The 72,089-nt window shown below is 38.1% G+C and overlaps 2 protein-coding genes across 2 annotated transcripts; one reads left to right on the top strand and one right to left on the bottom strand.

The window, feature by feature from the left end:
• Nucleotides 1-31,887: 31,887 nt before the first annotated feature.
• On the bottom strand, nucleotides 31,888-60,566 carry LOC100892428 (E3 ubiquitin-protein ligase MIB2). The gene is made up of 22 exons (XM_030987633.1): nucleotides 59,658-60,566; nucleotides 54,018-54,296; nucleotides 53,608-53,785; nucleotides 52,946-53,043; nucleotides 52,017-52,202; nucleotides 50,960-51,072; nucleotides 50,306-50,419; nucleotides 49,445-49,552; nucleotides 48,045-48,216; nucleotides 47,509-47,586; nucleotides 46,895-47,122; nucleotides 45,821-45,953; nucleotides 44,857-45,013; nucleotides 43,594-43,748; nucleotides 42,518-42,647; nucleotides 41,521-41,736; nucleotides 40,316-40,491; nucleotides 39,402-39,625; nucleotides 36,640-36,817; nucleotides 35,686-35,818; nucleotides 34,474-34,587; nucleotides 31,888-34,118 (listed from the first exon to the last, which is right to left on the bottom strand). The coding sequence occupies exons 2-22, from the start codon at nucleotides 54,250-54,252 to the stop codon at nucleotides 33,711-33,713; spliced, it is 3,534 nt and encodes a 1,177-aa protein (XP_030843493.1). The 5' UTR covers nucleotides 54,253-54,296; nucleotides 59,658-60,566; the 3' UTR covers nucleotides 31,888-33,710.
• A 6,077-nt stretch (nucleotides 60,567-66,643) lies between these two features.
• On the top strand, nucleotides 66,644-71,775 carry LOC100892351 (carbohydrate sulfotransferase 14). The gene is made up of 3 exons (XM_030987575.1): nucleotides 66,644-66,792; nucleotides 67,783-67,829; nucleotides 70,123-71,775. The coding sequence occupies exons 1-3, from the start codon at nucleotides 66,651-66,653 to the stop codon at nucleotides 70,990-70,992; spliced, it is 1,059 nt and encodes a 352-aa protein (XP_030843435.1). The 5' UTR covers nucleotides 66,644-66,650; the 3' UTR covers nucleotides 70,993-71,775.
• Nucleotides 71,776-72,089: the final 314 nt, after the last annotated feature.

Raw genomic sequence — 72,089 nt, 5'->3', positions numbered from 1 at the left:
GAAAAAACAGTGTTCAGCCCCCCCCCCCCCTACCCCAAAGCCACTGGAGAAATATCTGACGACGTAATTTTCCAATTTCCGGGGCTAAAAAAGAAGAAGAAAACAAGAATTGCTCATCTGACCGTGATTAAATGCCTTAAAACCCCTGAGCTTCGGGGGCTCTGCCCCCTGAACTTCACCTAGGGCCCAAAGTCAGGCACATGTATGCTCATCTGACGGTAGTTGACTGCCTATAACCCCTGAACTTCTGGGGTCTCGGCCCCCTGGACCTCACACCAATAGTGTCCTGCCAGTGTCACAAAAAAGGTATCAAACTATGTTCATCTAATTAAATGCCTGCAACTCCTAAGTTTCCGAGGCTCCGCCCCCTCGACCCCTCGGGCCCCTGCACGTTGTCTGACCGTAATAAAATGCCTCTACCCCCTGAGCTTCTGGGGGCTCCGCCCCCTCGACCTCTCGACCCTTCGGGCCCTGCACGTTGTCTGACCGTTGTCTGACGCAATTACCGGTGTGTTGGCTCAGTCAGTAGAGCGTCCGCCTCACAACCGGGAGGTCGTGGGTTCGATCACCGGCCGCGTCATACTAAAAGACGTTAAATAACGGGAGTTGCTGCTACCTTATTTTGCGTTCAAAAATAAGGGATAGAGCAACGTCGATCTGGCGCTGCTCAGTGGCTGCCGGGCTGACGATCAATTGGGCAAAAAGAATTTACATTTTCGGTTTAATAAAATTTGGAGTCGACTTTAAAATATTATTATTATTATTAATAATAATAATTTAATGCCTAAAGTCCTGAGCTTCTGGGGCTCTGCCCCCTCAACCCAACCAATGTCCCTTAGGCGGGCCCCTGGATGCTTATCTGACCGTAATCTATTGCCAAACACCCCTGAGCCTCCGGGGCTCCGCCCCCTGGACCCTACGATAATTCAATGCAATGTATAAATACCACATATACCCGGTATATGTACATGAACGTGTGTGCTAGACGAGGCGAGGGATCGGGCATTTAATAGTAATTACACCAAACACCCCTATTTACTGTAATGGAGCAGTCCAACCACTGCTCACTGAACCGCTGTAGCTTGATAAAGTTCAGGTGAATCCATCGGACGCGTATGGGAGTTTTTTGTCCAAATCGGGCCGAACTTTTCATTATGGTGTCACAAATAAGGTATCAAAATATGCTCATCTGACCGTAATTTATTGCCCCAAACCCCTGAGCTTCCGAGGGCTCCGCCCCCTGGATCCAACACCAATTTGTGTCCTGCCAGTGTCACAAATAAGGTATAATAATATGGTCATCTGACGATAATTTTATGTATGAAACCACTGCGCTTCTCGGGGCTCCGCCCCCTATACCCCACACCAATTTGTGTCCTGCCAGTGTCACCAATAAGGTATCAAAATATGCTCATCTGACAGTAATTAAATGCCTATACCCCCTGAGCTTCTGGGGGCTCCACCCCTTGACCCCCGCCGAAAAACGTTCAGCGGGGCCTGCATGTAAGCGTGGGGTGATGTTTTTTTTTGTTTGTCTACCCCCCCCCCCCAACGTTTTTGCCACTGCCGGTGTAACCATTACGTAATAATATTTGGCTCGCGTAATTTCGAATTAGAGCCCCCCCCCCCCTAATAAATCATGGATCCGCGCCTGTCCTTGTCACAGATACATATCTGAACATCAATGATAATTCTGTCTCCTGAATTTCAAATACAATTCATATGGGCAATGCTGTAATTTTTAACAAAAAAAGTTGTTGCTTTATGAACAAATTAATATAAAATTTCAATACCAAGAATAGACACAAATGTATCAGTATTTCAGGGATGAATATAGGCTACATTTGAGTAGGGATAATGCTGCCAACACCCCCCGAAAAAGAACAGTTAATGTTAATCAGTAATAATTATGTAACAGTAGGCCTAATGTTCAACGGAATTGGAAAATAAAACTGTAAAAAAAATGTTCCTCACGCATAAATAGTATCTCCTCAGTTCTCTTATTTCATAGTTATTTTCCTCCATACCAGTATAGAATTTCAATTTAACGTACAACATACAAGTTTACATGCCTGGGAAGGGAGATCCATAACCCTATAATATCACTCAGTATACAGGTTTTTTTTTCTTCTATTTTTTCTATTTTTTCTGCCCCTCCAGCATTGACTTTTACTTCCTAAACTTTTGCTTTCCTTGGATAAAGATATCTAACAGAATTACATGACATCTTTAAATCGGAGCTCCACCCAAAAGTCCAGCATATCACAAAATGTAACTCCAGATAGAATAACCAAAATCAGAAAGACAGAATACACGCACGGATGATTAGAATCAATTAAATTATTTTATGCAAGACTCATGATACCCAGGCTCCGATGATAAAAAGCGGCAAGTGCAAAGAAGTTTCATGGCATATGGAAACTTTTATATCTGTCTTGTATGGTATCATTCTTTCTTCAATAAACATGTTCTACATATTTGGTATGAGCAGATACAATGTCATAATTTCATTTTATAGATTGAAATACATGTACTTTGTTGACCAACTGCAATTCTAAACCTGTGTATGTTTCGTATCAGATGTATTGTGACTCCCTGCCCCAAAACTCAAAACATTTTCCTATTTGTAGGATTTTGACCTTGAATAGAGTGTAGATGCTTTTAAAATTTATTACATAGATATATGTTTTTATTTCAAATCTCTCCTGATATGACCATTTCCTATTTACAAAAAGGATTGACATTAACGTTAACAACTGAATTATTCATGCACAAAGTTCTGTAAGTTTTTAAGAATTTGTGTGTATATACGGGACAAACTTGAAGAAATGTCCCGATTTACGTGATCTAGAGAGTTTGCACATAAAATATTTCAACATAGGCCCTAACTCAACCAACCCATCTTTCATTCTTTAGTTTGTGAAAAAAACAATCATATTTACCAAAGGTATGAATTATAATTTTTTTTCTTTTCCAAAATTATTATTTATTCGGAAAAACAAAGAAAACTATTGAATTCAAAATAAGAGAACATTTGGAAAATAGTTACATGGATTCAGAGAAAAGAAAAAGGTTTACTAAATAACTGTAACCCGAAGGTCACTTTTTCCAATCCATATGATTTTACAGAAATGGTAACAATAATAAGATGATAGAGTATTACAATTTATGAATCACTGTGTAATCAACAATAATAATTCATGACAGGATTTTTTTTAAAGAACCAACAACAACAAAACAAAAAAAATCTTAACCCCCCCCCCCCAAAAAAAAAGAGGAAAATGCTGCTTTGTGTACATGTATATAGCACCAGGAAAAAAAGAAAGGAAACAAAGGGTGAATACATGCACTCAAATCCGTCATTTAACCTGGAGTTTTACCTAAAGATGGTGCTGTGCAGCTGGGTATGATAACTTAACCAAACAACAAGAAAAAAGAAGAAGAAACAGAGACAGGTCATCTGAATTAACCAATTTACTTCAACTCATCTGTATACTGCGAACTTGTTCTTTTAATTTTGATTAATAACACAGCATCAGTCTTCTCATCAGTAGTGAGAGCATCCCAGACCCTGAGAAATGTGTTGATGGCAGAGCCATGGAGTCTATGAGCGCGAGCTTTCAAATGTTTGAATCGAACAGTGTTAGAATATCTTTGGTTAACGCAGATAGCAGTAATCAGTTCATAATTCTAGATCTATCTTTCTCTCTCACTCATTTAGAACGTTACAGGTCAAAGGTGCAATGTAAAACACACAGTTGCTTTTCAATACATAGTTGTCTTTCAAATGCACAAAAGCTTGTTTTGTTTTATGGCTGCAGATTTATTTAAACAAACATGGTGCCTAAGTATCTGTAGCTAATAAATACAATGGACTATCTGCAGCAAAATCGATTCATGATTTGTTTCATAATATTCAGCAAAAATATTACTATGAAGATGTTCTTTCTTTGATTACTTCCTTGCCACAGACACATATCTGAACATCGATGATAATTCCTGTCTCCTGAATTTCAAATCCAAATCATATGGGCACTGCTGTAATTTTTAACAAAAACAAGTTGTTGCTTTATGAAGAAATTAATACACAATTTCAATGCCAAGAAAAAAACATAAATGGATCAGTATATCAGTGTTTAGTAGGGATAATGCTGTCAATACTACCACCGCACCCCGAAAAGGGACTGTTATGTAACTAGTATATGTAACAGTAGGCCTAATGTTTAACAGGATTTGGAAAAATAAACCTTTTCTAATGTCTGCATATCTATTACATACCTGCGTTATTTCTCACCACCCTCTTCTCCCTTCACCTTTCTCTCTTCTCTCTCTCTCTCTCTCTCTCTTTCTTTCTCTCTCTATTTCTTTCTCTCTGTTTCTCTATGTACATTTATCTCTCTTTCCTCTCTCCCTGGACCCCCTTCCTTCACTCTCTCTATCTCGATTTACCCCCCTTTCTCTCTCTCTATCCCTTTCTCTCTCTTTTTTTTCCCTCTCTATCTTTCTACCTATCTATGTCTCCTGTACAAACCCCTCTATCTCTCTCTCTCTTCATCCCTCTCTCTCTCTCCCTTTCCTTCTCTCTCTTTCTCTATATCTCGATCTATTTACATTTAACGACTAAATTATTCATGCTCTTTAATACCAAGTGAGTATGTGAAAACTTGATTTGTTCCTATATTTCTTTAGAATGCTACACGTAAAAGCTTACATCAACAATTTTTCAACATAGACCCTAACTCAACCAATCCACCTTTCATTCTTAAAGTAGGGAAAACTCCCACAACATCACATTAACAAAGGATATGAATATTTCAGTTATAAACAGTAGATCTATCTTTCTCTTCCACTCATGTAGAACGTGACACGTCAAAGGTGCAATGTAATAACACACATTTGCCTTTCAATACAGTTGTCCTTGAAATGCACAAAAGCTTGTTTTGCTTTATGGCTGCAGATAAAAGTATGCAAACATGGTACCAAAGTGGCTGAAAAAGAAGAAAATAAATACAATGGACTATATGCAGCAAAATCGATTCACAATTTGTTTCATTATATTTAGGAAACACCCCTGAGCCTCCGGGGCTCCGCCCCCTGGACCCTACGCTAATTCAATGCAATGTATAAATACCACATATACCCGGTATATGTACATGAACGTGTGTGCTAGACGAGGCGAGGGATCGGGCATTTAATAGTAATTACACCAAACACCCCTATTTACTGTAATGGAGCAGTCCAACCACTGCTCACTGAACCGCTGTAGCTTGATAAAGTTCAGGTGAATCCAACGGACGCGTATGGGAGTTTTTTGTCCAAATCGGGCCGAACTTTTCATTATGGTGTCACAAATAAGGTATCAAAATATGCTCATCTGACCGTAATTTATTGCCCCAAACCCCTGAGCTTCCGAGGGCTCCGCCCCCTGGATCCAACACCAATTTGTGTCCTGCCAGTGACACAAATAAGGTATAATAATATGGTCATCTGACGATAATTTTATGTATGAAACCACTGCGCTTCTCGGGGCTCCGCCCCCTATACCCCACACCAATTTGTGTCCTGCCAGTGTCACCAATAAGGTATCAAAATATGCTCATCTGACAGTAATTAAATGCCTATACCCCTTGAGCTTCTGGGGGCTCCACCCCTTGACCCCCGCCGAAAAACGTTCAGCGGGGCCTGCATGTAAGCGTGGGGTGATGTTTTTTTTTTTTTGTCTACCCCCCCCCCCCAAACGTTTTTGCCACTGCCGGTGTAACCATTACGTAATAATATTTGGCTCGCGTAATTTCGAATTAGAGCCCCACCCCCCCCCTAATAAATCATGGATCCGCGCCTGTCCTTGTCACAGATACATATCTGAACATCAATGATAATTCTGTCTCCTGAATTTCAAATACAATTCATATGGGCAATGCTGTAATTTTTAACAAAAAAAGTTGTTGCTTTATGAACAAATTAATATAAAATTTCAATACCAAGAATAGACACAAATGTATCAGTATTTCAGGGATGAATATAGGCTACATTTGAGTAGGGATAATGCTGCCAACACCCCCCGAAAAAGAACAGTTAATGTTAATCAGTAATAATTATGTAACAGTAGGCCTAATGTTCAACGGAATTGGAAAATAAAACTGTAAAAAAAATGTTCCTCACGCATAAATAGTATCTCCTCAGTTCTCTTATTTCATAGTTATTTTCCTCCATACCAGTATAGAATTTCAATTTAACGTACAACATACAAGTTTACATGCCTGGGAAGGGGGATCCATAACCCTATAATATCACTCAGTATACATGTTTGTTTTTTTCTATTTTTTCTATTTTTTCTGCCCCTCCAGCATTGACTTTTACTTCCTAAACTTTTGCTTTCCTTGGATAAAGATATCTAACAGAATTACATGACATCTTTAAATCGGAGCTCTACCCAAATGTCCAGCATATCACAAAATGTAACGCCAGATAGAATAACCAAAATCAGAAAGACAGAATACACGCACGGATGATTAGAATCAATTAAATTATTTAATGCAAGACTCATGATACCCAGGCTCCGATGATAAAAAGCGGCAAGTGCAAAGAAGTTTCATGGCATATGGAAACTTTTATATCTGTCTTGTATGGTATCATTCTTTCTTCAATAAACATGTTCTACATATTTGGTATGAGCAGATACAATGTCATATTTTCATTTTATAGATTGAAATACATGTACTTTGTTGACCAACTGCAATTCTAAACCTGTATATGTTTCGTATCAGATGTATTGTGACTCCCTGCCCCAAAACTCAAAACATTTTCCTATTTGTAGGATTTTGGCCTTGAATAGAGTGTAGATGCTTTTAAAATTTATTACATAGATATATGTTTTTATTTCAAATCTCTCCTGATATTACCATTTCCTATTTACAAAAAGGATTGACATTAACGTTAACAACTGAATTATTCATGCACAAAGTTCTGTAAGTTTTTAAGTATTTGTGTGTATATACAGGACAAACTTGAAATGTCCCGATTTACGTGATCTAGAGAGTTTGACACATACAAAATGTCAACATAGGCCCTAACTCAACCAACCCATCTTTCATTCTTTAGTTAGTGAAAAAAACAATCATATTTACCAAAGGTATGAATTATTCTTTTTTTTTCTTTTCCAAAATTATTATTTATTCGACAAAAAAAGAAGAAAACCATTGAACTCAAAACAAGAGAACATTTGGAAAAAAGTCACATGGATTCAGAGAAAAGAAAAAGGTTTACTAAATAACTGTAACCCGAAGGTCACTTTTTCCAATCCATATGATTTTACAGAAATGGTAACAATAAGATGATAGAGTATTACAATTTATGAATCACTGTGTAATCAACAATAATAATTCATGACAGGATTTTTTTTTTAAATACCAAAAAAAAAAAAAAAAAAAAAAAAATCTTAACCCCCCCCCCCCAACAAAAAAGAGGAAAATGCTGCTTTGTGTACATGTATAGAGCACCAGGAAAAAAAGAAAGGAAACAAAGGGTGAATACATGCACTCAAATCCGTCATTTAACCTGGAGTTTTACCTAAAGATGGCGCTGTGCAGCTGGGTATGATAACTTAACCAAACAAGAAGAAAAAATAAGAAGAGACAGAGACAGGTCATCTGAATTAACCAATTTACTTGAACTCATCTGTATACTGAGAACTTGTCCTTTTAGTTTTGAAAGCCAAGTAAGAAATGATAATAACAGAGCATCAGTCTTCTAATCCGTAGTGAGAGCATCCCAGACCCTGAGAAATGTGTTGATGGCAGAGCCATGGAGTCTATGAGCGCGAGCTTTCAAATGTTTGAATCGAACAGTGTTAGAATATCTTTGGTTAACGCAGATAGCAGTAATCAGTTCATAATTCTAAATCTATCTTTCTCTCCCACTCATTTAGAACGTTACAGGTCAAAAGCGCAATGTAAAACACACAGTTGCCTTTCAATACATAGTTGTCTTTCAAATGCACAAAAGCTTGTTTTGTTTTATGGCTGCAGATTTAATTAAACAAACATGGTGCCAAAGTATCTGTAGCTAATAAATACAATGGACTATCTGCAGCAAAATCGATTCATAATTTGTTTCATAATATTCAGCAAAAATATTACTATGAAGGTGTTCTTTCTTTGATTACTTCCTTGCCACAGACACATATCTGAACATCGATGATAATTCCTGTCTCCTGAATTTCAAATCCAAATCATATGGGCAATGCTGTAATTTTTAACAAAAACAAGTTGTTGCTTTATGAAGAAATTAATACACAATTTCAATGCCAAGAAAAAACATAAATGGATCAGTATATCAGTGTTTAGTAGGGATAATGCTGTCAATACTACCACCGCACCCCGAAAAGGGACTGTTATGTAACTAGTATATGTAACAGTAGGCCTAATGTTTAACAGGATTTGGAAAAATAAACCTTTTCTAATGTCTGCATATCTATTACATACCTGCGTTATTTCTCACCACCCTCTTCTCCCTTCACCTTTCTCTCTTCTCTCTCTCTCTCTCTCTCTCTCTCATTTATCTCTCTTTCCTCTCTCCCTGGACCCCCTTAATTCCCTCACTCTCTCTATCTCGATTTACCCCCCTTTCTCTCTCTCTATCCCTTTCTCTCTCTTTTTTCCTCTCTATCTCTCTACCTATCTATGTCTCCTGTACATCCCCCTCTATCTCTATCTCTCTCTCTCTTTTCATCCCTCTCTCTCTCTCTCTCTCTCTCTCTCCCTTTCCTTCTCTCTCTTTCTCTATTTCTCGATCTATTTACATTTAACGACTAAATTATTCATGCTCTTTAATACCAAGTGAGTATGTGAAAACTTGATTTGTTCCGATTCTATGTTTCTTTAGAATGCTACACATAAAAGCTTACATCAACAATTTTTCAACATAGACCCTAACTCAACCAATCCACCTTTATTCTTAAAGTAGGGAAAACTCCCACAACATCACATTAACAAAGGATATGAATATTTCAGTTATAAACAGTAGATCTATCTTTCTCTTCCACTCATGTAGAACGTGACACGTCAAAGGTGCAATGTAATAACACACATTTGCCTTTCAATACAGTTGTCCTTGAAATGCACAAAAGCTTGTTTTGCTTTATGGCTGCAGATAAAAGTATGCAAACATGGTACCAAAGTGGCTGAAAAAGAAGAAATAAATACAATGGACTATATGCAGCAAAATCGATTCACAATTTGTTTCATTATATTTAGCAGAAATATTACTATGTAGATGTTCTTTCTTTGTCCCGTGGCGGATCCTGGCATAAAAGAAAGAAGGGGAAAGATTTTGTTTGTGTGTTAAAGAAAGCAAAAGAGAGAAAAACGTGTTCATCCCCCCCCCCCTCCCCCAAAGCCACTGGAGAAATATCTGACGACGTAATTTTCCAAAATCCGGGGCTAAAAAAGAAGAAGAAAAAAAAGAATCGCTCATCTGACCGTGATTAAATGCCTTAAAACCCCTGAGCTTCGGGGGCTCTGCCCCCTGAACTTCACCTAGGGCCCAAAGTCAGGCACATGTATGCTCATCTGACGGTAGTTGACTGCCTATAACCCCTGAACTTCTGGGGTCTCGGCCCCCTGGACCTCACACCAATAGTGTCCTGCCAGTGTCACAAATAAGGTATCTAACTATGTTCATCTAACCGTAATTAAATGCCTGCAACTCCTAAGTTTCCGAGGCTCCGCCCCTCGACCCCTCGGGCCCCTGCACGTTGTCTGACCGTTATAAAATACCTCTACCCCCTGAGCTTCTAGGGGCTCCGCCCCCTCGACCTCTCGACCCTTCGGGCCCCTGCACGTTGTCTGACCGTTGTCTGACGCAATTACCGGTGTGTTGGCTCAGTCAGTAGAGAGTCCGCCTCACAACCGGGAGGTCGTGGGTTCGATCACCGACCGCGTGATACTAAAATACGTTAAATAATAAACGGGAGTTGCTGCTACCTTGTTTGGCGTTCAAAAATAAGGGATAGAGCAACGTCGATCTGGCGCTGCTCAGTGGCTGCCGGGCTCACGATCAATTGGGCAAAAAGAATTTACATTTTCGGTTTAATAAAATTTGGAGTCGACATTAAAATATTACTATTATTATTAATAATAATAATTTAATGCCTAAAGTCCTGAGCTTCCGGGGCTCTGCCCCCTCAACCCAACCAATGTCCCTTAGGCGGGCCCCTGGATGCTTATCTGACCGTAATCTATTGCCAAACACCCCTGAGCCTCCGGGGCTCCGCCCCCTGGACCCTACGCTAATTCAATGCAATGTATAAATACCACATATACCCGGTATATGTACATGAACGTGTGTGCTAGACGAGGCGAGGGATCGGGCATTTAATAGTAATTACACCAAACACCCCTATTTACTGTAATGGAGCAGTCCAACCACTGCTCACTGAACCGCTGTAGCTTGATAAAGTTCAGGTGAATCCAACGGACGCGTATGGGAGTTTTTTGTCCAAATCGGGCCGAACTTTTCATTATGGTGTCACAAATAAGGTATCAAAATATGCTCATCTGACCGTAATTTATTGCCCCAAACCCCTGAGCTTCCGAGGGCTCCGCCCCCTGGATCCAACACCAATTTGTGTCCTGCCAGTGACACAAATAAGGTATAATAATATGGTCATCTGACGATAATTTTATGTATGAAACCACTGCGCTTCTCGGGGCTCCGCCCCCTATACCCCACACCAATTTGTGTCCTGCCAGTGTCACCAATAAGGTATCAAAATATGCTCATCTGACAGTAATTAAATGCCTATACCCCTTGAGCTTCTGGGGGCTCCACCCCTTGACCCCCGCCGAAAAACGTTCAGCGGGGCCTGCATGTAAGCGTGGGGTGATGTTTTTTTTTTTTTGTCTACCCCCCCCCCCCCCAAAAAAAAAAAACGTTTTTGCCACTGCCGGTGTAACCATTACGTAATAATATTTGGCTCGCGTAATTTCGAATTAGAGCCCCCCCCCCTAATAAATCATGGATCCGCGCCTGTCCTTGGCACAGATACATATCTGAACATCAATGATAATTCTGTCTCCTGAATTTCAAATACAATTCATATGGGCAATGCTGTAATTTTTAACAAAAAAAGTTGTTGCTTTATGAACAAATTAATATAAAATTTCAATACCAAGAATAGACACAAATGTATCAGTATTTCAGGGATGAATATAGGCTACATTTGAGTAGGGATAATGCTGCCAACACCCCCCGAAAAAGAACAGTTAATGTTAATCAGTAATAATTATGTAACAGTAGGCCTAATGTTCAACGGAATTGGAAAATAAAACTGTAAAAAAAATGTTCCTCACGCATAAATAGTATCTCCTCAGTTCTCTTATTTCATAGTTATTTTCCTCCATACCAGTATAGAATTTCAATTTAACGTACAACATACAAGTTTACATGCCTGGGAAGGGGGATCCATAACCCTATAATATCACTCAGTATACATGTTTGTTTTTTCTATTTTTTCTATTTTTTCTGCCCCTCCAGCATTGACTTTTACTTCCTAAACTTTTGCTTTCCTTGGATAAAGATATCTAACAGAATTACATGACATCTTTAAATCGGAGCTCTACCCAAAAGTCCAGCATATCACAAAATGTAACTCCAGATAGAATAACCAAAATCAGAAAGACAGAATACACGCACGGATGATTAGAATCAATTAAATTATTTAATGCAAGACTCATGATACCCAGGCTCCGATGATAAAAAGCGGCAAGTGCAAAGAAGTTTCATGGCATATGGAAACTTTTATATCTGTCTTGTATGGTATCATTCTTTCTTCAATAAACATGTTCTACATATTTGGTATGAGCAGATACAATGTCATAATTTCATTTTATAGATTGAAATACATGTACTTTGTTGACCAACTGCAATTCTAAACCTGTGTATGTTTCGTATCAGATGTATTGTGACTCCCTGCCCCAAAACTCAAAACATTTTCCTATTTGTAGGATTTTGACCTTGAATAGAGTGTAGATGCTTTTAAAATTTATTACATAGATATATGTTTTTATTTCAAATCTCTCCTGATATGACCATTTCCTATTTACAAAAAGGATTGACATTAACGTTAACAACTGAATTATTCATGCACAAAGTTCTGTAAGTTTTTAAGTATTTGTGTGTATATACGGGACAAACTTGAAATGTCCCGATTTACGTGATCTAGAGAGTTTAACACATACAAAATGTCAACATAGGCCCTAACTCAACCAACCCATCTTTCATTCTTTAGTTAGTGAAAAAAAACAATCATATTTACCAAAGGTATGAATTATTCTTTTTTTTCTTTTCCAAAATTATTATTTATTCGACAAAAAAAGAAGAAAACCATTGAACTCAAAACAAGAGAACATTTGGAAAATAGTCACATGGATTCAGAGAAAAGAAAAAGGTTTACTAAATAACTGTAACCCGAAGGTCACCTTTTCCAATCCATATGATTTTACAGAAATGGTAACAATAAGATGATAGAGTATTACAATTTATGAATCACTGTGTAATCAACAATAATAATTCATGACAGGATTTTTTTTTAAAGAACCAACAACAAAAAAAGAGGAAAATGCTGCTTTGTGTACATGTATATAGCACCAGGAAAAAAGAAAGGAAACAAAGGGTGAATACATGCACTCAAATCCGTCATTTAACCTGGAGTTTTACCTAAAGATGGCGCTGTGCAGCTGGGTATGATAACTTAACCAAACAAGAAGAAAAAATAAGAAGAGACAGAGACAGGTCATCTGAATTAACCAATTTACTTGAACTCATCTGTATACTGAGAACTTGTCCTTTTAGTTTTGAAAGCCAAGTAAGAAATGATAATAACACAGCATCAGTCTTCTAATCCGTAGTGAGAGCATCCCAGACCCTGAGAAATGTGTTGATGGCAGAGCCATGGAGTCTATGAGCGCGAGCTTTCAAATGTTTGAATCGAACAGTGTTAGAATATCTTTGGTTAACGCAGATAGCAGTAATCAGTTCATAATTCTAAATCTATCTTTCTCTCCCACTCATTTAGAACGTTACAGGTCAAAAGCGCAATGTAAAACACACAGTTGCCTTTCAATACATAGTTGTCTTTCAAATGCACAAAAGCTTGTTTTGTTTTATGGCTGCAGATTTAATTAAACAAACATGGTGCCAAAGTATCTGTAGCTAATAAATACAATGGACTATCTGCAGCAAAATCGATTCATAATTTGTTTCATAATATTCAGCAAAAATATTACTATGAAGGTGTTCTTTCTTTGATTACTTCCTTGCCACAGACACATATCTGAACATCGATGATAATTCCTGTCTCCTGAATTTCAAATCCAAATCATATGGGCAATGCTGTAATTTTTAACAAAAACAAGTTGTTGCTTTATGAAGAAATTAATACACAATTTCAATGCCAAGAAAAAACATAAATGGATCAGTATATCAGTGTTTAGTAGGGATAATGCTGTCAATACTACCACCGCACCCCGAAAAGGGACTGTTATGTAACTAGTATATGTAACAGTAGGCCTAATGTTTAACAGGATTTGGAAAAATAAACCTTTTCTAATGTCTGCATATCTTTTACATACCTGCGTTATTTCTCACCACCCTCTTCTCCCTTCACCTTTCTCTCTTCTCTCTCTCTCTCTCTCTCTCTCTTTCTCTTTCTTTCTCTCTCTATTTCTTTCTCTCTGTTTCTCTATGTACATTTCTCTCTCTTTCCTCTCTCCCTGGACCCCCTTCCTTCACTCTCTCTATCTCGATTTACCCCCCTTTCTCTCTCTCTATCCCTTTCTCTCTCTCTTTTTCCCTCTCTATCTTTCTACCTATTTATGTCTCCTGTACAAACCCCTCTATCTCTCTCTCTCTCTCTTCATCCCTCTCTCTCTCTCCCTTTCCTTCTCTCTCTTTCTCTATATCTCGATCTATTTACATTTAACGACTAAATTATTCATGCTCTTTAATACCAAGTGAGTATGTGAAAACTTGATTTGTTCCTATATTTCTTTAGAATGCTACACATAAAAGCTTACATCAACAATTTTTCAACATAGACCCTAACTCAACCAATCCACCTTTATTCTTAAAGTAGGGAAAACTCCCACAACATCACATTAACAAAGGATATGAATATTTCAGTTATAAACAGTAGATCTATCTTTCTCTTCCACTCATGTAGAACGTGACACGTCAAAGGTGCAATGTAATAACACACATTTGCCTTTCAATACAGTTGTCCTTGAAATGCACAAAAGCTTGTTTTGCTTTATGGCTGCAGATAAAAGTATGCAAACATGGTACCAAAGTGGCTGAAAAAGAAGAAAATAAATACAATGGACTATATGCAGCAAAATCGATTCACAATTTGTTTCATTATATTTAGCAGAAATATTACTATGTAGATGTTCTGTCTTTGTCCTGTGGCGGATCCTGGCATAAAAGAAAGAAGGGGAAAGATTTTGTTTGTGTGTTAAAGAAAGCAAAAGAGAGAAAAACGTGTTCATCCCCCCCTCCCCCAAAGCCAGTGGAGAAATATCTGACGACGTAATTTTCCAAAATCCGGGGCTAAAAAAGAGGAAGAAAAAAAGAATCGCTCTTCTGACCGTGATTAAATGCCTTAAAACCCCTGAGCTTCGGGGGCTCTGCCCCCCTGAACTTCACCTAGGGCCCAAAGTCAGGCACATTCTCTGCATGCGAACATGTTCCTCTTACATGTCTAATGTCTACAAAAATGTTTCCAATTGATGACTAGGTTTATAAGTTGTGAGTGTTAACCTTTTGACCAGCTCTACTGGGGTACTGCTAATCATGGCTGGAAGTAAAGATAAAGTGTTTTCAGCACATAGTTTACCATTCACTGATTGTCCATATCAAACTTGTTTTACAGATGGGGTTGTATAAAACTGCTGTTCCTAATTTTTCAAATATAAGTCTACATGTGGAAATGTTCCTTTAGTTGTTAAACTTGAAAATGGAAGCATCCCCCAACAAGCAGATTTAAAGGGTAATAATGACAACCCCCCTCCAATTCCCACTCCTAGAGGTACATGGGGCTTGAATTTAGAAGGGAAAAAAGATAATAAATATTTGAACATTTTAAAGAAAATTGATGAATAGAGATCTAAAAATAAAGAAACATCAATATATCAAAACAATGATGTCAGACACAACAACAGAAGCAACAACCACAACATTATCATAATAGTGAAAGTATTAATAATAATAATAATGATGAACATGATTAGGTTGGTGAGGATGATGATGATGATGTTAATGATGAGTTGGAGAAGGAGGAGGAGGAGAAGAAGAAGAAGAGCAACAACAACAACAAACAATAATAATAATATTATTGTACTATTAGAGAAAAAAATCATGCTTGCATGTGAGACAACAGTTTATATAAAAATGAGCTAGATGCCAGTCTATTATTCAAGTTTTAATTAACCTATGCTTGTCATCAATTAGATGCTAATTTAACATATTCATTTTTGCCCTCAAAAACTACGCGTCATGTTGTTGAAAATCAGTGCAGTGTGATTTCATGAATATGCCTATAACACTGTAACAAAATCGACGGACAATGAATCCTAGATTGAGGCATTTTGTTGGGATCATATGAAAATTCCCTTTGTCATTAAATTTATTTGAGTTCCTGCTCATCTGGTTTGCCAAAGCTGATGAGATCCATACAGTTTGGAATAGTCTACCCCACCCAGTGCGAAATGCTCAGACCATGAATACTTGTTGTTCTCTCTATTTTAAGCAGCGATGTTAAAGATAGATCTGCCTTTCTTTATTTCTTTCATGAATATTTACATAAATTTCTCAATATAATAATTTGTTAAAATCTGAACAGTTCATTGATAATAATCACAGCATATTTTTATCGATTTTAAATAAACAAACAGGCAAGTCTATAATATATTTATTGGGTCTGCTTCCAAAATGATCGCGATAGTACTTTTCAATTACTCATATTGCAGATTATAGAACTCGAAAGACCCCTGCGATTTGTAAAGTTTTTATTTCTGAAGGTTTACAGATTTTATGTGCTCTTGCACATATATTTACGGGTATTGTTTCTTGTTTTTGTATTTGTGTAATTTTTCTTTTTAAAAATTAATTTCTTTTTAATGTCATGAGGTAGTAATATTTTGTTTTAATGTGTGTGTGTGTGTGTGTGTGTGTGTATATAAATATATATACATGCATTGTATGAGCATGCACACATTATGAGCAAAGCTTTGTTATTATTATGTTTCAGTTTGTATTGACTATGACTATGGAAAATGATTTGCTTCTATGGTATGTTCGAAAAGGTATGTTCGAAAAGGAATTGGGAGTTTCGAGAAATAAATTCAAAGAATACAAACAATTATGACAAGTGTCTCGAATAGGTGGGGTAGGGGGAGGGGGCTGGGCGGGACAACTTTCCACGCCCACATTTCTTGAAAATCATAGAAGAAGTACTATCAATTGCACTCAAAACTAATAATCCTTTGATTTTTCTGGACTTCTTAATACCCAGTCACTATCGTTCACTTAATATAGGCCTACCGAGATACTGGTTCAAATTAGGAGAAAGAATTATCCCCACCCCCCCCCCCCCCCCAAAAAAAAAAAAAAAAAAATTGAGATCGAAAAGACTATTCTACACACTACATGTCTCAATGAAATTGATATCAACTTTAAGGTATTTTCATTATCCATCATATATGACACCAAACTTATAGTGATTAGAGGTTTTACTCAAAGTTGTCTATAAACTCGATTTAAACACACCAACCACATTCTCAACGCACTAATACACCTATAATGCATATAATTAACACACATATGGGCAAAATTATTGTTTTTGAGGAAGTCAAGTATTCATTGGTTATTTTAACTTTTCACTGAAAAGAGATTTAAGCTTCCCCTATGCACAATATATTTTCCTTGTACATGGGCAAATTCCTGAAAAGTACGAATAAAGACACCTCTCTGATTTTGTCTATGGAAAATAACGTGTTTGGATAAACTTAAAATGAAATTAAAATTTTGGAGGAAAAAAATAAAATAAAATCATGTTTCTTATAATTAATTGAAATTGCGATGTTTATTCATCCCAATTCCATTAAACTTGGTATAAAAATGTATATAATTAAAGTTTCTAGTAAACTCATGGTGGTTTAAATCTTCCTTATTATACCTTTTACAAAATACTTTTTTTCGTCAAAATTGTGTGTATTATGATAAAAAAAATCTATCGAATAAACAAGGCGTGGTTAGTTTGTGCGGTAGCGGCAAGCAAACCCCTCTCTTACATTGGCTCTTATACAATTTTATCGAGATAAACATCAAGAAAACTTAGCATGCATGAGAAAAAAATTAAACCAAACTCAACTTACTGGATCTACAGATCAGCAGTGAAAGTGACTCCTCGACAAAGAGTTGGCGACAATGTTTACTGATGTGATGACGTAGTCTGTATATATTCCTATCGCTCTTTATCTCGTCCACTGATAACGCACGGGAGCTTCCGGCGCTCTGCGGAGCTGTAGCGCGGAGTGCTATAGCGAGCTGGCCGGGTGTGGCAATTCTCGTCGGAAAAGTTAGTAAGGGAATAATTTTCCTGCGGGGGCACTGCCGAGGAGCGCAAAAAACAGTGTTATATGTAGCCCGCCTCGACCCTTTAAATGAAGAGAAAAGACAGACACGTGTTATTTCTTGGTAAAAGTAACAGTAGAATCCTTTTATTTAGACAAATAATCAAACACATGAATGTATACAAAATAATAATATGAATATGTTGAGATTCAACATATATATCAAGATACTGTAACCCCGAGGTTATTCAGTCTCCTATAATAAACTTAACATTGATAACACAATGTATTAACGAGTTCCTATTTAACTAATATCTACAAATTAAACTATTAATACAGTTTCATTAGCGAATCAAATAAACACTAACCTAGTAACATACCGATAATGATATAATACCCTCTAACTCTAAAGGTACTATGAACTTCATTGTATACCTAGACAATATCATCAAAATGCCTATCTCTTATCCTCTCAGATTTATAGAAATATAATATAACCATAGACCTATGTTATATCCTTCAAGCTAGCACACAGCACATGTATATTCTCAGGTGTAACTATCGTTTTAGGAAAACGAGCTTATCAATCATTACTGCTATCTGCATGATTCACCTATTAATGCACTATTATTATGCTTAGAATACCCATGATATGACATAAAAACAGAAGAATAATCGTGAATTATATACAAGACAAGAAATATAGACTAAAGAATATTGATTGTCTATAAGAAATCTGATAACTTCCACTTATACAATATACAGCGAAACATGTTGTATTATAAGTCAATCGATATCCTAAACATCAATCTTTAAATAGAAATACAATTATGGGATATTTATGTACAGGTTTATTCTATTGAATACTACCAATTAACTATGTTAAGACAATCCCTTGTGCCAGGCAAATGCAAACTCTTCAGTGTTTCCAACTTCTACTCTGAGCTCTTAAGCAAACATGCCTCCTAACACTAATTCCCTTGTCCTAGCCCAATGGAGAGTGTAATAGCTTACAACACAGCGTGAACAAGAATACTGGGGAAGGGAGAAAGAGAGAGAGAGAGAGAGAGAGAGAGGGGGGGGGAAGAGATAGAGTATCTGTGAGAGAGAGAGAGAGAGAGAGAGAGAGAGAGAGAGAGGAAGAGAGAGTGTGTTCCTCTACCAAGGGAGAGGGTTAACCTCTACACACAGAGTGAACAAAGAGAGATAAGGGAGGGATGGAAGAGGGGGAAGATCTACTACACATGGCATACAGTGTATGTATTATACTCTGTTGTTTCAACACTATGTATCTACACTTGATCATACACATTAACTCAATGGCACTGTTGCATAGTATATACACTATTCACCTAATTTGTAGTTAGAGTAAGTTCCGAAAGATATATTGTAAATCTGGAAAGTACCATTGATATAAGATTTACCTTTTCTTTATCAACTCTAGACAAACTCTTATTCTATCTACATGCTCTAATAGTAAATGGAGGATAAACTTCCATATGAATGTATAACAGTTCTGTACTTCATTCTATGAGAACCTTACAGACATAAACATTCAAAGTTTATGATTTGACATAATATTCTTTGCATCAGAAAGTTCAACCCACCATGGAACTACATAATGTCCAATTTATAATACTCTTCCAGTGTACTTCTTTTCTGACATAGAAATCATAGTCAATCAACATCACTCTTCAACAATTAATACTTCTTAGAACTCCTTCTACATCATATAGTCACACACATAATCAATAACTTTTAACTGGCATTAGTTGATTTTCAACATCCAATCACACTCAACAATTCAATGATTATAATAACTTGAAAGATGAACCAAGCTTACCTTTAAATGAAGAGAAAAGACAGACACGTGTTATTTCTTGGTAAAAGTAACAGTAGAATGCCCTTCTCACAAAGTGTGGTCAAACTCCTGCAGTATCTGGACTCTTCGAGTATGTTACAGGGGTAACCATCATCATCAATAGAGGGACTGCCAGGTGTGCTAATTAAAGGCCTGCTTGTACCTTTGTGTACTTTGTGGGCCTGCCCACACTCTCCCCCCGAAAAAATAAGCTGGCCGGTTCATTTTCATGGTACCCTATCATCATCAACTTACAATACAATGTACGACAACGGTTTCAATACAACAGTTTAAACAAAAATATGCATGTATTCAAATAAACGCTTGCACACCTAGAGTAGTCATCTGGTATCAAAAGAATGAGAGAACTCATTTCTGTGGCAGAGTCAAAAGGAAAAAAAAAAAAAAATTCACTTCCTCATGGAATTATTCCATTTCAGAGGTCTGGAAGAAGAAAAGTGGCCTTCCTTTCTTATCCAAGCAACTTTTACAGTTGTTTCAAGTAATAATTTTTCCGTCGCAGTATCTGCGTACTCTCCGTAATTACCCTGAAAGTCACCCATGCTACCCTAACATTACCTTTTAGCAGGACTTTTCACTATCGGTACAATCCAGCACAAAAGATAACCAGAGGACTCTCTAGAACATGCAAAATGTCCAAAAGGTTTTTCTAAACATCCAAGAACTCATGATCTTAGAAAAACCAACATAAAAATAACTTATTTTAAATTAGAATATCTGCCGCAGTCTCTTTCCAAGATGTCCTATTCATGATTTTGGTGTCCGAGCTAGACATACGGTCCAGTGTTCGTATAGGTCAATTGTGCAAATGTTCAAATTAGTTCTGACCAAATGTTGGCTGTGAAACGGGGGTCCTTGTTATCCATGGCTGCCATTGCTGGAATTGTTCCGCGTCCCATGCAGGCCTGGAGGGAAACGAAGGCATTTCATGAGGTATACGAACCTGCTGCTGTCCTCTCGGTAGGCCAGCATCCCATGACCAGGGGTCTGCTTGATGCATCGTCCTCTGGTGTGGTTGTGGATGCGGGTAGTACAGCCCTGGCTGTCCATTCATCCTCGGGAGCTCAGCTTGCACCATGTTGACATTGGGGTCCCGTCGCCATTGCTGAGGCTCACCAAGCTGAGTATAGGTCAGAACCGGCGGAGGCTGTCTCCTGCGTGGTGGGTTCCGACGATCCTGCTGCGGAGGGCTACAGTCTTCTGAGTCGCAGAGGTCAGCATCCTGTGAAGAAAAGAAAATTGGAGGTGGTGGTGGTGGTGGTGGTGGAGGTAGGAAAGGTGGCATTGGGACAGGTGGGATTGGGGCAGGGGGAGGTGGAGGTATGTTAGCAGGATGAGGTAAGGGTGCTTGAGGTGTGCCTTGCTGGTTATCATCAGCAATCCTGCTGTCTGGTGTTGGCTGCAATGGATACCTTGGCTCAAGTCGAGATGGGGGCTGGGGTGGGGGTGGCGAAGCTGGTGGTGATGCAATGTGTGGATGAACAGGAACAAGCGTGACTTCTTCGTCATCCGAGTCATCACTTTCGTCTCTCATCTCTGCTGGGGAGGCCTGTGGTAGTGCCCGTGGTATTCGTCTCTGCCTGTCTCCGCTTGGCTGATCTTGCTGACCTCGCAATCCCAAGTAATCGCAGGGCAACAACATGTTGCGATGGAGCACTCTAACTCTACCTTGACCGATCTCAGGACAGACTTCATATACAGGGATGTCTGGAGAAAGACGCCGTTTCACGATATGAACTTGCTTCTCCCAGTATGACCGCAATTTTGAGGGCCCTTGCTGTGGTACCATATTTCTCACTAGTACCCTATCACTTTGCTCTAAGGGGAGTGGATGTAGTCCCTTGTCTCTGGTTTTCTTTGTAGCTTCTGCCTTGGCCTGCGATGTCTGCTTTGCCAGGTCATAGGCTTCCCTCATGGCTGTTTTCCATCTCTGAGCATATGTCTTTTGGTCACCAATTATGGAGTGTTCTTCATTCAGTCCGAATGCTAAGTCGATTGGTAGCCTTGGTGTACGTCCAAACATCAGGAAGGCTGGGGCATAGCCAGTCGCCTCGTTTCGAGTAGAATTGTAGGCGTGGACTACTTTAAGTAGGTGCTCCTTCCAGTTTGACTTTTGCTCCACGGTAAGCGTCCTCAACATCGAAAGGAGTGTCCTGTTGAAACGCTCAGCTTTTCCATTCCCTTGGGGGTGATAGGGAGTTGTCCTTGAATTCTGCACCCCTGATAGCTGCTGCAGCCGGTGGAATAACCTATTCTCAAACTCGCCTCCTTGATCATGGAGTATCCGGCGGGGAAAACCGAATCTAAGTACAAAATCATTAAAGATTCTGTCAGCTGCAGTTTGGCCAGACTTGTTCCTCGTGGGATATGCTTGAGCATACCTTGTAAAATGATCAACCACAACAAGTATATACTCATAACCACCTTTACTGGTTTCCAGGTGTACAAAGTCTATGGAGATGAGCTCTAGGGGCTCAGATGTCACGATTGGTACCATTGGAACTCTAATCTGTCGGTTAGGTTTACGCTGGATGAGACAGCTACATTCATGATGGATGAAGTGTTCCACATCTTTCTGCATGTTTGGCCAGTAGAACCTTTGCCTTGCTAAATCGAGTACTCGATCTACACCAAGATGACCCATGTTTACATGCAGATCCTTGAGCACTCGCATCCGGTAGCATGGAGGTAGGACGATTTGTCTTCTAGTTGGTGTTCTACGATGGAGGATGCCATCTTGCCCTAACTCCAGTTTCTTCAGCTCTCGCAAGAGGGCTCTCTCTTCACTAGAAGCAGACCTCCAACATGTGGGGGTTGGGGAGTTGTCCTGTTCTTTCAGTTTGATGATCTTTCCAAGCACACGGTCATCATGCTGAGCCTTGGCGAGTTCTTCCTTGGATACCTCTTGGATTGGGGATGAGCTATCGTCCAAACCCTCAGCCATGGCAATATCCGCTGTAAGGCTCGCTACTAGTGGAAGGGTTTCCTGAGCTTCATGCACTTGTGTCACTGCTACACATATACTGGAAGCTGGCGATTGTTCTGTGCATTCGTCGATGTATGTCTCTATGTTCAGAGGCATCCTTGACAGCGTATCTGCATCAGCGTTGGCATGGCCTGGGCGGTATTTCACTGTGAAGTTGAAGTCAGCAAGCTCTGATACCCATCTTTGCCCAGTTGCATTCAACTTTGCGGTGGACATCATGTAGGTCAGCGGATTGTTATCTGTGTAGACAAGGAAAGAGGGAGCATAGAATAGGTAGTCGCGGAACTTGTCACATACTGACCACTTCAGGGCTAGAAATTCCAATTTGCCAGAGTGCAAATTATAATTCCGCTCTGCTGGTGTAAGAGTGCGGGATGCATAGGCGATCACCCGTAACTTTCCTTCTTTGCGCTGGTACAAGACTGCTCCAAGACCTTCCTGTGATGCATCTGTGTGTAACACGAATGGCTGTGAGAAATCTGGAAAAGCCATCACGGGTGGTTGGACCAAATGATCGATTAGCATCTCCACTCTCTCTTGGTGAAGTTGTGTCCATGTTACAGGAGTGCGGGAAGAAGCCTGGTGGTGTTTCTTAGATGCCTGTTTGTTAGATTTCTTCTTCTTCTTGGTTCCTCCTGAGCTGACGTCTGTTGTTAACAGGTTGTACATGGGTTTTGCCATCTTTGAGAAATCTGGTATATACCGACGGTAATAGCCGAGTAGACCCATGATTTTCCTCACGTCTCCAACGGTGGCTGGTCTCTTTTCCTTCAAAGCCAGCACTGCAGTTATGTCGGCAGGGTTTGGTCGATGGCCCTCAGCAGAAACAAGGCGTCCCAGGTAGTTAACCTCTTCCTGGAAAAGATGACATTTGGTAGGCCGTAGCTTCATTCCATGTTTTTGCACTGTCTGAAGGATTGTTCTGAGCCGAGAAACATGTTCCTCAAACGTCTTACTGTAGACAAGAATGTCATCCAGGTATGTGACACATATTTCGTTGTTGAGTCCCTCTAGACAAGATTCCATGCATCTTTGGAAAGCAGCCGGAGCGTTTTTCAAGCCGAAAGGAATCCTCACCCATTCGTACAATCCCCAAGGTGTGATGAAGGCAGTGAGGGGACGGCTGGCCTCATCCATAAAACCTTGGTGGTAGGCTTTACCCTGGTCCAGCGTTGAAAACCACCGGTTGCCATCTAAAGTGTCCAATGTGTCTTGGATTCGGGGTATTGGCTGGCGATCGGCCATGGTTCTCTGATTAAGTTGGCGATAGTCCACACACAATCGCAAAGTCCCATCCTTCTTACGCACGCACACTATTGGAGATGAGTAAGCAGATTTTGACTTTGCAATCCAGCCTCGGCTAATCAGGTCTCGTAGATATTCACGCACTTCCTTCATCAGGGGTGGAGGGACCGCCATGTATGTCTTCTGGACCGGTGTATTGTCAGTCAGTGTAAGATGCATCTGTAATGATTGGATACACCCCATGTCTTGTTCATTCTTGACAAATGCAGCGCTTTCCTCCTTCAGCATCGCCTCCACTCCTGCTTTCTGGCCGTCATCCAGATGGGACAAGTCGACTGATGGGGCCCATTTCTCAGTTAGCAGGCTGTCAGCAGATGTAACAGACACCTCGGCGACATGCGCCTTCATGGTTGGGTGTGGTCTGCCCTCCTGGAGCAACTCTGCTGGTAATACAGAGCGCAGTGCAGTTAGTTTCCCCAAGCATGAATACGATGGTAAGGTGATACTGCACTTCCTGTCGTTGGTGATTGGGGTGGATATCTTCATGCGTCTCCCAGCCTTGAGGTCGACAGGTGTTGACTCGATGCTCAACCCGTCGGGAAGGACATGAAGGGGGTCGGCTTCCAACAGGACAGTGGTTGAGTCGGCGAGGTTGAGGCGGACATTGCAGACAATCATTCGAGTCTGTCCAGGGTTGATTGTAATGGGATGTCTGCCCATCAGGACACTGCACATATCCTCTCCTTCCTGGCCCTTCAGAATAGCAGTGAGCGCATTGATTTTCTGCCAATGAGATTTAGGGAGGATACGATTAAGGGATATCTTGGCATCATTCTTGGAGTCTTCCTTGATGAGTTCCTCGATAACATTGTAACCGATGATCGGGTGCCTCATTGTTTGATTGGTTACGAGGACAGGAACGGTGATGGCTGGTTTCTGTTCACGCCTTGGTATTCTCAACTGCAGCTTCACCCATCCTTCATATGAGACGACTGTATCATTCACTGCAGCCACCTGCAAAGTCTCCTCTCCATCTAGGATTGCTGAAATGGGTAGGACTTGGGTTTTGGGTATGTACTGTCGCAGCCAATCTAATGAAATTATTGAGACTTGTGCTCCTGTGTCCCACAAGACTTCAACATGCCTATCATTCAGCACCAAAGATACAAGGCATTGTTTTCCAATAAGTTTTATCATTCGCGTCCTCGTCTTGGGGTTTATTGTAGGTGTTGTCGAGTTGAGGGTAGGTCGGGACTTTGATGGATCGGAGGTTACTGGTTGTCCCTCCCAAGTAACCCTACCCCGTTTCCCTGCCTCCTCATGTTGCATCCCCTGGCATAATGTTCAGAGCTTCCACACCGGAAACAGTGGCGGCAGCTCTCTCCTTGTCCTTGTTGCTGGCATGCCTCGCAGCCCCTCTCTCTCCTGCCAGATCTTGGTCCTCTCGGTTGAGCCATCAGGGCACTGAGCTCGGCCTTCACAATCTGTTGGATGCTGTTCGTCAGCTCTTTCAAGTTCAGTGCCTCTGTCTTACTCGTTTGCTTAGAGGTGGTCTCAGGCTTTGCCGGTTCTGCGATGGCAGCAGCAACTCGGGCTTGGCGAGGTTTCAGCTTTTGTTGACGCTCACTCTCATGTGCCACTGCAGTGGTCAACACCTCCAGAAGCTCCTCATCCGATACATCTTGCTGCAGAGTTGACCTGAGCTCATGCTGGATAACAGCATCCTGGAGACCGGTGGAGATTGCTCTCCACGCCATCTTGTGGACCTGCGTACTCCCATAGCAGATTGCTGCCCCCTTTTCCTCTGACGCGAACAGTACCTTTTGTTTCAAGTCCAGGGTGCGGAGCACGAAGTCATGTGGCGATTCCTTTGGAACCTGCACAGCCGAGGATAACTCCTGGAAGAGTGCAGTAGCGTCCCTCTCCCTAAAATGGGATCGCAGGAGGCGACGCAACAGTGGCAAGTCCAAATCACCTCGTCCCTCCAAATAGCTCCGGAGCGAGAGCCCTGGATTCACAGCACGCACCACTGCTTCGGTGATCTCCTCAGCTGGAAATCCTTTTTTCAAGCCACTGTTGATCTGTCTTGCGAGGGAAACGAAAGAGAGTTTGTCCTTCTGGCTAGGCTCGCCAATCTGCCCCTGTATCCTAAACTCCTTTCTCCACGTGACTGGAGTATTTGGCAGCTGGTTGGTCATCTTGAGGATGGGGGATCTCTGTGACGTGTCGTCTGCCTCTTCAGCTGGCTGGTCTGACTTTGGCTGGGTGGGTGGTTCTCTTGGAAGCTTAGTGGTCCTGGCCTTTACCTCAACCACATTCTCATCTCCATCTCTGTCCCCCTTTCCCAGGATCTTGGCCAAACCCTGCAACACTGATTCGCCTCCGTCCTCTGAATCCTCCAGCTCATCCCCATCTAGGAAGCGTCTGATGACACGCTTCAGTCCTGCTCGCCCTTTCGACTTGGCCTTCCCCACGTCTTCCTCAGGTAGCTTGAGCTCCACTGCCGCCTTTAGTAGCTGCTCCTCCGTGCTCGCTGACAATCTTTGCAGCACATCGTCGATCAGCTCCTCAAATCCTGCCATCATAGATAGCTCCGGAATCGGCCTTCTTGTCAAGCTGTCTCTGGAATTGGGTAGGGCCTCGTCTAGGGCTGTTCGGAGATGTTGGAGTTGGGTGGAGTCGTTAGGGAGAACTCGTACACCATCTCAGCATCATCCGGGCAGTGCCTCCAAAATGTAGCCCGCCTCGACCCTTTAAATGAAGAGAAAAGACAGACACGTGTTATTTCTTGGTAAAAGTAACAGTAGAATCCTTTTATTTAGACAAATAATCAAACACATGAATGTATACAAAATAATAATATGAATATGTTGAGATTCAACATATATATCAAGATACTGTAACCCCGAGGTTATTCAGTCTCCTATAATAAACTTAACATTGATAACACAATGTATTAACGAGTTCCTATTTAACTAATATCTACAAATTAAACTATTAATACAGTTTCATTAGCGAATCAAATAAACACTAACCTAGTAACATACCGATAATGATATAATACCCTCTAACTCTAAAGGTACTATGAACTTCATTGTATACCTAGACAATATCATCAAAATGCCTATCTCTTATCCTCTCAGATTTATAGAAATATAATATAACCATAGACCTATGTTATATCCTTCAAGCTAGCACACAGCACATGTATATTCTCAGGTGTAACTATCGTTTTAGGAAAACGAGCTTATCAATCATTACTGCTATCTGCATGATTCACCTATTAATGCACTATTATTATGCTTAGAATACCCATGATATGACATAAAAACAGAAGAATAATCGTGAATTATATACAAGACAAGAAATATAGACTAAAGAATATTGATTGTCTATAAGAAATCTGATAACTTCCACTTATACAATATACAGCGAAACATGTTGTATTATAAGTCAATCGATATCCTAAACATCAATCTTTAAATAGAAATACAATTATGGGATATTTATGTACAGGTTTATTCTATTGAATACTACCAATTAACTATGTTAAGACAATCCCTTGTGCCAGGCAAATGCAAACTCTTCAGTGTTTCCAACTTCTACTCTGAGCTCTTAAGCAAACATGCCTCCTAACACTAATTCCCTTGTCCTAGCCCAATGGAGAGTGTAATAGCTTACAACACAGCGTGAACAAGAATACTGGGGAAGGGAGAAAGAGAGAGAGAGAGAGAGAGAGAGAGGGGGGGGGGGAAGAGATAGAGTATCTGTGAGAGAGAGAGAGAGAGAGAGAGAGAGAGAGAGAGAGAGAGGAAGAGAGAGTGTGTTCCTCTACCAAGGGAGAGGGTTAACCTCTACACACAGAGTGAACAAAGAGAGATAAGGGAGGGATGGAAGAGGGGGAAGATCTACTACACATGGCATACAGTGTATGTATTATACTCTGTTGTTTCAACACTATGTATCTACACTTGATCATACACATTAACTCAATGGCACTGTTGCATAGTATATACACTATTCACCTAATTTGTAGTTAGAGTAAGTTCCGAAAGATATATTGTAAATCTGGAAAGTACCATTGATATAAGATTTACCTTTTCTTTATCAACTCTAGACAAACTCTTATTCTATCTACATGCTCTAATAGTAAATGGAGGATAAACTTCCATATGAATGTATAACAGTTCTGTACTTCATTCTATGAGAACCTTACAGACATAAACATTCAAAGTTTATGATTTGACATAATATTCTTTGCATCAGAAAGTTCAACCCACCATGGAACTACATAATGTCCAATTTATAATACTCTTCCAGTGTACTTCTTTTCTGACATAGAAATCATAGTCAATCAACATCACTCTTCAACAATTAATACTTCTTAGAACTCCTTCTACATCATATAGTCACACACATAATCAATAACTTTTAACTGGCATTAGTTGATTTTCAACATCCAATCACACTCAACAATTCAATGATTATAATAACTTGAAAGATGAACCAAGCTTACCTTTAAATGAAGAGAAAAGACAGACACGTGTTATTTCTTGGTAAAAGTAACAGTAGAATGCCCTTCTCACAAAGTGTGGTCAAACTCCTGCAGTATCTGGACTCTTCGAGTATGTTACAGGGGTAACCATCATCATCAATAGAGGGACTGCCAGGTGTGCTAATTAAAGGCCTGCTTGTACCTTTGTGTACTTTGTGGGCCTGCCCACATATAAACTATAGCTGGCAAATGTTGTTTGTACAGCAATAAGTGTATTCAGGCATGTGAGACGGAATTCTTGAATTCCGCTGTGTAGTTTGTGGGTGGTTAATTTGAGTATCAAAAGGGGAGATGCATTAGAAGTATGTTGAAATTTCCATCGGGAAGTCCCCTTTTCGCAATTTCTGTCGCATTACCTCATCAAGCCGCTCAAGCCCCTAAACCCTTACCCATTATGAGGGGTCATTTTTCTCGAAAAAAGACAAATTTTCCACAATTTTCGGATGTTTTTCGGTGGCAATCAACCTAAAATTTTGAAAAAACGGTCCCATTTTTAATGGTATTTTTTAAAAAAAAGGTACTCATGTAAAGGGATTTTGGGGGAAAAAGTTCCCAATTAGAGCGGCCGCCCCGAGTATCCCCCCCACTGCTGGTTTGACTTAATCTTCGATTTCTTCTAATTTGATGCTTCTGATTTCTTTCTTAGCTGGTATATTAAAATTATTATTAGTTTGCTTTTTATCTCAACAAAATCAAATTCTCCTATTTCCTGATTTTTTAAAGTTTCTTTGTTTTTACTTATTTTCATTGACTGGCCAATATTCCCCACCTTTATCTTTCTCTCTCTCTCTATCTCTCGATCTCTGACTTTTTACTGAATCTCTCCTCTCCCCAATCGCACCCCTCTCTTTCTCTCCGTTCCTCGTTTTGCATATTTCAAATCAATCTTCATCTCACTCATAATATTTCCCCGAAACTTTTCCCTATCCCGTGTGAGCTTTCGGATACTGAAAAAGTATTGAATGAAATTATGTTTGATGGAGAAAACAAAAGTGCTGTTTTATCGATCAATTAAAATAACATTAAAATGTATTTTTCCAGTTAGGGTTGAACATCAGTCTATTTTTGAGAGACATCAAAAAAGGGGAGGAAAAAAGACACTAGCTCGGTATTGAAACCAAAACGTTCCAGTTAAAAGACGATAACGAATCCGCAAGACTGCTGTGCCTCACTGAAAATCTCTAATTATTTTCAATACATTAACACTTTTTGTCATGTTTTCCTCATATTAACACTTTTATTTGTAGTTGATGGGATAAAGGACGTAAATTAGTAATTTAATAATTGAACAAATAAGATAAGTGTTTTGATATTCTTCGTAATTCGGAAATTCACTTAAAGAAAGATGATAAGAATCAAATTTTCCCACAATTATTTTCTTAGGGAGGCCCCCCCCCCTCCCCCTTGAAGAAAAAAAATCATTGGCAAGTCAATATTATGGAGTAAAACAAAAGAAGAAAATAATAGGACAAAGGAGTAAGTGGGAATCGAACCCGCTATCTCCGCGTTGTGAACGATTATTTTTCCACAAGACCACACTAACTCATTGCTATTCGCTTTTATTAGTTATCGCTTCTTGTTAACACTTCGTAATGTTAACAATTTACCCCAAAAATTTAAATTACCGATTTTACGTCTTTGGGATGCATGATGATTATTATTTTCGTAGTCCGATGTTGTCAAGATTGCTAGTAAACATTTTAAAGTTTATTTTTTAAACTGCCGACATGAATTGTTTTGCCAATCGGGCACTGCGTAGGTCCCTGGAAAAGCATAATGCATAGAAAATGGTGTATGCGTATGCGTATAATTCCTTAACATGGTATCATTGAATAGGGAAGCTTCGCTATTCAATTCCGTTGTAAAAAGCTGGCATCGGGAATATTGGAATAGTTACGTAACAAAGTACTCAGATCTTTCTGACATAGCATCAATGAATATATTGTAAAGAATACTACTCTCTCCTCCTCGGAAAGCCACGCATATCTTTGTCTTTTAATAAATGCACTTTCAATACACGAATAGGCCAAGCTGCAAAGTGAATTAGAGAAGATAATAATTACATGCGGGAGTTTCAATGCTTGAAAAAGACATTGATGAAAAGGGGCCTCACAAAGGGTTACTATATATATGCAGAGTTATACTGACGCATAATCAAGAAAGTGAAGGATTTTGTTTAATGTTAATTGCTTCATATTCAAGTTTAACTCATTTTATTGGGCAAGTGCAAACTTATTTTTCCTCATAACTTTGATTTGATGTTTGTTTTTTCCCAGACTGCTAAAAAGCATGTATGTAACTTGTAAGCTACCATGGGCCCTACGGCTTTTGGTCCTCTCCTAGGGACTCGGTAATGAGGATTAATGCCATGAGTGGATAAATGAATGTTACTCAAAGAATGTATGTAGTACAATGAAATTGTATTCTGATATATTTACACAAGATTTCAAGTGAAAATGATTTTGGCTCTAATAGGTGACTTCCAGTTATTAAGTACTTTTGCTGAACATTACTGAAATAATGTCATTTGATCGTCATTTTTGTTTATATTCCATGGAGCTCTAGTTTCTAAACAAAAACATATTTGGTAATAATATTCTTTTCTTTTATACGGAAATGTGGAATTTGGATCTAGTCTTTGAAATTCCCTCTATGTGGGATAAAGATAAAAATGTGCATGTATCTGCAGCAGGTCTTTACCATTTTGTTTATTGCTAACTTAAGACTTGTTAAATGTATTTTAATTATTACCATATATGAAACTAGTATTAAACTAACTTACCAGTGTTTTATATTTATTGTGTTGAAATATTAGGGATGCAAAAGGCTGAAAATCTTAAAAAAGAGAAAGAGGTTAAAAATATTTGTGAAACAAGGAAAGTTATTTATTTATTTTATTTTTTATTTTTGTTGTTGCAACATTTACATTTGCCGGGGAGGGGGATCCATAACCCTATAATATCCCCCAATATACATGTTTGTTTGTTTTTTACATCTAAATACTGTCCCTCCAGCATTGAATTTTACTTCCTAAACTTTTGTTTTCCTTGGATAAAGATATCTAACAGATTTACATGACATCTTTAAATCGGAGCTCTACCCAAAAGTCCAGCATTTCACAAAATGTAACTCCAGATAGAATAACCCAAATCAGACAGACAGAATACACTCACGGATGATTAGAAGTAATTAAATTATTTTATGCAAGACTCATGATACCCAGACTCTGATGATAAAAAGTGGCAAGTGCAAAGAGGTTTCATGGCATATGGAAACTTTTATATCTGTCTTGTATGGTATCATTCTTTCTTCAGTAAACATGTTCTACATATGTGGTATGAGCAGATACAATGTCATCATTTCATTCTATAGATTTACATACATGTACTTTGTTGACCAACTGCAATTCTAAACCCGTGTGTGTTTCGTATCAGATGTATTGTGACCCCCTGCCCCAAAACCGGTTATCACATTTACCACTAGTGGGAGTGCAAGCAGAACACATAAGAACATATTTGGGGGCACTATGTGACCAACCCTAGGATCTGTATGGCATTTTTTTTTTTTGGGGGGTGGGGAGGGGGAGGACGGACGCACATGATCATGTGCCCCTCCCCCCTTTCGGGAAGAGTCTGCCACTGGATGTAAATGTGGATGTACATTTTACTTCTATTAAATGGTGTGATGCTAATTTAATGTTCATGCATATTCATATTTATTAACAGAAATGCAAAATTTACAAACGTTAAGACTTTGGGGAGATAATATGTACACTCACATCATTTACAGCATCAATATTTCAACAATGTTCTTTTTTAATTGTACTAGTCATGATTTGCAACAAAGATTTTCTAGCTCTTGCTTGTTTTCTCTAAGGAGAACAGTCACTGTAATCTTTTTTTAAGTTTAAAATAATTAGAGGTGGTTGAAAACAAGATATCTAAAACATTTTCATACATATGAATAAATGTGGGATGAAGGGAATAAAATAATCATTTTAAGATTCACAAGTTAGCCAAAAAGCATTATGTTGCAATAAAGACATTTCATTTAGAAAAATATGCATAGAATTCACATTAGCAGACATAAATACATACATGTAATAATTATTATTATTTTAATTTTGATAGTTTTTTAAAGGAATTTAGGAACAGCTATGAAATTGTCTCACAATTATTTAATTATTTAAAAAACATTTGCAATGACTATTGTTTTGTTATGAATAACAGCATGCAATAAAGCAGTCATTTTGAAAATCTACAAAATAACCACTTACATATTTTTGTAAAGTCTAATGCAATGCAAAAGACTACAGAATGTTTGAAATATGTAGAGGCCCCAACTTGGGTTCACTTTGTACCAGGTGTAGTAAAATGTAGTCCATAAATACATGTATATTATAATCAGGAATTATAAATGCAGGCATGCGTTGTAGATCTTTTACCTCAAGCATTCCATTTTGAGATATATTATTCAATTGGTAAAGCAAAATATATACACATTAAATACATATCTGGTTTGTATGCTCATTATTTACAAAATATGAATAGACAAGTATACTTAAAACATTTTCCTATTTAATATATATATGGAGGATTTTTACCTTGAATAGAGTGTAGATGCTTTTAAAATTTATTAAATAGATATATGTTTCTATTTTAAATCTCTCCTGATATGACCATTTCCTATTTACAAAAAGGATTGACATTAAATAAGACTACATCATTCAAGCAGACTAATCACTGTGTTTCTAAAAATCATGACGTTCTTCTTGAGATTTCAAGCCTCTAGACAGTCTGGTTATATTCATGATCAGATTTAAACACTTTTTACAGCTTTGTTCCTTTGGAAGTTCCATAGCACTTTGAGATGCATCAAAAAAACAATACACTCCAAAACAATTGTACGTGTACCATTGAGATATTCATTATCCCACCAGCTGTCACAAAAACATTCATGAGAGCTATTGTTTATTGCAAAAAATCTCTCTTTCGCACTTCATTTTACCTGTAGGCATTTAAAAGTGAAGTTTTATAAAGATCATTGTTTTCCTGTATGGTTGCATCTATGATTCTCCAGTCAACATTTGGCTGAAGATGCAAAGGTCGAGGGTTCAAACCCCGGTGTAGCACTTGTGTCCTTTGGCAAGACGTTAATCTACATTTGCCACTCTTCACAAAAGCATTACATGGGGACAGGTAATATGGAATGTGTTCAATGATGTGAGTACCGAAGTCGGTACTCTAACTATTCTGTACAGCAGGGGTAATATTGAAACGCCTTGAGCACCATGTTTGGTGGATATGTGTGCTATAAAAATGTATAATATTATTATCTTTATTATTCTTATTTACAAAACAAAGAAAATCTGTATTATTAATGTTTCCCTTTTATAAGCTCTATACACTACCATTATGTGAGGTCATTGAACTGAGCCAGGAGATCAGAAGCTGATGGCCTCTTCTCTGGCTTCTGTTTGAAGCATGGTTCAAGGATTTTCTGAACCCTAGGATCTACAGCTGTCAAAGACTCAGGTTTACCCATCTGGCCTGTATAAATACGGGCCATCAGGGCCAGAGGATGTATCGAGTCTCCCCACAGCCGCTTCATGGAGTACAGCTCCACTAATGTACCTGCAACCGACCAAATGTCATGTTTGTTGGAGTGCCTGTAACTGGGTTCCGTTGTGCCAAGTGCCTCTGGAGGCATGAAGCACGGTGTGCCTTTCATGTTGACTGAGGATTGGGACATGAGGTTGCGGTTCTTGATGTGGGCCAGGCCCAAGTCACAGATGTAGGGACGAATTGTTGCAGATTCCACCTTACAGAATAAAAACCGCTATGTGTTATGATGGGATATATTCTCTTAGAAGTTAGGTAAAATTCAACTTGTGATAAAATACAGGACACAGGACTTTAGAGATATACAACATGAATATAAAGGATTACGTATCTTCTGTTTTTGTATAGCCTTGTATAGTGTGTATCACACAGCTTAAGATAGAATGTTTCTATGTTCTTCCTACATAGATTTAGCCTACCAGTTCCCCTCTAAAAGCCTAAGAAGAACAATTGTGTGAGAAGTACATCAATTGTTTAATTCTCCATCCATGGAATTTAATACATCAATATACTTGATTTACTTTGAAAATGGCTAGCTGTACCCATGTACTTACTAGAATATTGGCAGGCTTAATATCAAGATGCAAGATGTTACAGGCATGCATGAAGGTTACGGCTTTGAGAACGTCACGAGATATCTGAAGCTTTTTAGCCCAGTCTAGAGGAATCTGCAAATTGATTATTGATATGCAATAAGAAACAGGCTATATAAACCATGTACAGAATAATATGCAAGTATAACATGACAAACTTGGTGAGAAAAATTGAAGATATAATCTTGACATCGTCTATGTCTGGCAAAATGATGGTTTTCTAAAGCTCTGTTTCCACATAACGTGGCAAAAGAACATCCATTTCAGGCATTTTGAGTATGAAAGGATGTGTTCAAGGTTTATGGTTCATTTTATTTCTTTATTTCACAACATTTTTACATATAATAATAGAACAAAAACAGCATAAGAAAAAACAATTTAAGTGCAATTTTAAGTCAATATATAATCAAAATGAAAGAAAGTGGAGACCTTAGAAAAGCTTGGCTTGTAAGAGCAAGGTCCCCATATAACATAATCCATCAATGTTTCACTTTTTAAAATGTTTCAAAGTTATCAAAACTAAACATGATTAAATATGGGGAAAATATTTACAAAAGGGATAACTTGAAATTTGAAAAGGAGAGGATGAATATATATATATGTATGTGTGTGTGTGTGTGTGTGCAGCTATGGCCCTGTGAATGTTCCTGTGAGTTAAAAAAATTAAGGGCACTGGGGCAGGCATGTACTTTCATTGATGCAGTTTTTGTTTTTGAGAATTATGACGTCATATGTGAATGAGCCCGAACTTGCACTTACAATCATGGAACTAAAATAAAGGTTAGCAGTCTACCAATCACCTAGTTAAATGGTTCTCTCCCCAGCCCCACGTTCTCCCCCTCTCCTTCTCCGTATCTTGCTTGGCAGGACCAAGACTGCACTTGGGCATCCTCTAACTTTGGCACTTATAATGATGTTCAAATTTATCCATTTAATCAGGACAAAGTTTAGTATACATTGAAAGAAAAACGCTCCCTGCTTTGCCACCTCACCATCCACTGCATCTTCACGGACACCTTCATACCATTACCTTAAATTACTCCTATCTATTAAAGTAAAATTGCACCTTCATTCAGGGAATAACTTGGTGATGAATTTTCCAGCCACTAGCCCCTACTTCAATACGCTCTCCCTTTAGCCCCACATTTTCCTAGAAACCCTTGATTCAATTACCTCAACGTCATCCCTATCAGGGAAGATGACGGTGTGTAAACTTGGTCCTTCAATGAACTGCATTACCAGGAAGGCCTCTTTTCCCTGGTATCCTAGAGCCATCATCTGAACGATGTTAGGATGACATGCCCGTCTTAATGGAGAGAAAAGTATGGAGGAGAAAGAAAGTTTGATGATCATATCACATCCCAAATATCTCTGGTCAACAAAGCTAAGTCCTGAGTAAACACATACGTAATACCCTACCAGGTTAGGAATGACAATTTAACAATAATATTCTGCATTTTTGTATAGCTTAATGTGTCGATCCCGCCACTTTGCAGACATGTCTCTATCATGGTCAGCGATTGAAGCTTGTTTCCAAATAATGGATGTACATTCTGACCACTATGACTTTCAAGTTACATATCATTCACAAGTGTTTAGATCAAATAATTAAAAAAAAAAGAAAAACTAACACTCTAGATTTTCCTTTTCGACCTTTAATTTTTGTTTTACAATTCCCCAAGGTAATTTTGTGCCATTTTGTTGGTCATGTGCCACATTCTACTTCTACTTCTATGGCAATACTCATCAACGCCTGTTCAGCACCTAGATGAGGGTAAAGCATAGAGTTGTTATATACAGCTCTATGCGGTACAGTTCCTGAAAAGAGAACTAAATTGTTTCAAGAGCCACCTTGGAATGCTCCAAAGAAGGCAGTTCAACGATGATCTGAGGTAGCTCGTCCCAGTCCTAAAGTGTCCTGGGGAAATAGCTTAATTTGTAAGTGTCCATTGAAGAGCCTAGTCTCATGTATCGTTGTTGTTGACTCCTCCTTATAGTTCGCTCCCTCGGTTTGATGTATTCCGGTAGTGGTATCGCAATTTTGTTATGACCATCAATTTCTTTAAAACAAAATTAAACACAAGCCTATCCTAGCAACAAATGCGGGATGGTAATATATCTGGATACCTGTGTATTGCGACTTCCTTCTCGATTTCATCTTTTCTGCTACCCATGATGGAGATCTTTTTGACTGCCACTGGAGTCCCTCTCCATGAGGCTCGATGGACCACTCCAAACTGCCCCTTCCCAACCACAGGACCCATGTCTAAGTCAGAGACTTCAATTTTGTGCACAAGATCAAAGACTGAAATGAGAATAAAATGAGAGAAATATTATATCATACATTATACACAATCTTTTTAAATATATAAATCAATATCAATATATACAATCTAATTTGTTTTTATGTCTATTAGCTAAATTTATTGTACAGCTAATATCACATCATGATAATGTACACAATTGTATATGTCATCTTTCAAAAGACTTAGGTTATTATCTTCCCAGATTTGGCTCCAGCATCCATTGCATCGTCCTTTCGAGGGACCCCTACCGCATACCCATTTCTTACATCTGGGTCAAGTGTCTCAAATGTAGATGAATACCTTGCAAATGTGCAGCAGCGATTCGAACCCCTAACCTTGTGGTTCACATTCTGTAGAATTATCCACTATACCTCTATTACATATTGCATACTACTAGTGCATAATTTAGTGCATAATCATACTGGCTTATTGGTGCTCAGACATTTTTACACTGTTTATAGCAAAGCAATCTAAGTAACTTGCACTCAATTTTATCAGATATCAGTTAAGATTTAGGTATAAAGTGGCTCAGTGCTGAGCTGGTGGGATTTGAACCACAAATCTTTGAGAGCTATGGTCTGGTTATTTATCCTCAACAGCTCTACAGTACATACCGCATTATGACAAAACATCAATTTGCCCTTTCAATAGTGGTTTGAGACTTTCACTCTAGCTTTAGCTTTGGCAGTTTTTATCAGTGCACAGTGCATTTCAAGCAAAGATATCAAATGACAATCCTCTTCCTATAGAACTCTTTTTACTTCGCACTATGCATGCGCTACACATGTAAAATCAAGAAATCTATTTTCATAAACAACTTAAATACTTCAAACCTACTTCACTTTAAAATGTCCTTTAACAAAAATTAGTGGCAAACAAACAAAAGCAAGGATGGTATTCTTCCAGATGTAAATGAAGCAGTTTTAGGGTGATGTGCATAGAGCGCACTGTATATTATATTTCCTGGTCCAACGTTGGTGACCCCAGTACATGAAGGTCTACAAACATTTTCCATTTAATTGGCAACCCAACCCAAAGATCAGAGAAAAGGAATGTAAAAAGTATGCAAAAGATCCTACCAATAATAACGAGAGTAATGACTGTTTGAAATATGGGATCACTAACCGAGTCCAAATACCAAATTGGTGACTTGATCCCTGGATTGTGACGTAGAACGCTCCCGTTTGTACAGAAATCTCACTCTTTTCTAGTTTTCCCTTAGTGCCTGCTCCCCTGCAGCACTACTCAAAATATGTTATTGATAGCATAATAATTATAGGTTCTCTAAAGGTAAAAGACCCATTTTGGTCTATATTTTTGAAGATCTTTAAAAATATCATTTTGTGTGTTAGAACAAATTTGAATAGCACATACTTTAAGTAATTGCAACTTTCAAAAATTGATAATTTTTATCATTTTATTGTCCGATTTTATTCAAACTTTCGCCATTTAGCTTCTCTGATTTTTTTGCTTTCTTCTAGAGTAGTTAGTGCTATCAATGTTGGATTTCCCTTTAATAACTACATATATCAATCTGAATATATAAGGACCAACACATGCACTCTGTCTCCATGAGCACAGTGAAACCAGCAATCTTAAAGGCTCATTCACATACAAAGCGGTAAACCGTGGAATTTTTTGCTAAAGGATTGTCAAAAGGGGATGAAAAAAGGTAACTGCATTTAACCGAGTACACATACATGTAATCAATTGTTTGTCTGTTAAAAATGACACTAATATGTAAGCAGTATGCTCTGAAAAAAGTGATAAACCGGTTTACAACACCATATGATGACATGTAGGCCTTAACCACACTATACGATTTTCCTGCGATTCGATTTTCATACAAAGGGCGGTTATGATAGCTATGGAAATCTAAAGAACCATTTTACGTTTGTTTTATTTCCTTTCCGAGAACATAAAGGAGTATAACGATAACAAAGAATACAAGAAAAAGGAATTACAATAATAAATACAATAACATTTTTAAAAGCCATCAACTAATTCCTGAGGATTACCAAACGAAAATGAGTTTCTGTAGAAGGCTCTCCTCATTAGTTGGTGGTATAATACATAGCTATACACAAATATACCTTAGTTACAGAAGATATATATATATATATATAATCAAATACGATTAAAATGAAAAAGACAAATTACGATATCATTAATCTTAAATAATCACCATGCCAGCCGATACTTACAAGCAGCATCTAAAATATTCATACGTTGTACAGGTCGTATGAGTGAAAACTTTAGGTTCTAAATAATGATAAGAATATTAACCAGGATTTTAGTTAATTTAACTCTTCAAGTCGGTATAACAAGCTGAAACGGCCTCAAATTGTTGAACTGCTGGTCTGATGTTACTACGATTCTGAGTCGATTTAGCTTTTCCCCTCGAAGGAAGCATGTAAACCCCTAAAATTTTGATTTTATTAATGATATGACAAGTCAGGTCCTTGGTAATTAAGATTTTAAATGTTTAAACGTTCGTAAAAAATGCTATCACAAATCGGATCGTAGGCAGATGGCGTAGTGTGCAGCAGGCTCAATTTGTTTATTTCATATGTAGATGTTTACCTTCAATTTTTGGCTTGTCAGATTTCTTTTGGTTTCCTGCTGGGTATTCAGCTCCACTCTCAGCCGAGTCCTGTCTTATTCGTTTTGGAGAGCCTTCATCAGTGACGCTCAGACCACCGTTACGCTTTACGATAATATCATCATCGACAACACTGATGGAGTTACTGCTCTTCTTCATATCCTCGTCTTCTCCAAGGTCCTCCCATGATGACATATCATCAGGTCTGAAAAAGGTTTTGATAAAATTTGCAATTAGTGAAGAATATTTAATTTTTAGTACACTAGATTCATGAATGGCGAGGGTTCAAGTTCAAATGTTAATAATAATAATAATATTTAATAATGCAAGGTGACAGGAGAGGATTATTATTTAAGATCATTTAGATGAGAAATGAAGACAGGATCCAACAAAATGGTATAGGGTGAGATGTGAATATGGCATTAACCAACTAAAACGAAAACAAAAATAGTGATTAAAAAATGTAATAGAACAAATAAAATGTATGATGAGACTAGAAAGAATGTGATTGGCCAAGAAAGAATTTAAGAGAGGTATGAAGAGCATCATGTAGCTAGAATAGTTTGCTTGGCATTACACACAAAATAAGAACAATAAAAATGACATTATTTTAACTTATATGATTTTCGACATCCAATTTTTTTTTTTTTATATAACACACAAATAATCCCCCTGTGCCACACTGGATTTAATAATCCAGTGCAAGATGTATCTGTACTGGCGTTACAAGGGTCGTCCTGGAGCTTTTTAATACTAGAAATGGGTTATTTTGCACAAAGCAATAATTATGTCAATTTTTGCATATTGTTTTGTGCAAAATTGTATAATGTGGCGAAGCAAGCGATTGTGCAAACAGGCAAAGAAGGCAAGCAAAGTGTTAAGGGTATTGACTTACATCTTTTCACGGGCGATCTTCTTCAAAGTCTTCTTCAGCTCAGCATTCCTGATGTAATATAGCGGTGTTCGACATTTGACATTCTCTAGGTCTATGGACGCTCCTTTAAGAACCATGTAGCAGAGTGCAGCAGCAGCACTGTTATCAACTCCACAATCTCTAAAACGTTTTCGAATCTGGGAGAAAGTACAGAGCATCAAGTAAATTAAACTTTGCTCAAATGTGGAGTGAATTGGTTTTTTTAATTAGAAAACCAAGTTAGGATACCTGAAAATCAGAAAATATAGGACCACTGGTTATTATTAGGGGAAAGAACAAGTAGCTTCAAAATAGATGTTTATGGAAATTCATCCAATCATTAAGTATCAAAATTATAGAACAAAAATATTATCACAAGATCTTTCATTTGATGATTAGATGGAGTCAGTTGCTATTAGTGAATGTGTATGAACTCTATCAGTCGAACGGAATGTTGCTTTTGAACTTCTTCATTTTAATGGTGGCAGCGGTGGGATACTGAGAAATCCTAGCAATAAAAATGACTGGTGACTCATATTATTCATTAAGATTAGTGATAGCAGTGGGAAATTAACCCTAGCGATTAAAATGATGGGTCTCACAGTATCTTTGTCTGGAATATCACATTGATATCATTCATCCTATATATACATGTCTCTCCATTATGGAAGTCAAATCAAAATAATCAAGCCATGAAAGTGACTGCAAGTGTCTGAAACTCTTTCATTAACATTGCGTGCTCTGCCTGGAATATTTCACAGTACCAAATAGCATTCCTCCTTATCCATCTCTCCATTAGGGTAATCATCTTACATCAGCGCCCAACTAAGCTATCTAAATAAATTACATTTACAGTATGTTTTGTTCTTTAAAAGTTATGGTATAAGTACTGTCATTGACAACTATCATATCAATAAACTTCAATAGCAACAAAATAAATTTAGGCATTTGTGTACAAATACAACATTAATTAATACCTAAATAGCTCACGTAAAACATATTTGTTAAGTTTAGAATGAAAAATGCACACACGAATTGTATTGTATTTCATGAAATACGTGAACCAATATTTTTAGTTTGGGGGAATATAATCTCTGTATCAAATTTATCTCTATTATTAAACACCAGGGCTACTACGATGAGACACTCTTCCTCTTTTCCCTTGGCACACACACACGTAGTCATACCTTCCTCAGTGTAGGAGTGTCTTTGATATTACTTGGATGATGCGCAGCAGTGCTGCCAAGGAGGTGCAGGGCAGTGTTATCATCTTCACCTTTAAGATTGATATCAGCACCCTGTGACACCAGAAACTCCATGCAACGGGATTGTCCTTTATGAGCAGCAAGGTGTAGTGCTGTATCTCCTTGCACGTTCCTAGCGTTCAGATCCAACCCATGATCCTTACATCGGCACAAATATACAACTTTCATTATTTGATCATTGTAATAGGATAAACAAGTTTCATCCTTATCTAAATAAGAGCTTGATTGAGCTTAATTGGTTAATTAGGTATCATGTGATATTTGATTTAACGTTAATAGACTCGTGGAAGACTGTTCGACATGCTTCACACCTTGCCTACAAGAACTGTGTGGCCCCTGATTTAGGCAAATGGGAATAAGACAATTTAGTAGTCATCTTGTTAAAACAGGAGTTTTACATTGCACAATGTACGTGTCTCTTGCATTGATAGCCTACACCAGCTTGTACTAGACAACTAAAGTTGACTTTCAGGTACATGTATCTTTACACATTCACCATACCATAACAAATATAGCTATTCACCTGTCATATATCAAATGAAATCCATTACATTTTAAAATTAGAAGTACATAAACACTGGAAAATTAAAAGAAGCTGCATGTAGATGGAACAAATATTTTTTCTAAGACAATTAAATTGGCTTTCACGTTTCATACTTATCTTGTAGCTTACTGAGAAATAAAGGTACGTAAAGTCTTACCTTTAATCAAAACGCATAATTGTTGAAAATCGTAACTTTATAGCAAAGGCATCAAATAACATTAAATAACTGTTTCCATTGCAAGATCAATCTATACTGGTATTAAGAGGGGTGCCATGGAGCAAATCAAGACCGGAAGTGGGTACAAAGAAAGCAACAGAAGTGTTAAATTCAACATTTTGCTAGCCTAGGGAACTCTGAGAGTCTTAGTGAATTACCTTTACAGACATAACAACCTTCATGACTTCTACATGGTTATTGATTGCACCGATATGCAGTATGGTGTCACCTTCATCTGTTACATCATCAATAGGTCCAGGAATACTCTTTGCAACTAATTCAGCAGCTCTAAAATGTATAATAAAAGGAAACTAAATATTTAAGATCAGACAAGAAATTATAATCATGAATTCAAGCTGATGGTTGTTATCTCTTTTCTAACGATCGTTGCTATACATGTACATACGTGACCACACCCTTCCCCAGGCTCCTTGCATGTTAATCAAGATAACTTTTCAAATGGATTTGCCTCTTTTCAGAAAGAGTACGATGGCTATTGTACAACACCTGCTTTGACAACCATCATTTAGCAGTCAATTTATAATAATAACTGAATTTTTACATGTACTTTCAGCCCCAGACCTGAAAAACCTAATATACTTCATATTAACCCTAAACGTAACCTAAAAATAGAATCATAAACCATCGCTTTGACCAAGCAAAGACTAGGAAAAATGTCCCCAGAGCTTAGCAAACTCAGAACAAATCAAAACCTAACTCTTGGCCACATCACAAACCTGGCTCAATCAAGAAGAGATGTAACGATGCCTGCCTGTGCTTGACTGACACAATGGAGTTGATGCTTCACATGGAACAAACATAACGGATACTTACCGATGGTGTGATATCATATTCAAAGGTCAAACCATGATACATACGAACATACATATTGATATTTATATAGCGCCTTTACATAAACAAGCTCATAAGCAGAATTAAAAAACAACCCTCTATTTTTCATACATTAAAGAACTTTTTCCAGACAAAGAAGGTTAGAAATGGGCTCTAAATAAAGCCCTATATGGGCGCTTATCGAGTACGAATTTACAAAAAGTATCTTATTTTTCTGAAAACAGGTACAAACACATTGCTTGCGTGCGATCATTGTGACAATATGACCCCTTTTTCATGAAATGTCATGCTCTTTCAAACATACTTACACCGCTGAAAATCAACCCTTTTTTGCATGAAATTCAAGATCAGTATGAGGGGATACGACCGGGGGAGTACTTACTCTGGTCTGTCCATGAAAGCTGCCAACTGTAGAGCTGTGAACTTTCTCTTGTTAACCAGAGTCACATCCAGGTCTGGAACTTGTACCAATAATTCAGTGACATCTACCCTGCTCCCGATTATAGTGTCATGGAGGGGAGTATCTTTCTCTGTATCCTTATATCAAATTAAAGGAATTTATGTAACATTAATGTCATATTTTCATACGATTTTTGTACGATAGGCATTCCAATCAACTACAATATCATGTTGAGTAAACGCTTTCATTTACCTATCGCCAAATTAAGTAATTGAATTCATGCATGTAATAGTTGTATTCTTAAGAGATATTAACTCCTCCCATACAATTTAATTTCACCTGCGTGTACAGTTTTTAGCTCTATGTCTTCTGTATTTGTATCAAAGTAGGAACCATATATCTTTCATGGTTTGAAAATCACAATCTCCATCAATCTTCATGGGCTACCCATTGTTTCAATAAACATGTGTTATTGATTCTAAAATATCTGTTTTACTCAAAACTAAGGGCAATTTATATTAACAATGGAATTTTTAAATTGCATGTAACATTCATAATACTCGTTCAGTTTTCGACATGTTTGAATGTGTTATCAATGTACTTTCATGGAATGTACTTTTTACTCTGTAAGTTGAACTACTTCAGCTCAAATAAACTGCATGTTCGATGATCTTTTTAAAATCTTAATAAACTAATACTACCCCAGAGGACAATGAATCCCACCTGGGGCAATTTGCTTCTTTTAAAATACTTCTTTCTCAATATCTTAAATAACTTTACCTTTTAATTTGCATTTACCCAATCATTGCAATTTTATATAATCATGTTGACGTTGCTGATCTTTTGTATGAATAATTTTGTACATGCATGGTTGTGGTCATCCAGTTAACAAAGTCTGTATGGACTATACCTCTCATTAATCCATACAATATACCTTTATCTTGGCATCCCAGTACACCGATAGCCATGAGACCGACAGCCAATGACACCAATGTCCTACAAGAACGACAGCCCACAACACCGACAATATCAATTTGGCCAACCATCAAAAAGGTTGTGGGCTGTCAGTCTCAAGGGCCTTAAGGAATCTTTTAGAAGGTTCACTAGACTTGACATTGTGAGTCTTGTGGGCTGTTGGTCTCACGTGTTGGCCGTCTTGTCTGTTGTCTATTTCATAGGCTGCAGCCCTCTTTATTGGGTCACTCTCACATCTATAATAATAATAATGGCCAAGTTCATACATACCTGTACATTAACATCACATCCATGATTAATCAAGACCCTTGCACAGTCAACAAACCCCCTCACAGCTGCTTCATGGATCGCTCTCCGTCCTTTATCATTACCTCTGTTTATATTCGCTCCTTTACCAATCAAATACTTTGCGATAGCTGGTTCATCTCTGTGGTATGGTTTAAAAATAAAACACATATTTACATAGAGAGGGTTCTGTACTAAAAGTAATAATAAAAAGAAGGAGAAGAAGAAAAACGAAATAAAAAAAAAAACATTTATATACGCTCAATATTAAGTTTCTTAGTACAGTACTATACCCTGGCATTATAGCTGAGCTACCCTAATAATGCACTCCCGGAAAATATTCCTTACCGGGTACCATTTACATCACATGGGTGGAGGGTAGGAAACATAGATTAATATTTTGCCAAAGGACATCAGTGGGCTGCGGCAGGACTTAGAACCATGTGATCTACTAGACGTACCCACTAAGGATGATAATTCTACAGGGCTTTGGCTGTACATTGTATATCACATCAGACATGTTTCTGTCAAGATTGCAAGGTACATGCTCCAATCTGTCTGCAGTAACTTCCTACACTATTCCTAACTACAACCCTCAAACACACACTATACCTAGCCCTAACCTAAGCCTTACCTAAAACCCAAACACAACCCTAACCCCTTAGGTCTCGTTCAGATATGACCTGGAAAACTGCAGCGTCTTTTTACGATGACATGAAGTGTAATACGCCTCACCTTTCTGTGTCTTTATGTATAACAAAGAGCTCGCTGAATATGCACAGTACCTTAGTGCCCACATTTTCCATACATCGATGTACAAAAAAACCTCAGCGTTTGTTTTCTTTGCGGCGAGCCTTAACCCTTTACATTCGACAAGAAATCGCCAGAGCAATTGTCACCATAGCGATTGTTGCTGGAGCAAATGTCAGATGCCTGCCACATGACCTACCCTCCGACAGAGTAATGAAGCGGAGTGTCCCCATCATCATCCGTGATTTCTATCTCAGCCCCTGACTCCAGAAGTGCCTGGACTACTTCAAGATGACCATAGGCAGCTGCGCTGTGTAGGGCAGTCTTCCCATCTATTTTTGAATTTGCCTGTGATATAATAATCATGATGATACAGAGTTTTTTTTAACCTACGGTAGCCTCATTAATATCTATAAGGCTCTCCCCTATGTCCCTGCGATTAATATAAAAAATTATAATAATAAGATATTTCTATACCGCAAATTGCATGTTTGCCTCATACGGTTTAAAAGGAAAATAGTTGAAAGTAAAGGAAACAGAATATTTATTTATAAAAATTGCATCAATCAATTCAATTAACATTAAAACTTTGTAAATGAAAAAGATACATGTACATAATAACACATCACTTACACCCAAAATACAACTAGCTCATAAATTAATAGTGTCCTACGTTAATCTACAAAAATATAAAAGGCAAAGGTCAAAAGGGCTATTCAAGAACAAGACTTTAATGAGATGTGCTTTTAGCATTGTTTTACATGTATTTAAAAAACTAGCATTGCGAATTTGAAGGGGGAGATTGTTCCAAAGAAATGCACCTGCATAGATGAAAGAATGTTGACCGTATTGTTTGTAAGAATAGTGTGAGACCGAGAGAGGAGCGATTGAGAAGCAGATCGCAAATATTAGCCATACGCATTACCCATATAATATACTTGGCTTGAGAGGGAAGAATTTGGTTAAAAACCATGTCCAAGGCTGCAAACATTGAGCAAGGATCAAACTTGGACTTTTCATATATGTATGATAGTCATGAGCCTTCACCAATATACCACGATGCTTGCCTCTAAAGGATGTGATGTGCAAAAAGATACATTCCGTATCTATGAAGCAGCTTAGAAGTATGTATTAAAGTTGCTATAACAAAACTACTACTGGGTTCTACAATGTACATGCAAAAGTTCAACTCCGTATTGAAAGATATTTTGGAAAACATGAAAATGTCAAGTGCATGACACTGTCATGAAATTCGTGAGTGGGCAAGATTCACAAAAGTTTAATGCCTTGAAAGTGTTTCGATTTACAGTTTTAAAGTAAAATGGGATTACCTTTTCTGGTGATATTGATAGAATCTCCACGACACGTTCAACATTGCCTCTCTTAGCAGCCTTAATCAGTTGAGATTCTTCCTCTCCTTCACCTGAATCACTATCGGATGAGCTGCCAGCTGCCAGCTGTGATAGCAAGGCCTTGAGCATTTTAGTTCGTCCACGTCCATCTGGATTAGTAATAGAAGATACTAATAATAACAATATTATTATTTGTATGATACGAAATACTGCGTTCCTAAGCACTTGACATTGTAATTATTATTATATACCAGAGTCATTGGATTCGGTTGCTAACCCCCACATTAATAATAACGATAATACATTATATTTATAAAGCGCTTGATAATAATTTTTCTAAGCGCAAGAAAAAGATGAGGGGAAAAGGAAGGAAAAGTATTGAAGTAAATAGCAAAGAAGAATATGACATTACACAAAATAATGAATACATCGGTATTAATTAAATTATAGATAAACCAGATATGGACTTAGAGTTATAATATACAAAGTGGAATGTGAAAATGCAACTTACAATAACCTGGTTTTATTACATTACCTCCGTCACCCCCTTCGCCTGAATCTGTCCCGAGTAGTGATAGCAAGACTTTGTGGATTTCAGTTTGTCCACTTCCATCTGGATCAGTAATAGAAGATACCAATCATCACAATATTAAGATTTGTATCATGGTACTTAATACTACGTTTCTAAGCACTTTACATTGTAATTATTATTATCTACCAGAGTCATACGATTCGGTTGCTAATCCCCACATTACAGTGCGCACACTCTGCTCCCTGGGGAGTATTTCAGCCAGGCATCATTTTGCAAGTTCATATGTCAATCCAAACACATTGAAATTCACTTCCTTCCGGGTAACCATTTAACACCAGGATGGAGAGTGGCAAATGTAGATTAATATCTTGCCAAAGGACATCATTGATAACATGTTTTATGAAACAGGGTCCAAGGTTCTCGCCAGAAGATAATAGCCTTGGTGCTAATATCAAACATGGGGGACTACAGCGAAAGTTGTCAAGGAAAAATTGTCTCTGACAAGGTTAGCAGCAAGGTTATTCAATATCCCAACCAACCTAGCTTGAGGCCTATAGATTCAGCACTCTGCTTGTCATCATCTGATGAGTTCTTCTTGACGAGGATCAAGGAACAGGGATGCCATGACCACATTTTCTCCAAACCAATCAATCGCACCCGGCTGTTGTACTGTGAATCAACGTTCATCACCGTCCCTTCCATTCCTAGATACTGGAAATAGACATGAAGTAATGTTTAATAATCCATTTTGCACATAGTGAAACATCCTTAAAAAGAACACTCTTACATCAAAATCCCAAGGCTTTATCCTCTTCAAACCGATCAATCATACCTAGCTATTATGAGGTTCATCATTGTCCCTTCTATTCCTAGATACTAAAATAGAAACGGAATATCGAGACTGAAACAGAGTTGATGTAACATCTAATATATAAACAGAGAATGTTAGAGAGTATCCAATTCGATGAGTAACTCTCATGTGACACTCGTAATCACAAGGGTGCAATATACATATATTTTGTTTTTGGAGAAAGGCTACAGAATTATTAAATACAAGTTTTTGCTACCAGTCTTCCAAGAAAACCAAAGTTGAATATAATAATCATTTATAATACAAGATTTGAAACCCCATAGTTCACTTAAAAACATACTCTCATTAAAAGAAGCTATTAAACTGGTCCAACTCTTTGTATTATGTATTTTATTGTATTTGATCCGTAGTGATATAGGATAACATATTAACAATTTAATCCTGGGTCCCAAAGAGTTTCCTAGAAAGACCACAAATCGACTTTCAGAAATATGGTAAGACCTTCCTATGCCGTAATCACCAGTGGCTCCCCGTGTAGTAACCATACTTTCTCATGAAAAACCACCGGACGTTATGTATCCCAAAATAACAACAGTTGAAACTAGTTTGAAACTGATTTTTTATTTTTGCCTAAAATGAATGGTCAGCTTTGATTGATTGCAATCATGATCATGACATATTTTAAATGTCATGTGACATACTGATTGATCCTGAAAGATTTGTATTCTTAGTTACCGCCAGTTCGATGGTATTTCATTATTTTGTTTCCAGCACATGCATTGCATGCATCGTGTAATTATTAATGCAATAATCATCGACAGTATCATAACCTATGAAGCTACAGTAGAGTCATAAATTTGGTACAAACATGTATTAAACATTTGTGAGGTAGTTTGCAACAATAGAATCAGTCCATTCATTAGATTTTTTTGCTTTTGGCAATTCCTTTCATAAGTAACATTATCGAAAAAGGGTGAGGTTTTACATTTAGTTTTCTTCTCCGGTTCATGCCAAGCCCAAACAAAGTGGGGCTCTATTACTGGTCCCGGACTTGGTACTTTATGGGCACATAAAGTGTTAACAAGTCACACAGAACTTCATATTGTTTAAAAGTTTGGTTTGACTGACCTTTTCCATGCCATCCACCCATCCATTTTGACTGTTTTTTTGAAGATTCATCACAAACTTTAAGTCTTTATTGATCTGCACACGGTCTCCCTTACCTAGCCTAGGAACCTGGAAATATATGGAGAATGGAGAAAACGATGAAAATGATACACTGTTTTAGAGAGAGAATAAAGAGAGAGAGAGAGAGATTGTGTATCAGATATGGAGAGTTACAGTGAGTTAACATGAAAACTTAAAGGCCCACTGTACTAATCGTAGCTACTTGCTTCCTCTATATAGAAAACAATGCCTAATCGGTCCCCCATTATCCTCTTTTTCTTATGTTAATTGAGAGCTGAGTTGATGAGATAACCACCTGTCAGTGACCTTCCTGGGTGGTGTAATTCCTCCTGGACAAACTAGTACAGACGGCTTTTAATACAAATAAATATCCGGCAGATGTGAAATTACATGTAGGAAGGAAAAATAAGGTGAAGTTCAATTTGAGCAAACGTAAATAAATAGAATATGTATAGACTATAGATCATGTACGTCCCTCAATTCAAGAAACATATTAATAGTCATCATCAATACTATTTCACTTATTTATGTACGTTTCAATAGACCCCTTTTACACTACACTACATGTTTAATGCAATGTATTGCATCGATTTATTTTACTATTGACTTTCTCCATGGCATTTCTCTAATCAAAGTTCAGACGATGATGCTCCTAAAGATTTTCTGGCAACTTTTGCGTAGGGCTAGTTAGAGTTGGTTTTAGGGTTGGGATTAGCAATAGTGTTGGGTCAGAGGGTGAAGTTAGAAATTACTGCAGAGCAATTGTCGCAAGAGCAAGTGACGTTCAACTTCAGACCATACCTTGTTCAGTACATTTGGATGGAAGGTGAAAGGTTGTTCTTTTCTCTCAGCGTAAGTGACCTCTGCGTTCTCGCTTGAGTTGATACCAGTAACCTTGGCAACCTTTCCAAACAGCTAAAAGGGTAAAGAGTGTGAACAGAAGATCAATGGAATTAGAAGATATTCCAAGTGATCACGATCATTAAATATATCATTTTATAACAGCAACCCTATTCTGCTCTGTATGTTACAGTATATACACATAATCATATATATGTATTCATATATTTTTTGGGGTACTTTACGTGTACTTTATATAGCTATTGGTGTTTGTTTTTGTGTATAATCTTTTGTATCACATACAGGCTGTATAGCCGACTTTACTAATGTTATTCAAAACACCTCTGTAACACAAATAATGTGTTCTGTTGCAAATAGATAGTTCGTTTATATTAGTTTGTTAAACATTTGTTTGCTTACTTGTTTTTAGTTATCTTTGCATTCATTTATTCGGTCTCAGTTTATTTTGTACTTGTTAACATTTCCTTTACTTAAATTTACATGTTAAAAAGTTGTTTACGCATTTTCTATTTTATTTTATGGCTTTTTCTTGTCTGCGTACATTTGTTGTATGTTTGTTTATCTAATCATTTGTATTTGTATCATGCTACTCACATTTCCCATTGCTGGTAACCACTCTCGCCCACCCATCTGTTGCATGATATGCAATGTTTCCCTGTCCAGAGTAATAGCTACCAGATCTCCAACCTTCAAACCAACCTCTTTACCTGTTATCAAAACAACCACATCAATGAAGTTGAGAGGTTGGACATTATAAATAAATAGAATTCTTAAATTGAAGAGCTATGTCAAAAGAACTTGAAGTTCAAAGTTGATATTGTTTGTTTTACCAAATAATCAACAAAAGTTAATTACATCATAATAAATGCAAAAATCGAAAGCCAGTTAAAAATATAAGAGATTAAGAGCTTTTAAATGATATGTATTTGCAATGATAAATAATTCCATATAATTTTCCTTCCTTAAAGAGCATAATAAACCGAACTTAGCAGCCATTTACATATTTTGTAATAATTCTACTACAGAGTGTCTGAAATTGATCTTGAGTGACTTCTTGAACATGGTTTTGGTGTGATATTTAAAAAAAAAGGTAGCATGAGCTTTCCAATGGTGTACATATAATCGAAAAAAAATTAATACTAAGTAATTAAGTAAATAAGTAATTTTAGATCCAAAAGCTTGTTTTTTATTTTCTCAGCAACACTCTGTATAGCAAATCACTATTTATTATAATACATCAACATGGTATATAATAAGAGGATGAACCATAATAACAATGAAATAAAGGAGATGAACACGGAGGATGACAGATAAAGTACTAGTTTTTAGAAGAAAGAGTGATGATGATCAAAATGATAATGCTGTTGATGATGATGATGATGATGAAGCTGATAAAGATGATGATGATCACGACGATAATGATGATAATAATGGTACTGCTGATGATTATGATTCTAATGATTATGACAGGTTCTGATACCAATACCTGTTACAGTGATGAAGATTTTCATTAAGATAAGGGTGATGGAATGTAGACAACAGGTAGAGCGGAAAACACGTGTGTAATCCAAAATTAAAAAGTGAATAGAGAAAAAAAAGAAATAGAGCAGCCAATATTGTGGGAAAAAGGACGAACTGCTTGATACAATACCTAAAACAGGGAGATGTGTAGCATAGTAAGCTATCCCTGTTCCTGCCGTGGTGCATTTCAGATCCATTTTCCCATCAAATCCAACTCTATGAGTAGTGACCAGTTTAGACTGAGTCCAGCAAACAGTGACGCCTGATCGTGGCCTTTCAGAGAAGGGACATATCTCAAGAACAGTCCCACCGGCATCTGAATCATCGAGAGGATATTCAATCACTCCACGTTTTTAGACAGAATATTTACAAAAGCTAAACAAAATGAAGTATTGTTAATCAATAACTCAATAATTACCAGACATAACATGATACTACAGGTATATGTCAACTTTATTACTAAATGTAAGCCAAACATTCTAATTATTTATTGATCAGGGGCATTTCTGTGGGGATACGTGTACTTCATTTGTTTAAATACTCACAGTGGCTACCACAAATTTACCTGAATAATAAATCTTCAAGTCCATTAACTCTTTATATATATCAAAAATACCCCCTTCCCCCCTTGTACCACATTCTATTTATCATGGGAGAAATATACAAAAGGCTTTAAAATCAAAAACTTTTTTACAAGGTTACAAGAGTTATCGTGGAGCTAATTAAGACAATAAATTACACAAAGCAATCCTTCCATCAATTGGTGTTTACTGTTTTGTGCAAAATTGCACGTGTGGCAAACAAGCACTCATGGACAAAGGCTAAAAGAAAACAACGACAGTGTTCATATCTGACCAAAGGGCCCATATGGTTGGGCTAAGAAAATGAAATCATTCAATCCTAAATTCCATTCCTGCTAAGCTAAAGTTTATAATGATTTATAATCATGCTTTTTAAACAAGTTACTAAAATCACAAATTTACAGGCATTGTATTAGCAAAAAGGCAAACCGAAAATGTAAGGGAAATAAAAGGACAAATTATAAAAAGAACTTCATACCATCTTCTTGCCAATTCTTCCCTTTACGGACTTCTGCCTGTGGACACAGCCCTCTGGAAACTGTCTTCGCTTTTCCAAATCTTGGTGTCACTTGTGTCCTAAGGAAACAAACAAATCTTTTTTTAATTTTTTTTTAAGAGAAATGTATGAAGCTAGTAGAACAATCAGATTGTGTGGACTTTACTCATTTAAATACATCAAAAGAGGTAAAGTACATTTTGAGACAGTTCCAACTCAAATTGTTTTGAGTCAAAAGTTTGCCAGCAGGGGTTAAAACAAGGTTAGTAAGGGCATAGTTATAATTGATTTTTTTTCCTTTATGACTAAAAAGGTCCTTTATAGTAAGACTTAGAAACAACACTGAATACCTTGACATCACAATCTTTACATGAATTATGACATCATCACTCAAATCGACTGGATCTCATCACGTACACCCTGGGGTGGGAGGGGCTTATCTACCTATCTTTCATTTTTTAGGGACAACGCCCCCTTTGACCCGCTTCTTGAGTACATCCTGAACTACATTAACTTTTCCAGCTATATATCCCACTTTCATATGAAAGATATTTTCATGTTCACAAACTAAATTGCATTTTAATGTAAAATTAACAAAAGCAAAGACTCATAGTTAAAAAAAAATACTTTTTAGAAACACAAACCCTGTTTCTTTCTGGCTGGTGAAGCGAGTGAATATATGATTCAAGTCATGTTCATCATTCATGTAGCATGGAGTACAAAGATCATAATCGGGGCAGCTTTGATCACTGCATTTCCAGCGTATGCCAGCTATAGGATCCATCAAACAGCTATCACACACTACACCAACATGAATCACACCTGGAAAAGGAATTAAGAAATTGTGATGCAGTATTTATGAAGCTGTCAATATGCCTTGAAATGAATCCCCCTTAAGACACTTGAACTTAAAATTTGTCACTGTAAAATATGAAAACAATATATAGTCACTGACCATTTCAACATAATCTATTGATTACTGTACTAGTTATGATTTATATTTTAATATGAACTAAAATATTGTTTTGACGAGAATTAGTCAGGGAATTATTACCTGCGGGGGCATTGTCGAAGAGCGCAAGATCATATAACCAACTGGACCCGACCTGATAGTTGTTACCATGACCATTATCCCATCTGACCTTGGCCCAGCCTGTAGGAATGGGTTCCTGAGGGTCTTGATCTTTGAGCTTGACCACTGTCCCAAGATGACCCTCACCGCCATCTTGATCTCGCCATGTCCAGGTGGCGCTCCGGACAACTCGCTGTCCGACCTCCACGGTTGCCATCCTGATTTAGATGATCTAGCTGATCTGATTTGATATATTTGTGCCTGTTTTAATATAAAAACATAACATTCTAAACTCTCAGTTTCTATATTTTCTTTATTTTTCTTTCTTTCTTCTCGCCCTGGTCCCCCTTTAAAAGAAACGCTCTTTCTCTCTCTCTCTTTATATCTCTCTCTTTCTCTCTCTCTCTCTCTCTCTCTCTCCCTCCCCCTCTCTCTCTCTCTCTCTCTCTCTCTATTCCTCTATTTATCTCCTGTACAACCCCACCCTCTCTCTCTCTCTCTCTTTCTCTCTCTCTCTCTCTCTCCCCTCTCTCTCTATTCCTCTATTTATCTCCTGTACAACCCCACCCTCTCTCTCTCTCTCCCTCTCTCTCTCTCTCTCTCTCGCACTCTCACTCTCTCTTTCTATCTCTCTCTCTTACTCTATCTATCTCTCTGACTCTCTCTCTCTCTCTCTCTAGAGTTAACAACTAAATTATTCTTGCTCTTACTTTATACCAAGTTTGTAAGTATTTGTTTGTATATACGAGACAAACTGGATTTGTCCCGATTTACGTTTCTTGAGAAAATGACACATACAAGTATTCCACATATGCCCTAACTCAACCAACCCATCTTTCATTCGTTAGTTACGAGGGAAAAAATAACCATCACATTTACCGAAGGTATGAATAATCAGTTCATAATTTTAGATCTATCTTTCTCTCTCACATATGTAGAACGTGAAAGGTCAAAGGTGCAATGTAATAATACACAGTTGCCTTTCAATACACAGTTGTCTTTCAAATGCACAAGCTTGTTTTGCTCTATGGCTGCAGATACAAGGTAGCAAACATGGTACCAAAGTAGCCGTTTAGAAGAAGAAAATAAATACAATGGACTATCTGCAGCAAAATCTCTTCATGATTTGTTTCATTATATTCAGCAAAAATATTACTATGAAGATCTTCTTTCTTTGATTACTTCCTTGTCACAGACACATATCTGAATATCAATGCTTACTGTTTCCTGAGTTTCAAATACAATTTATTTGGGCAATGCTGTAATTTTTTACACAACAAATTGTCGCTTTATGAAGAAATTAATGTACAACTTCAATACCAAGAATAAACACAAATAGATCATCATTTCAGGGATAAATATAGGCTACTTTTAGTAGGGATAATGCTGCCAACACTACCAACCCCCGGAAAAGACTGTTATGTTAACCATTTATTGTAATAGTAGGCCTCATGTTTTACAAGATTTGGAGGAAAGAAAACCTTTTCTAATGTACCTATACCTGTATTTAATCTCACCACCCTCTTCTCTCTTTATCTTTCTCTTCTCTCTCTCTCTCTCTCTTTCTCTCTATTTCTTTCTCTCTATTTCTTTCTCTCTGTTTCTCTATTTACACTTTTCTTTCTTTTTCTCTCCCTGGATCCCCTTCTCTCCTTCTCTCTATCTTTCTTTATCCCTCCCCCTCTCTCTCTCTCTCTCTCTATCTCTCTATCCTTTTCTCTCTTTTTTTTCTTTCTCTCTCTCTAATTGCCTATATATATATCTATATCTCCTGTACACCCCCCCCCCTCTCTTTCTCTATCTTCCTCGATCTATTTACATTTAACGACTGAATTATTCATGCTCTTACCAAGTTTTAAAAGTATCTAAGTATGTGTAAACTTCATTTGTTCCGATTTTACATTTCTTAGGAATATTACACATACAAGCTTAGATCAAAAAGTTTTCAACATATGCCCTAACTCAACAAATCCACCTTTCATCCTTAAGGTAGGGGAAAACCCCAAAATATCACATTTACAAAGGTTATGAATAATTCAGTTGACAACTGTAGGTCTATCTTTCTCCCCTACTCATGTAGAACGTGACAGGTCCAAGGTGCAATGTAATAATACTCATAATACTCAGTTGCCTTTCAATACATAGTTGTCTTTCAAATTCACAAAAGATTGTTTTTCTTTATGGCTGCAGATTTAGGTGTACAAACATCGTGCCAAAGTAGCTGTTTAGAAGAAGAAAATAAATACAATGGACTATCTGCAGCAAAATCGATTCCTAATTTGTTTCATTATATTCAGCACAAATATTACTATGTAGATCTTCTTTCTTTGATTACTTCCTTGTCACAGATACATATCTGAACATCAATGCTTGCTGTCTCCTGCGTTCCAATTAAAATTTAAGAGGGCAATGCTGTTATTGCTGTAATTCTTAACCCAAAAAGTTGTTACTTTATGAAGAAATTAACATACAATTTCAATACCAAGAATAAACACAAATGGATCAGTATTTTCAGGGTTAAGTAGGGATAATGCTGCCAACACTACCCCCCCCCCGAAAAAAGAATTGTTAATGTTAATCAGTAAAAATAATGTAACAGAAGGCCTAATGTTTAACTAGATTTGGACAAATGATAAAGTAAACAAAATGTTTCCTGACGCATAAATAGTATCTCCTCAGTTCCCTTATTTCATAGTTTTTTTCCTCTATACCAGTATACCGGAGTGTTGGCTCAGTCAGTAGAGCGTCCGCCTCACAACCGGGAGGTCATGGGTTCGAACCCCGGCCGCGTCATACCAAAAGACGTTAAAAGATGGGAGTTGTTGCTACCTTGTTTGGCGTTCAACAATAAGGAATAGAGCAACGTCGATCTGGCGCTGCTCAGTGGCTGCCGGGCTCACGATCAATTGGGCAAAAAGAATTTCCGTTTCGGTTTAATAAAATTTGGAGTGGACTATTAGGCTATTATTATTATTATTATTATTATTATTAGAATTTCAATAAACATACAACATACAAGTTTACATGCCTGGTTGCAGGTGTACTGTATAGCAGGGATTGTAACAAATATCTGCTGCACAATGTGACTTCTGAACTATACATTAGCTAGCCATCCATTTGTTCAATGCCCAACTTGACTATGATACAAGTACATGCATGTAAACAGGATAACTCTTTGAGGAGACATGAAAGTGATACCGGTAGTAATTAAGCATACAGAGGAAGGCACATATTTGTGATCATGCAGGGTTGTCTTTTCCGGGAATACCGACATTCTCTGCATGCGTACATGTTCATCTTACGTATAGGTCTGAATAAAGGTCTACAAATATCATTCCAATGTATCACTAGGTTTATAGTTTGTGAGTTTTAATCATTGACCAGCTCTACTGGGGTACTGCTAGTAGACATAACTGAAAGATGAGAGAATATGTTTTCAGCACATAATTAACCATTCATTTATTTTCCTTATCAAACTTGTTTTAAAGGGTTCTAAGACACCTACCCCCTGGACGTCCACACCGGATAACTACCTCAGTCAATTACCCCCCAGGACAACAACCCCTATAGGACAACTACCCCCTAGGGCAACAACCCTCTAGGACGACTACCCCCCAGGACAACTAACCCCCGGACAACTACCCCCCGGACAACTACCCCCTAGAACAACTACCCCCGGACATCTTCCCCCAGAACAACTTCCCCGGACAACTAGCCCCAGACAACTACCCCCTACGACAACCATCTTCTAGGACACCTACTTCTGGACAACTATCCTAGGGGGTAGTTGTTCGGGGGGTAGTTGTCCTAGGGGGAGGTTGTCTGGGGGTAGTTTTCCGGGGGGTAGTTGTCCTAGGGGGTAGTTGTCCGGGGGTAGTTGTCCCGGGGGTAGTCGTCCTAGAGGGTGGTTGCCCTAGGTGGTAGGTTTCCTAGGGGGTAGTTGTCCTAGGAGGTATTTGACTGGGGTGTTTATCTTGGGGTGGATGTCCAGGGGGTAGGTGTCCGGATACGGTTTTAAAGATATGGTTGTCTAAAACTATTTTTCCTAAACTTTCCAATATCAGGCCACATGTGAAAATGTTCCTTCAGTTGTTAACCTTGAAAATGGAAGCATCCCAAACAAGCAGATCCAGGGGTTAGGAGCACCATTTTTTCCCCTCCAAATTCGTGAGAAAATATTACAATTACCTGTTTTGGGGGCCCGGGCTCCCTCCCCCCCCCCCCCCCCCGCTAGATCCTTCACTGTGCATGCCTCTACCACACAAACTAACTACACCTTGTTTATTCACAAAGCTGATTTGCCAAAGCTGATGAGACCCATACAGTTTGTGTGAACAAACAGGCAAGACTATAATATATTTATTGGGTTTGTTTCCATAATGATCGCGATCATTTTCAATTACTCATATTGCAGGTTATAGAACTCAAAAGATCCCTGGAATGTGTAGACTATTTTGTCTGAAGGTTTACGGAATTTATTTGTTACTGAACTTAACATGCATATATATTTACGAGTATTGTTTTTTGTTTTGGTGTTTGTGTAACTTTCTTTTTTATCAGTATTTTCTTTTTAATGTCATGATACACCTATATGCAAGAAAGATTACCGACAGTCCTTTTCAGGACTCCCCAATCCTCTCCCCCTCTCTCACATGGTGCAACCGTAAGCCTACTGTATATATGCATATACATGTAATTAATACACATATGGGCACTATTTACGTTTTTGTGGACGTCAAGCAATCATTGGTTACTATAATTTTTCAATGAAAAGAGGTATAAGATTTCCCTGTGCACAATACATTTTCCTTGTACATTTGCAACTTTATGAAAAGTTACAAATAAAGACACCTCTCTGACTTTGATATTGGAAAATAACGCTTTTGGTTGAAATTAAAATCAAAATTAAATTAAATATGAAAAAATAATCACAAAAATCCTGTTTCTACTTAAAATTGTGATGTTAATTAATCCAAATTCCATTAAAATTGGTATCAAAATGTAGATAATTAATTCTTTTTCATATGAAAGTAAACTCATGGTGGTTTGAAATTTCCTTATTATACTATTTACCAAATACTTTTTTCCTCAAAATTGTGTGTATTATGATAAAATCTTTCAAATAAACAAAGTGTGGTTAGTTTGTGCGGTAGCGGCAGGCAACCCTTTCGTTTTAATAACTTTGGCCCTTCGCTTATACGAGTTTATCGAGATAAACATTAGAGGTAAAGACCGGTAATGGTGAAATTGCGGTTCAAGGGTTTTGGGTGCAAAATATCCATTCAATATTGTTTAAATATTATCTTCAGAGGTTTAGATGGCAGTACTAAAAAAATACTAATACCTAAATTCGCACAAAAGGAGAAATATATTCCAAAATGTTCAATGTTGAAGTGCGTTCGCGATATCTATCAAGGCCGGATCGAGATGATAATTTACTAAATATATCAATTAGTAGGCGATTTCCATCACGAATTAGTCAAAAAATATTCTTTCACATGATTGGTAATAAGAGCTTCCATTTCATTTTTTGAGTAGGGGGGGGGGGTGTTTCCAAAACTGCTCTATACCTTTAAGATACATGGCATGCATGAAGAAGAACAACAAAAAAACTCAACTTACTTGATCTACAGAAACAGCAGGAAAAGTTATTCCCCGACAAACAGTTGGCGACAATGTTTACTACTGTGATGACGTAGTATGAATACATTCCCATCGCTCTTGTTCTCGTCCACTGATAAAGCACGGGAGCTTCCGACCCTCTGTGGAGCTGTAGTACGGAGTGCTGTATAGCAAGCTGGCCGGTTGTGGCAATTCCCGTCGGGAAATGTATTTACCAGCGTTATAAACTATAAGCTGGCAAATTTTGTTTGTACAGCAATATTGTATTCAGGCATGTGAGACGGAATTTTTATGTGGTTAATTTGAATATCAAAAGGGGAAGATGCATGGGAAGTGTGTGGGAATTTCCACCGGGAAGTCCCCTTTTCGCAAGTACTGTTGCATTACCTCATCATCTATACTTAAAAAACGCGCATGCGTTATTTCATACTGCGGATACTAACTGCCGTTTCTGCTGGTCTGACTTAAAGGGATAGTTGAGTTTTGTTGCAGAGGGCGCTACACATAATCCTTGTTGTGAGATAATGAAAAACTTAATGTCAAATTAGAAAGAATATAAAATTTGAATGACAAAATCGCCTTTGTTTGTTCAAAATCGGTTCACATACGACTGAAATATCCATAAATATAAGCATTTCTAATATTAGTAGGCTTGTGCCCAACAAAAAATCGGTAATTTTGAACCAGCCGTTGAAAAACGAGATAGCGCTTTTTTAAGTTTTAATTCTAGCCTTGGCTTTTTGTTGACTTTTCCGTGTTGGTTATAACACCCACAAACTTCGGGGTGCGTTCAACTTGGACTCTTTTAATTTCATTCGAGCCGCATTCGGGGAGCAATCTAAGATTCCGACGGCATTCGAAGTGCATTCTAATAATTCAAGCTGCATTCGAGCAGCAATCTAAAGACTCCGCCGGCATTCGGAGTGCACTCTAATCATTCGAGCGCATTCGAGCAGCAATCTAAAGATTCCGACGGCATTCGAAGTGCACTCTAATCATTCGAGCGCATTCGAGCAGCAATCTAAAGATTCCGACGGCATTCGGAGTGCACTCTAATCATTCGAGCGCATTCGAGCAGCAATCTAAAGATTCCGACGGCATTCGGAGTGCACTCTAATCATTCGAGCGCATTCGAGCAGCAATCTATAGATTCCGACGGCATTCGAAGTGCATTCAAATCATTCGAGCTGCATTCGAGCAGCAATCTAAAGATTCCGACGGCATTCGAAGTGATTTCCAATCATTCGAACCGCATTGAAGCAGCAATCTAAAGACTCCGACGGCATTCGAAGTCCATTCCAAACATTCGAGCTGCATTCGAGCAACAATCTAAAGATTCTATCGGCATTCGAAGTGCATTCCAGTTGGTCTCTTTTAATATCATTCGAGCCGTGTTCGAGCAGCAATTTAAAGAATCCGACGGCATTCAAAGTGCGTTCCAATCATTCGAGCCGCATTCGAGCAGCAAAAGCCTGCAATCTAAAGATTCCGACGGCATTCGGAGTGCATTCCAATCAATCGAGCTGCATTCGAGCAGCAATCTAAAGATTCCGACGGCATTCGGAGTGCATTCCAATCAATCGAGCTGCATTCGAGCAGTAATCTAATGATTCCGACGGCATTTGAAGTGAATTCCAATCATTCGAGCGGCATTCGAACAGCAATCTAAAGATTCCGACGGCAATCGAAGTGCATTCGAATCCTTCGAGCTGCATTCGAGCAGCAATTTAAAGATTCCGACGGCATTCGAAGTGCAATCTAATCATTCGAGCTGCATTCGAGCAGCAATCTCAAGATTCCTACGGCGTTCGAAGTGCATTCCAATCATTCGATCCGCATTCGAGCATCAATCTAAAGATTACGACGGCATCCGAAGTCCATTCCAATCAATCGAGCTGCATTCGAGCAGCAATCTAAAGATTCCGACGGCATATGAAGTGAATTCCAATCATTCGAGCCGCATTCGAGCAGCAATCTAAAGATTTCAAAGTCCATCACAAACACTCGATCTGCATTCGAGCAACAATCTAAAGATTCTATCGGCATTCGAAGTGCATTCCAGTTGTTCTCTTTTAATATCATTCGAGCCGTATTCGAGCAGCAATCTAAAAGATTCCGACGGCATTCAAAGTGCATTACAATCATTCGAGCGGCATTCGAGTAACAATCTAAAGATTCCGAAGGGCATTCAGAGTGCATTTCAATCATTCGAGCAGCATTCGAGCAACAATCTAAAGATTCCGACGGCAATCGAAGTCCATTCCAATCAATCGAGCTGCATTCGTGTAGCAATCTAAAGATTCCGAAGGCATTTAAAGTGAATTCCATTCATTCGAGCCGCATTCGAGCAGCAATCTAAAGATTTCGACGGCATTCGAAGTCCATTCCAAATATTCGAGCTGCATTCGAGCAACAATCTAAAGATTCTATATTTCTATCGGCATTCGAAGTGCATTCCAGTTGGACTCTTTTAATATCATTCTATCGACTTTTTTTTTATCCTGAATTACCAAATTAGATTATGAGGCCTAATTTCACTCAAACTAGTTGAAAAATCAAAAATCTAAGTAATTTAAGAAATAATACAAACCTTTCAACCGATTAACACACATTCTCAGAAGTTGCACAATTTTGGCTTTTGATATGGACATTCCAATTTTCAACATGTAGAAATCTTGTAGCTATCAAGTATTTTATATTTGATTACTTCCGCCCCCCCCCCCCTCCCTCCCATTTTCGCTCTTTCTCTACCTCTCTCTCTCTCTCTGTCTCTCATGCTTTCTTTCTCTATCATTCTCTCTCCCTCCTCGTAGGAACATTATTTTGGGAGTACCGCTACCCCTCAAGGCTTTCTCTCTCCCCTAACTATTTGGGAGAGGGCAGAATGCGAAGATAATCTTCCTACCGATTGGGCTATTTTCCCCTTTTCCGCTCCCACCTGCCCTCTCCCAAATGCTCCATAGGGGAGGTGCGAGGTCTTTTTATCTACAAAAGGGGAATCCATATCCATGTTTTTCTCTCAAGAGGAAAAGATGTAGCGGCGTTTCGCATTCCTATAGCTTCCCACCCCCACCCTCGTTGCACCTGTGAATTTGATTTTGTATTTATTTTGTATGAAGTGGAGTTTTTCTTTCTCGTTCAAAGTTGATTTAGTCCGTTCTACCTGGAAACGGCAGATATGTATTAAGGGCATGGTGCAGTTGGTCAAGGGGTACAGACCCATGAAATCATGATGCAATGGCGGATGGGGAGGGGGGGGGGGCTCAATCGTCCTGCGCATCCTTTAAAACCAATGTGGCATATCTGAATTAAGTAAACAAAGGAAAAAGCATGCTCCCACTTCTTTTTTCTTCTTTTTAATCATCAAGAAAGGCACCTTTTTAACCCCTCTTTTTATTCTTCTGTTGTTGTCAGATTTTCTAAATCACCCCCACCCCCTCTTTCAGAGAAACATTGATTTGCCCCTTCGATACACGACTTATGTCTGAAGACGTGTGATAAAGGAACAAAGCATTGTCAGTTTAATTAAAATGTCATTACAAAAGAAACATGTTATTCTTGTTTGTAGTGAGGTAATGTCAATGAGAGATATAGTAGGCCTACCCTTTCTCTCCGGATTGGGCTCATAATGATGAGGAGAGAATTACCAGAGCCCACGCAGTACTAGGGCCCTGACACGGTCCAAGGATTAAACTGCTTTCATGACCAGACTGCTCATGGTCTATAAAGCTGGTCTACACTTTTTTCAGTGGCTCCATTGTTCCAAGCCCCAATCCCACGCATCCGGTACTAGATGTTCATTATCATCATCTTCAACTTCAGGTGGCGCTGTAAAGCGCTGCTGTGGTCTTCACGAGAGCACGCCATGCAACTCTTTCACCTGCCATTTGTGTTGCACCTTTCATTCCTTGTCCAGACACTTTCTTGATATCATCAGTCCAAGATATTGGTGGACGACCTCTACCTCGTTTTCCTTCGACTGCTCCTTGCAGTATTTGCTTATCAACACCTTCAGATCTCCTAACAATGTGCCCAAAATAGTTTAGTTTTCTTTCCATGATTCCCCTTCTGATGGTCGAGTCTGTTATAATCTTTTCCAGGACCCACACATTTGTCTTTTTATCTTTCCATGACATCTGCAACAGCCTCCTGTAGCACCACATTCCAAAGGCATCAACTCTATTTCTGTCATTCTTTGTCATGGCCCAGGAGTCACTCACTCACTAGATGTTCATGTTCATGATATATCGAAAAGTGAAGGCCTAATACTCATTACTGTACAGATCAGTATATGTGTATGGACAATCTTTTTATATATGGCTATGCCATTTTGGGAGGATTATTTTTCTTCAGTTTGCTTGTCGTGCACTGCCCCCCCCCTTGTTATGTGTGAACGGGCCTATTATTATGATATACCCAAAGTGTTCATGCGTAAACAATGGTGACGTGTTCTTCCGTGTAATGTTTGATTTACTGTTTTGTAGTGCAGCGATTTGTTTTATTTGGCTAATCGATCTTTGATTGGTCACACTTACGACAGATTGTCCAAATAAACTGGCGCCAAAAATACTCAAGAGTGACAGAATCCCGGAGCTGAGCACACTATCTCTGACTGCTAAAGAGTAGGCCTAATATAGACTTGATGACTACTACGTTTCATGGGGGGAGGCGAATGTTTGATTTAAATAGTTGTCCAATTCAAAACGAATAGCAATACCAAGCATGACATTAAATGGACTATTTCACAACTACATGAAACAAATTTTCACTTCATAATCTTTCAAACAAGTGGAAGTGGATAACAATTGTTCGCTCTTGTATTTGCCTCATCTTTATACTGACCTCAAATCTATACAGTGCAAATACTGTCATTATAATACAAACAATATATATTTGTTTTATCAGCTGTCGCTCAGAATGGATTTCGCATTTCGTCATTATTCTGGATAATCGATAAATGAGCCAGTTCAACGCTACACCTGAAAAAAACTATTCGTTAGTATCTTAATTTAAAATGGCTTATTCATTTTTTATTTAATCAGCCGGTCAAATTCTATTGCTACTTATATTGCCCCTTCAGAATTACAGAGACTTAGGGTAAATTATAAGTAAGATAAGTGCATATATAGGCTCGATATCATGGTTGATATCATGGCTGATTCGGAGTTTCAATTAAAAACAAACCTTCACAACAAAGACTACTTCATTTTCCTGAAATCAAATAAATGTTCTGTTCTGAAGTATGATTTTCTAAACCTCTAATCCACCCTTAATTCAAATTGATCTGAATCACATGAGCTTTCTCGACGTTACAAGGAGCACGAATGGACTTTGTAAGGACAGTTGGAATTCGGCTTATTGTACGGTCTAGAGTATCTCAGGCCTTGATTCAACACACCGTATGGATAGTGTGTTTGATTGTTTAGTTTCATTATATATTATCATTCACACATACAACACACACAAAAACAAATAAGCAATCGAAGAACAAAATCATATTATAAAAAAAAAACAGTGGCTCACATGTTATTACTTTTTGTATTCAGCAAATACTTATTGCATGATTAAATAAAGTTCAGGGGGCGTTTCACAAAACGTTTCACACAAACTCAGTGACAAATGACAATTTGTGTTATAAGCTACTGAACTCCTTGATTCTGATTGGTTATCAGCACAATTGTCACTGATTTTTGTTATTTGTGTCAGTGAAAAAATGCTTTGTGAAATGCCCCCCCCCCCCCCCGATGTCGCACCCTGAATGACAATGACAATAAATCAATCGTGTAATTCAGGGGCTTGTTTGAGTGCATGAGTACCGAAGAAAAAAATCAATTTGTCCTATATTTATTATGGACAACGTATAACCGCGGCATAGTGAGTCGAAATGTTCGCCTATTTTCGAGAAATGTGGAAATATATGAATTCGATAACGACACACATCGGTCAATGTTCGTTGCCTTTATTAGTATTACACTTTTAATAATAGATAAAAGGGAAGTTTTTTTGTTTACTGTTTCTTTTCTCAAATGCGCGTTTTCTTCCTACCAGCCATGTGATATGAACTAGTTTGCATCGGTAACGTGCATATCTTCTTTGGACCTGTGGATATGATGCACATAATGGCAGAATTTACTAAAGACCTAACTTTGCTGAATATCATTCTTCAAATCTTGCCCAAGAACTACTCTTCATAGCAACAACAACTATAAAATATTAGATATAGTTTTCCCCAGGCGCGTACGCAGGGGGGGGGGGTGGTTTTGGGGTTAAACCCCCTTTCCCCCCCCCCTCGAGTTTTTTTTATATGTATGTTTTATGTATGTTTTTTTGGAAGAAACCCCCCCTTTTGATTTTAACCCCCCCCCCCCCCCCTTGAAAAAAATCCTGCGTACGCCACTGGTCTTCCCTGTATTGCCCTTGCTTCAATTACATTCACCATTTTGCATATGATAATTAATGGTTTGAGAGCACTTGCTTGGGACCCTAACAAAAAAAAGGGAATGCCGTTGAATATGTGAATGAAAATATTGAAAGTGTTAATGACTGATATCACTTGAAACAATGAGGTGTAAGATGTAATCAGAAAATACTTATACACTATTTCATGGTACGGAGCTTATTCCCTGATCCAAATGTTATATTGGGCAGTTACAAATGAAATATAACATTGTGAAGTAATTACATTTTAAACGGCGTTGAAATTATTCACATATCATAAAACGCGCGACATGAATGAAAATGTTATTTCCCATGATCTCTTTGTCACCGCCTGCAAAGACTTAAGTGAAAAGAAAAACAAAATAATACAGAAATCAAAATCATTTGTATAATATGATGACCGTTTTAACGTTGACATTGGAACAAGTGGAAATGGATGATGTACAAATATTTGAGAATCAATAATGAAAACAAATGGAGAATCACAACCTGTGCATACATGCCCCGAATATTCTGATTGATGTATTAGGGAAGCGCTTCTTGATTTATAGCGTTATGCTATTTCTAGCTAGTTATCACAAAAATGATAAGGATTGCTTTAAAATGAAGGTGAAATTCTTGACGTTCCTTCTTCTACTGTGCACTGTTGCTGGTCTCTTGGCAAGTATAATGCCGAATCTTATGATATATTCTAAGGGTAAGTTTTCTTTTTGTAATATGATTACAATTGAATGCGAATGTTGTACTATTCATATAGACACAGTAATAATATGTCGATTCTAACATCGCATAAGTTTCATTAAATAAAACTACAAGTAAAAATACAAGATAAAAAACAAACACAATGAAAAGAAGTTATTGAAGAAAAGGGTGATTTTTGTTCGTATGGTCGGCAGGTCGGGGCATGGTATTAAGGGTTTCCAGAGTAACTTTGTCGAATTAGATACAACCGCACAGAGTTTTAAAAATAAAGCTGTTTGGAATCCTTACTCATGTGATGAAAACAGAAGAAGTAATTGTAGTAGTAGTAGTAGTAGAAGTAGTAGTAGTAGTAGTAGTAGAAGCGGAAGTGTAGATTTAGTAGTAGTAGTAGTAGAATAAGTAATAGTAGTAGTAGTAGTAGTAGTAGTAGTAGTAGTAGTAGAAGTAAGTAGTAGTAGTAGTAGTAGTAGTAGTAGTAGTAGTAGTAGTAGTAGTAGTAGAAGTAGTAGTAGTAGTAGTAGTAGTAGAGGAGTAGTAGTAGTAGTAGTAGTGGTGGTAGTAGTAGTAGTAGTGGTGGTAGTAGTACTAGTAGTAGTAGTAGTAGTAGTAGTAGTAGTAGTAGTAGTAGTAGTAGTAAGTAGTAGTAGTAGTAGTAGTAGTAGTAGTAGTAGAAGTAGTAGTAGTAGTAGTAGTAGTAGTAGAGTAGTAGTAGTAGTAGAAGTAGAAGTAGTAGTAGTAGTAGTAGTAGTAGTAGTAGTAGTATTAGTAGTAGTAGTAGTAGTAGTAGTAGTAGTAGTAGTAGTAGTAGTAGTAGTAGTAATAGTTGTTGTGATGGTGGTGGTCATGATGGTGGCGGTGGTGTTGGAAACGTTGGCAGATATATCAGCGGGGTGTTGATTGCCTGCGGTCTCGTGGTAGTATAAAACCTTGTGCGTTATAAACTGATCAATTGGAATTTACCTGTATTTTTCTTCTTTTCTTGCAGTTATCAAATCAATACGTCGCATGCATAAAGTCTCAGAGCAAAGGCCCGTAAGTAATTATTGCTGCCTTTCAATTGACGTGAAATATATTGAAACTTATGAAGTTTCGAAATAATAAGATTAATTTTTCAATGCATGTTTTAAAGGTTATTATTACTTTATTGCCTGTGAAAGACAAGTACATAATTCTGCTCACTAAGGGTGATCTGGAAAACCATTTCAAAGTATATAACGGGGTTTTGTTCACCATAGATCACTGGCGTACTGGTGGGGGGGGGGCTTGGGGGCGCCACCCCCCCCCCCTCCAAAATGAAATTCAACCTTGACTTTTTTTCAAAATTCTATACAAGTGATTTATAAATGTTCGTGATATCACATGATTTTCAACAAAATGCGCGTTTCTCCATTTTTGTTGCAAACTGATACATTCTCAAATAACCAGGAAGAGCATATGTTTTTTATAGTCACTAATGGGCCACTAACAGTAACACTAGTAGAAAATTCCTTTCCAGAAGCCACTGCGACAAGCATTACCAACCACTCGGGCTGTGCCCCGCCCGGGCGGGGTGGGTGAAAGAGAGTCAGATAAGTGCTAAGAGTAATAATTTAATGAGACGTCAAAGCTTCTGCGCTTCGCGCGGGATGGGCGAAAATGATTTCAGACAAGGATTAGAGTAATAATTAAATGAAACGTTAAAGCTTCCGCGCTTCACGCGGGAGGGGGAAAACCGAATTCAGACAAGGACTCGATACAACGAATCGTCTTCTTTCTCTAATAATTTATTGAAACGTGAAAGGGGTGGGCGAAAATGAATTCAGACAAGGATTAAGAGTAATAATTTAATGAAACGTCAAAGTTTCTGCGCTTCGCGCTAGAGGGGGGGGGGAGAACTGAATTCAGACAAGGATTAAAATTCGAGAACGTTACAATGAATCGTCTCTTTTCCCTAATGATTAAATGAAATGTCATATCTTCTGTGCTTCGCGCGGGAGGGGCGAAACAAGAATTAAGAGTCGAGAACGTTACAACGGATCGTCTTCTTTCTCTAATAATTCAATGAAGTGTCGAAGCTTCTGCGCTTCGCGCGGAAGGTGGAAAACTGAAAAATACCTTAGTTCCTGGCCCCGGGTTTATAGGGTTAAATTTGTAGACATTTGGACATTGGCATTAATACATTTGTCGGTTATTAATTGGTGGCTAGTTTTGTTGGTAATCGGTGGCTTCTTTTTTGTCAGCCTCTCCCCCCCCCCCCCAAACGTTTTTGCTCAGTACGCCACTGTCATAGAGGCTGTGTCCGATTCTAGGACAGTTACGCCCAGTCCATAATTTTTTCTATTTACTATAAGGGTGAACTGGAAAACCATTTCAAAGTACATGACGGCTATTTGTTCAATATAGATTCTGTGTCAGATTCCAGGACAGTTACGCCCAGACAATACCATATACCGATAACTCGCCCCTTGGGAAAACTACTCCAAATACGCGAAAAATAATACCCCCTGCTATTAACCTTCACGTATAATTCCACCCTACCAGAGGATAATTTCATAAGTGGATCAAGATTGCCAACTGTGTAGCAATTCCCAGCCGAACTACATTAGTGATGTACATATCTGGACTTGAACCCACAACATTTGCATAACCACTTCAGTTTTTAAACCAATTTACGTCATTTCATTTTGCTCGGGAAGTGTGTCGGGTTACTTATAAAAGGGTTTACATTCTGAGGGTTGTACGACAAGTTCCTGCGACGGTCACTCCGCACTGATTCGCTACGATAACCAAATTCTTTAAGGCATCGTTTAACAATGTTAAATCTGACATACACGGCCCTACGTGTTGTCAGTGTCTGTGATATGGTGTAATATTGAGGCCCTAAAAAAAATCACGCTTCAAAATGATCCAAAAGTGCCTCAAAATAGTAAAAATCTTTGATTGACCGGTGTTTACCATACTCGTTTTCCCCAATAGTGTTAGGAAAACCGTTAGAAAAACGCAAAATTTGATTTCGATTTCCAATCATAAATATCTTGATAATCAGACAGGCGATCGGCTTGTAAAAGTCATGGGGTTCCTGACTGACCTAAAGGTGTATGATTATCATTGCAGCATGAGCTAAATCCAGGATTTTGATTCAGAATCTGAGACAGAGTTACCCAATCCCTTTAACTTCAGCCCTAGGCCCAACACTATTCCTAACCCTTTCCCTAAACCCAATTCCAAACCAACTTACAGCCCTTACCCGAAACTCTATACTTTTGACAAAATAACTGCTCTGAGCAATTTTCGAATTAGCAAATGAGAGGAGTTGTTTTGATACGGGTTTGTTCATCTCATACAGGTTAGAACGAATGATGACTGGTACACAAAAAATATGAAAGCAATACAACTTGAGCGACACCAAAGGCTACGAGATGTTTGCAAGACCAAGGGGTATGGCTCGAACTATGACAGCGCCCTCAGCTCTGATCATCTTGGGTCATTACGTCACGTCCTCGTTATACCAGAACTCAAACTCCTCTACTGCTATGTCCCGAAGGTAGGGTGCACAAGCTGGAAGACCCTCCTCCTGTTCATGAGTGGACATGCGTTCACACACAGCGCACACGACAAGGCCAACGCAGTTTTCCCGCCTCTTTCTCACTTTGGCGTCGACAAAGCGCGGGAAATCCTGTCTGAATACAAGAGTTTCATGTTTGTTCGGAACCCCTTCACTAGGCTCTTATCAGCTTATCGCAACAAGATCACGATAGATGGAAACGATTCTTGGCGTACGCTGCTTTACGAGTGGCTTACCGCTACAGATCCACGAGAAGCACAATTTTACAACTCTTCGTCGACGAACTTCACTTTCACTAATTTTGTTCGTTTTTACCTCTCATCGTCTGACAAAAATGAACACTGGAGGGAAATTCATAAATTGTGTCTACCGTGTCACGTGCACTACGACTTCATCGGAATCTTTGATCGACTCCAAGAAGACTCGACCTATCTCATCAGCACAATTAACAATGGTTCTCATATCAACCTCCCTTACCAACAGAGGAAAACGAATAGTTCTGAAGACACGTCGTTACGCCGATTTTACTCCAATATTCCCGTTGATTTGTTACGACAGTTAATGGCGGATGAGGGAGTAATGACGGACATGGCATTGTTTGGCTTTAGTGTACCGTCTGTTATAACTGAAATAATAGACAAAAGTGCATGATTAAGTTTGGGCAATTCAATTCAATCTTAAGCCCTTTCGTTCGATATTCGTTATCATTTTGAGCTTCGAAAGCTTTTGTTGGTTTTAGGTAAAATAGTTCTCTAGCTATCTCTTTATCTTTGTAAAATGCTATGAGAAGTCCTTTGACGCACGTGATTAGATTAGAATCTTTTTATCAACAAAGTATCAATATCCATTATCCTGTATTTCATATGCCGGTGAAAAATAGACTTAAATCTTCATGTTATGTTTAATACATTTGAACGTATACAAATTTAGTTGAAGTTTAAAGTTATCCCCTAACAAAAAAAGCATTTCTCTTCAATTTTCACATTCTATAATTTTGTCAGCGCTATAGATTGTACTTTTTGTAAATATTTGATATAGCCTAACTATCAGTTTTATTATTACAAAAACTTACTTTTAAATGATATACTGTGTTTCCTTTTATCTGTTTGTTCATCCGCATTGTTATGATTCTATTCATTAGAACTTCAAGCCAAGCCAAGTATGAAGAATACATAAATGCATAAAATGATTTTTGCCTTAACTCTGTTTGCATTTATCCAAATGTTCAGGCACAGTGCGTCCCAGAAAAAACGAAACCGAGGATTATCGAAGTTTAGTCATAACTTAATCTCAATTAATAAATGACGCATATTGGTAAAGCTTAAATTCTCCTCTTTCGTTTGATGCAACTCATATGATGCATATTGCACGCTTGAGGAAAGGGTATCAAAAAGTCATTTGGCGGACGGTATCTGAATTTCAAAGGAAAAACAAAAAATCATATGTCTAGAAAGTTCATTTTCTGCCCTTTCATATGACACCTCAATCAGGAAAAATGAGCTAGGAATTAAAATAATCTCTTTTTTTTAAAGAAAAGCCATAAATGAAAGACTTCACACTCATATGCTACATGTGCCTTGCTTAAATTCATTTATAATAAATGTTTTATTTAGGGGGAGGAGAACTTTAATAAATGCATTGGGGTGGGACTGAGCCCTCCAATCCCTGCAAACTTATAATGTAACAACCAGTGGCGTAGACAGGTTCGTACACCTGGGGGGGGATGACTCAGGGGCGGATCTAGCTTT

The sequence above is a fragment of the Strongylocentrotus purpuratus genome, unplaced genomic scaffold (assembly GCF_000002235.5).
Source record: "Strongylocentrotus purpuratus isolate Spur 01 unplaced genomic scaffold, Spur_5.0 spur5_scaffold_16, whole genome shotgun sequence".
NCBI classification, from domain to species: Eukaryota; Metazoa; Echinodermata; class Echinoidea; order Camarodonta; family Strongylocentrotidae; genus Strongylocentrotus; species Strongylocentrotus purpuratus.
The sequence above is the reverse complement of the archived record's forward strand: the minus strand, read 5'-3'. Positions and strand labels throughout refer to the sequence as shown.

Bases quoted from the DNA above. Each gene is read 5' to 3' on its own strand.
- LOC100892428 (XM_030987633.1), bottom strand. From the start codon at position 54,252: ATGGCAACCGTGGAGGTCGGACAGCGAGTTGTCCGGAGCGCCACCTGG. The intron at 47,587-48,044 runs GTTGGTTGGGAT...TTACTGATCCAG, and splicing joins ATCTATAGGCCTCAAGCTAG to ATGGAAGTGGACAAACTGAA. The intron at 45,954-46,894 runs GTGAATCTTGCC...ATTCAAAAATAG, and splicing joins TTTCAAGGCATTAAACTTTT to ATGGGAAGACTGCCCTACAC.
- LOC100892351 (XM_030987575.1), top strand. From the start codon at position 66,651: ATGCTATTTCTAGCTAGTTATCACAAAAATGATAAGGATTGCTTTAAA. The intron at 66,793-67,782 runs GTAAGTTTTCTT...CTTTTCTTGCAG, and splicing joins TCTTATGATATATTCTAAGG to TTATCAAATCAATACGTCGC. The intron at 67,830-70,122 runs GTAAGTAATTAT...CATCTCATACAG, and splicing joins AAGTCTCAGAGCAAAGGCCC to GTTAGAACGAATGATGACTG.